Source organism: Nicotiana attenuata, unplaced genomic scaffold (genome assembly GCF_001879085.1).
Source record: "Nicotiana attenuata strain UT unplaced genomic scaffold, NIATTr2, whole genome shotgun sequence".
Classification (NCBI taxonomy): domain Eukaryota; kingdom Viridiplantae; phylum Streptophyta; class Magnoliopsida; order Solanales; family Solanaceae; genus Nicotiana; species Nicotiana attenuata.
This window is the reverse complement of record NW_017671638.1, coordinates 27,992-93,028: the sequence shown is the minus strand read 5'-3', so window position 1 is coordinate 93,028 and position 65,037 is coordinate 27,992. Positions and strand designations below refer to the sequence as shown.

General features: G+C 38.5%; 2 protein-coding genes across 6 annotated transcripts; one reads left to right on the top strand and one right to left on the bottom strand.

The window, feature by feature from the left end:
• Positions 1-6,146: 6,146 nt before the first annotated feature.
• LOC109209422 lies at positions 6,147-18,930 on the bottom strand. Its single transcript, XM_019372685.1, has 5 exons — positions 18,738-18,930; positions 18,344-18,457; positions 17,777-18,238; positions 7,396-7,543; positions 6,147-7,002 (listed from the first exon to the last, which is right to left on the bottom strand). Exons 1-5 carry the CDS (start codon positions 18,928-18,930, stop codon positions 6,147-6,149), a joined length of 1,773 nt encoding a protein of 590 aa, XP_019228230.1.
• A 1,903-nt stretch (positions 18,931-20,833) lies between these two features.
• On the top strand, positions 20,834-36,224 carry LOC109209421 (proline transporter 2-like). 5 transcript variants are annotated; one of them, XM_019372680.1, is made up of 7 exons: positions 20,834-21,051; positions 32,478-32,702; positions 32,806-32,900; positions 33,637-33,826; positions 34,796-34,920; positions 35,310-35,525; positions 35,757-36,224. In XM_019372680.1, the coding sequence occupies exons 1-7, from the start codon at positions 20,907-20,909 to the stop codon at positions 36,132-36,134; spliced, it is 1,374 nt and encodes a 457-aa protein (XP_019228225.1). In that variant the 5' UTR covers positions 20,834-20,906; the 3' UTR covers positions 36,135-36,224. The 5 variants fall into 5 exon arrangements, with proteins under 5 accessions (XP_019228225.1, XP_019228229.1, XP_019228226.1 ...); XM_019372684.1 differs by lacking the exon at positions 20,834-21,051 and adding an exon at positions 30,976-31,047; XM_019372681.1 differs by lacking the exon at positions 20,834-21,051 and adding an exon at positions 31,073-31,833.
• The last annotated feature ends 28,813 nt before the right edge of the window (positions 36,225-65,037 follow it).

The following is a 65,037-nucleotide window of genomic DNA, read 5'->3' as shown; positions in this document are numbered from 1 at the left end:
GGCAAGAAGGGCTCCATTTCCCTGTCAACCCCCTCATTCTATCTCCACACACCCCCGTCTCTCAAAACCCTAAAAACCGCCGCCCCAAATTCCCAAACCCCCACCGGCCGGCAGCGTGACCCAATCGACCCAAATTCATACCACACAATCACCACCCACCCCTGATTCTTAATCCACCGACATATTTCCCAAGATCCCCATCAAATGCTCTCAAAGCCGGATCTAACAAAAACAGAAAAGATCGAGTTTGTTTCTCCTTTAATTGTTCGTTCGTTTTACAAGGCTCGTGTTGGCTCGAGATCCATGCTAGTCGATTGTTCTTGGCAAGAACAACCGATTAGCGTCCATTTCGGGTCATCCCGGAGTTATTCGAACCCTTTTTGTTCGGTCAGTGCTTGTCAAAGCTTTCTTCCACATTTGTTTAGGTAATAACCAATATCCTTTCCTATTTTTCCTAATTTTCATGCTTTAGCATATCTAGGTTGTGAGTTTTTTTTTGCTTTGCATGATTCCAGTTTTAAATTATTCTATTAATTTCAGTGTTTATTTTTGTTTGAATCGCCATCTTAGTAGCTTAACAATTAGTTTAATTGCATTTGTTAATAAACTATTATTTTTCGAGTGTTTCTTTTGAAGTCCATTTTTTAAATTCAGAGGATGTTTGCTTAAGTTCTCGATTGAATTCATTCCTGATTATGGTTTGAGATTCAGTTTGGGCTTGTTAGTACACAAGCCCATGGGTTTGGTTTGGGTCTTGGGTTAATTTGACCCGGGAGTAATTTTCTAGATTTAAATACAGGGGTGTCGAGGGTTATTTTTGGTATTTGGGGGTTGAGGGAATATTTTCTGTTATGGGAAACTTCTAGAGGATAAGGGTAGGCTGACTTGCATGCTAAGAAACAAAGGGTTCAGATATTTTGGAGGGGTTAAGGGGTAAAATGACCAAGAAAATAAGGGGTAGAAGGAGAGTTAGCTAATCAGGCTAGGGCTGCCTTAGGAGTGCCTATATAAAGACCCTTTTCCTTCATTTTAAGCAACCATTCAAACCCTGAAAAACACTCAAAGTTTTCTGCATCATTTTTGGTTAAAAATTGCTTGGAATTACTCTTTGGTTAGAATAACTTTAAAACTGCAAAGGATTTCTGGTTCATCTGGGTTCAAAGATGGTCTAGGGGAGCTGAATTTGCTGTGTTGATTTGCTGATTTACACTCCTCTGCTATTGCTGATTTCCTCACCCTTTTTGCTCTAATTTTTGCCCCAGGTACTTCTTGGACCTTATTAATATGTGAAGTGCAAGTTTGAAGCCATGTAATCGAACTGGAGACTTAAGGACAAATATTAGTTTCTTAGACTTAAGGACAAATATTAGTTTCTTTTTACTGAATATTAGCTCATGTCCTTTTGAATGTTTCTGTACTAACTTAGCTTTACTATGGTTTATTGTATTCATTCATGTCAATGGTGTTATATTTCATCTTAAGGCTGGATTTTGGATTCTAGTTTGTCATGTTGGATTTGGTTTGATTAAAACTCCTCCTGTTGAGTATATAGTTCCTGGGTTGTCGTAGTATGGTTTTTTCCGGTTACATGAGGAACATCTCCTGTTGGGTATTGTTAAAGTTGTTTGGTATTATTATTCAGGATAGTATATAAATTGAGAAAGTGAACTTGGCTAGCTCGACCTGGGATTTGTTGGATTTTGAAGATGCTTCCTATAGTTATGACTAAGTGTTTACCATGCTAGTTCATTCTGTTTTTTTTAAACAAGTAAAATTTAGCCGAAGCTTTGTTTTCTCCCCTAAATTAATATGTCATTATGTTCAATTTAACATGCAATATTTCATGGCCTGTAGATAATATGATTAAGTTCAGTATGTTGACCTCCAGTTTGGTATTGCATGTGTGTGTCTAAAGCAGTTAAGGTATCAGAAGGCCTTCAGCTTAGAATTGGTCTTGATGAGTTCCCCTGTCTAATATGAGGCCCGAAATGAATCAGATTCGGTTTCCCTTGGTCTCGGGCCCATTGTCGGGCCCAGGAGTCTTCAGCTTTGGCCCTTGCCTTTTTTGCATTTTGTACCCTAAAGAAATGGTTCGTAAGGTAGAGTTTGTTGTTTTGCTGGGTTTGTTCCTGGCCCAATTTCACCGCTGCAAGATTTGGCTCTTTGGTTTAAATGGTGGGCTCAACTTTGAGCCCAACCCCATGTGCTTTCCGCGAATCATCAGCGAGCCTGTCGTTGGACTCGACCCTCTTTAAGTAAGCAAAGGCCTGTTAATTTGTCTCAATGTACATTTGCGATTGGTAATCTTAAACTGAATCTTGCGTTAGATTAATTCGTTCTAAGTGTAACACAATTCTCCTATTAAAAATGGAATGAGGTGTGCCAATTTAATTGTATCACCTATGGCCCTCACAAATACTAGGATTAGATATTAGAACAAATATTCGTAGAAAAGCCTTTAGGCGCGTTTAAAATACAATTGTAATTGTGTACACGTTCGCGTGACATAATTACTATTCTAAAGACCAATTCGGAGTATGCGTTCGCGCAACTTCGCTCAAACCTTCTTAATAGTAAAAATTGTTATTAATAGACCACTAATTTAATAGTCCAAGGTGTGTCATCCACAATTTAATCAGACCTGGCCCTCGTATTAATTTCATAACTTAGGTATAACAATGACAAATGCTCGTAGTTTCTATAGGCCCGTTTAATATATCATTGTAATTGTGGACACGTTCGCGTGACATGATTACGATTTCTAAAAAAACAAAACCGGAGTATGCGTTCGCACAACCTCGGCCAAACTTTCTTAATAATAATAAAGCGTTATTAATTGTGGACACGTTCGCGTGACATGATTTTGACGCGCCAAATAAATGGGTACACGTACACGTGATCTGTTTCAAGATAATTCCCTAATTAAAAGCGGCTAATGCACATAGGTTCTAAAATCAGTAATTAAACAATTTTAATAAGCCAAGTATGATCAAAGCGACCGCGCTAGAACCACGGAACTCGGGAGTGCCTAACACCTTCTCCCGGGTTAACAGAATTCCTTACCCGGATTTCTGTGTTCGCAGACATTAAACAGAGTCAAATTTCCTCGATTCGGGATTCTAAGCCGGTGACTTGGGACACCATAAACTATCCCATGTGGCGACTCTAATCTTAAATAATAATCCCGTTTTGATTGTCACTTAAAATGGAAAAACTCCCCTATATACCCTTTCCGGGGTAGGAAAAAGGAGGTGTGACATCCATGATATTTTCTTTCCGTCTTACATCTAATGTTACTAATCACGCATAAAAATATGGAAGGAGATTTTTGTGTGATTCTTGGAGATAAAGAACCTTATTTATTTGGGTTTTCAATTTTTATATATGTTTGGTTAGTTAATTTGGTAAGTTTATGATTAATGGCTAGAAGTTGGTAAGTTAGAATTTTTTTGGGACATTTCTGTAAGATTCCTTTTTCAATTGGCACTGTCCCGATGCTAATGAGCATCTCTTAGGCCTCTGTTAGGATTTGTAGCGCGTCAATAGGCCCTATGCACTGATGTGAGTTTGAAATTTTAACCAATGACGGTCATGTGATGATGAATCAAATAAATGCAAGGTAGGGTGGATGACTCAATAGATTCTTGTATGAACTGATTATGTTCCCCACAGGGAAAGCTTTAGAGGAAGTAGGAGTGAGCATCTATATGGGCTTCCCGAATAGTCCCAATCCCTGGGAACTGCCCGAAAAGTAAGAAGATTATCTATATTGGTAAAAAAACACCTAATATATGGGCACTAAAAGAAATCAACACGTGAAAAGCATATTAGGATTCTTCTCTCTGTCAGCTCTTAGTCAACTAGAGCCATCGAGATAACAAACTAAATACTGGGAAGCCAATCCCTCAAATAATTTACCTATAACGGACAAGGATGTTCCGGAATGACTCATCCGGAGGATCACAAATGTACGGATACACATCTCCCTCAAACCAACAAACTCCGAGGTATTTAGGATTCTATAATACCTCCCCAGCAGTTATAAATTACCAGGCATAATGGGTGGGCATGATAATATTAGGGAACGATTACAGTAAAAATGCCTAATAAACATTCCCTTTCTCTCCCGTTGTAATTCATTTTTGTCAAGTTTATCAATAGACGAGAGTGAATAATGATGAAGTAATCGAGAGAAGAAGAACTGAGGAAAACTTGGAGAGAAATCTAACTGATTCTCATTTCTTCTGCATACTACAGTAATGAGGTGTACCTCATATATATACACATCTCAACTAACTAACTCCTCTAACTAACTAAGCCTACTTTTAGCATAAATAATCAACTCATTAACTAATTAACTAACTAATACACAATAGCTTGCTATGCTCTCAACACTACCCCTTAAGCTGATGCTTTGAATATATTTTCAACTCCTAGTTAATTCAACGAGACTTCATGATGCGCCTTCCCAATGCTCTTAGTCAGCAAATTTTCTAGCTGATCCTTTGTTGAGAGATGATGAGTTGTAATTACTCATTGGCTAAGTTTTTCTCTCACAAAGTGACAATCGATATATATGTATTTGGTTCGTTCATGAAATATAAGATTTGTTGCGATTTGGATAGCAGCTTTGCTATCACATAACAGATCAACATGTTGATGCAATTCAATTCCAAGTTCCCTGAACAAATCTATTAGCCATGTGACTTCAGCTACACAGGATGCCATGCTTCTGAATTCAGCTTCAGCTGAACTCCTGGCCACAGTTTCTTGTTTCTTTGATTTCCATGACACCAATGCCTTCCTAAATTTTACAAGATAACTTGTGACAGATCTTCTGGTCTGCAGACAAGAGCCCCAATCAGAGTCACATAATGCCTATAGATGTTTAGTCTTTGTTGATGTCATTAGGAGTCCCAGACCTGGTGATGCTTTCAGGTATCTAACGATCCTTAGAGCAACTTCCATGTGTGATTGTCTTGGGGCATGCATATACTGACATAGCACTTGTACTCTAAATGAGATATGAGATATCTGGCCTAGTCATGGTCAAATATAAAAGTCTTCCTACAAGCCTTTGATATTCTCCAGCATCATTTAGCATAGGATCTTCACGACATGCACCTCTGTTGAATATTCTATCATACTCAATTGAAGTAAGTTTTTGATTGCACTCCAAGGGAGTACCAGCTATTTTTGCTCCCCCTAGACCAAGTTCAGAGATCAACTCCTAAGAATATTTACTTTGACACATATGTATTCCTCTATTTGACCTGGCAAATTCAATTCCTAAGAAGAATTTTAGTTCCTCCAGTCTTTCATCTTGAACTTTTTTTGAAGATCTTTCCTGGTTTTGGCCAACAGATCATTACTAATGCCTGTAATGATCAAGTCATCCACATATATTAGGATCACAACTATTTCATCTCCTAGCTTTTGTGTGAGATGAGTAGTCAAAGTGGCTTTGAACAAAGCCAAGATGCTGCAGGGCTTCAGTCAATTTGAGATTCCACTACCTTGGTGCTTGTTTCAAACAATACAGTGATTTTTGTAGTTTGCAGATTTGTTTGGTCTCCCCGCTGTCTAGCAAACCCATCTGGAATAGTCATGTAGACCTCTTCTAACAGATCTCCTTGCAATAAAGCATTGTGAATATCCATTTGATAGATGAACCAATGTCTTGAAGATGCCACAACCACCACTGACCTAAAAGTAACCATTTTAGCTACTGGTGAAAAGGTTTCTTTGTAGTCCAATCCTGCGTGTTGGTTATAAACCTTAGCCACCAATCGTACCTTATACCTCTCCACTTTTCCTGATGATTTATATTTAACTTTGAACACCCATTTGCACCCAATGGGAGTCTTTCCCTTAGGAAGGTCCACAATGCTCCACATGTTGTTTTCTTCTAGTGCTGCAATCTCCAATTTCATGGCTTCAACCAACATTGGATCTGTGGCTACTTCTTTTTAGCTGGAAGGCTCCACAATAGATGAATAGGAGTTTAAGGCAGCTTTATAGGATGGATTCAGATGTTCATAAGAGACATAGGATGATAGAGGATAGGCACAGTTGGATTTTTTGGTAGTGACAAAGTCCTGCATCCGCAAAGGTTGTTTTACTGTTCTAAAATATTTCTAAGTGTTTCAGGCTGTTGTTTCTCTATGATAGGTAGTGAACTGATGATAGGTGCATTCAGTTATTGTGTTATTAGGTGGAGCTGGGCATGTAAAGTGATCCACAACTGTGGAAGGGATTGAAGATGAAGGACTCTCTGTGACTGAGTCTTCTGAAGTGGGTGGAGAAATTGTTATGTTACTAGGTGTTGTATTTGGCAGGGTTCTTGGTGTATCAAGTGCAAGCTCTAGCACTGGACACATTGGTAGAGTAGAAGGTGTGAAGTGTTTGAAAGGAAACAAGTCTTCTCTGAAGACTACATTTCTACTGACAAAGAATGATTTAGCATGTAGGTCATAGAGTTTGTAACCCTTTTGAGTGGAAGAGTATCCCACTAAAGCAACAGAAGTAGCTCTGGGTGACATTTTATCAGTAATATTAGGATTTGAAGCATAGGCTAGACAACCGAAGGTTCTTAAATGGCCAAGGTTAGGAGGATGTGAATGCAACATTTCAAAAAAGGATTTATGCTGTAAGATAGCTGAGCGCAGCCTATTGAGTAGATAGACATCTGTAGCAACACATTCTCTCCAAAACTTCAAAGGCTTATCTCCTTGAAACCTTAAGGACCTGGCTACATTTAAAATTGATCTATGCTTTCTCTCTACTACACCATTCTGCTGAGGTATATAGACACAGGAGCTCTGGTGTACAATACCATTTTCCTTTATCAACTCATCAAACAGAGAGTTAAAAAATTCACAGCCATTGTCTGTTCTCAATATCTGAACATTAGTATTGAACATAATCTTTACTAAAGCTAGAAACTGCTTCACAACAACAAATATTTCAGTTTTATTATTCACCAAGAATATCCAAGTGTACCTGGAGAAATCATCCACCAACGTTAGAAAGTATCTCTTGCCATCATGTGTAGGTTATAAGGATCCAATACATCACCATGTACTAACTGGAAAGGTTTATTTGAACTAGTTGTGCTGATAGGAAATGAGAGTTTTGACTGTTTTCCAAGTGGACAAACAGTGCAATGATGATTTTCATCTAGTTTAAACTGTTTCAAGGACTCTATTTTTCTGAGAATATCTAAGGGAGCATGACCTAATCTATTATACCATACACAAAGTGGCACATTAGTAGACAAAGAATAACAACCTTCTATGTTGTTAGACTTTTGTAATTGTAATTGTGCAGGTTGAGCTTGTGTAGGAGTTGGCTTCAGATAGTACAACCCACAGTCTCTCTACCAATCCCCCTAACCTGCCCACTGAAGAGGCAAAAATAGGAAAAAATGCCACACAACACTTCAGTTCCTTTGTCAACTTTGACATAGACAAAAGGCTAAACTTGAAGTCAGGAATGTGCAGCACATTTTGTAAATCCTGATCTCTGAATATACTAGATGTCCCTATGTTTGATATTGATACCACATTACCAGTTGGTAGATGCATCTTTCAACCTTTTAGACTAGACACTTTGTCCAATTTACTCAACAAACTAGAATTCGCTACCATGTGATTATGTGACGACCCAAAGGGGTCATCACCTGTTTTTAATTGAATTCTATGTCTCCGAGGCCTTGAAAACCTCATTTAGAGTTGCCTCAATTTGCGTGCGCAGTCCGGGCGCGTAATCGGAAAGCATAAATATGAAATTCTGTGAAAAATGCTAAGTTTTGATGTTAAAATAAATAAATTTGACCTGGGTCAACATTTTGGGTAAACGGACCCGGACTCGTGATTTGACGGTCCCGGAGGGTCCGTAGGAAAATATGGGACGTGGGCGTATGTCCGAAATCGAATTCCGAGGTCCCAAGCCCGAGAAATGATTTTTTTTAGTAAAATTGTTTTCTAATATTGTTTAAGAAAATTGGAAATGAAATCTGATTAGAAAGCGATGGTATTGAGCCCGTATTTTGGTTCCAACACCCAGTACAGGTTATATATGTCTTAAGTCCTTCCTGTGAAATTTGGTTGAAAACGGACGTCGTTTGACGTGATTCGGACCTAAATTGGGAAATTTGATGTTTTATGAAGTTTGAAAGAGTTCTTGGATTTTGAGGTTTAATTCGATATTTTTGATGTTAGTTTGGCGATTTGATCGCACGAATGAGTCCGTAGGATGTTTTTGAGGTTGTGTGTATATTTGGTTTGGAGCCCCGAGGGCTCGGGTGAGTTTTGGATAGGCCACGGGTGCATTTTTGAACTTTGAAAAAAATCTGGTATTCCTGTTCTGCAGTTTTCGCATTTGCGAAGTAGGTCTCGCAAATGCGAGCTTGGCATCGCAAATGCGAGAAAGGGAACCTGTGCAGCTGATCGCAAATGCGACCAAACGGTTTGCAAATACGGAGCAGGGTCTGTCGCAAATGCAACATTTTTGGTCGCAAATGCGAAGCCCCTCATTTTGTTCAGTGTTCGCAAATGCGAACTTCACTTCGCAATTCCAACATCTGAAGGTCGGGGTTCGCAATTGCGAACCCCTGTTCGCATTTCCCATACCAGAGACCTGCAATATTCTATACTTAACTGATTTTAAGTCATTTTTCACACCATTTTCAAAACACAACTCCTTTGGGCGATTTTTCCAAAAACAATCTTCTTCCAAATCAATTGTAAGTTAGTTTTTACTCATTTCTTTCAATTATTTACTTGTTGCTCATTTGCCGGGATTTAATTGTTAAATCGTTGTTCCCTTGCCGGGATTCCTATATGTTGTTGTTTATTTCCCTTGCCCTTGTTTGTGATTATTGTTTGGGCGAGGAAGATTGTTAAAGCACGAAGGGTGATGCAGTGCATTGTTTGCTATTGTGAGGAAAGAGTGTAAAGCACGAAGGGTGATGCCGTGCCGCACGATCTACCATTCCGTGCCAATTCTATTGATTATATGTGAGGAAAGAGAGTAAAAGCACGGAGGGTGATGCCGTGCACATTTTATTACTCTAATTGCTTTGGTGAGGAAAGAGAGTAAAAGCACGAAGGGTGATGCCGTACACATTTTATTATTCTAATTGCTTTAGTGAGGAAAGAGAGTAAAAGAACGAAGGGTGATGCCGTGTACGTTTTCATTATATTATTGCTTGGTGAGGACGAGTGTAAAAGCACGAAGGGTGATGCCGTGCACTTGTCTTTGATTTTCCTGATTCTTGCTGATAATTGAGTTATGTTGTCCTTTACTTTTATTTACTGATTTTCTTGTTGTTATCGGTTCAAGTGCATTAATTGTCTTATTCCACTATTACTGTGATTCTTTGTGTCGGCATTTTCCTTTATTGTGTTACATGTTATTATTGGCTCGAGGTATCCTTGCGCAATATTATGCCTTGAATTTATGCTATAATTGCTACATGTTTATGTGACTTAATTGCTACTTGACATTTAGCATACTAAATATTAAATTGCCTATTTGCTCCTTAAAGTCCATAATTAATTGCTACTTGTCATTACTTGTTTTCCTCAGTGAGTCATAATTATTGTGTACTTGTTGTCTTATAAATTCGTATTAATTGTTGCGTTTGTTGGAGTAAATTTCATCTGGAAGAACTGTTGACTTAATAAATTGGGAGCGGGTGGTACGCCTACCACGAAATTTAATGAAATGGGAGCAGGTGGTACGCCTACCACGAGATTTAATGAAATGGGAGCGGGTGGTACGCCTACCACGAGTTTTAAAAAAAGAGCGAGCGGGTGGTACGCCTACCACGAGATTTAATGAAATGGGAGCGAGTGGTATGCCTACCACGAGATTAATGAAATGGGAGCGGGTGGTACGCCTACCACGAGATTTAATGAATTAGGAGCGGGTGGTACGCCTACCACGAGATTTATTTATGGGATCGGGTTGCACACCTGCAACGAGATATATACTGACAGTGAAATCTGCTTTTATTTCCCTTATCCGTGTTAGAGTTAAATTATTGATGTTCTTCATTATTTTCTTGAAATTCTGTATTATTTGCTATCCCCGCAGCATGTTCCCCTCCATTTAAAATGTTTGTTCTTGTTATTTTCCCGTTGTATATATATATATATATATAATCTATATATATATATATATATATATATATAACTGTACAAGTTTATGTGCTAGTCCTGTCTAGCCTCGTCACTACTTCGCCGAGGTTAGGCTAGGCACTTACCAGCACATGGGGTCGGTTGTGCTGATACTACACTCTGTGCTCTTTTGCACAGATCCAGGTCCCGGACAGCAGCAGTAGCTCGGGAGCCAGCCTTCAGCCCACCGAGACTCCGAGGTAGCCTTGCACGCGTCCGCAGGCCCGGCGTCTCCTCTATCTTATATTTTATTCAGTTATCTCATGTTTTCGAGACAAACAGTGTTATATTTCTTTCAAATGATTGTATTTAGTACTTTTAGTAGTCCGTGGATGATGTGACACCAGTTCTTGGGTAGAGGCACATGTTGAATTCCGCATTATTGTTCAACTTATTTAATTTAAGTCTTCCGCTTTAATTTCATATTCCGTTGTCATTTAAATATTTAACGCTTGTTGTTATGTTGATATAAGGATTTAAAATGAATAGGTAGGAGTTTATGATTTGTGGCTTGCCTAGCTTCTACGAGTAGGTGCCATCACGACCCCTGAGGGTAGGGAAATCCGGGTCGTGACAAGTTGGTATCAGAGCTCTAGGTTACACAGGTCTCACAATTCACGGACAAGCTCAGTAGAGTCTGAGGGATCGGTATGGAGACGTCTGTATTTATCCCCAGAGGCTACGGAGTTAGGAAAACTTCACACTTGTTCTTTCCTGTCGTGCGGTTTTATTTGTCAAATGCTAAATTGAAACCTCTACTCTTGTCTCTTCGCGAATGGCGAGGTCATATACCGCTTCTTCAGCTGAGCAGCAGCACAGACCAGTGATAGATCAGCTACGTCTTCGGAGGCTTTGTGGAGGTTGGATAAGTTTCACCAAGCTCTTCACTACTACATTCAGCGGTGCATCTACTGAGGATCCCCAGGATTATCTAGACAGCTATCATGAGGTTCTCAGGAACATGGGGATCGTGGAGACCAATAGGGTCGATTTTGCTACCTTTCGCTTGTCTGGATCCGCCAAGACCTGTTGGAGAGATTATTGATTGGCTATACCAGTTAGGTCACCAGCTTTGACTTGAGAACAGTTCACGCAGCTATTTCTGGAGAAGTTTCTCCCCATCACTCAGAGAGATGTCTATCGGAGGCAGTTTGAGCGTCCCCAGTAGGGTTCTATGACTGTTACTCAGTACGAGATCAGATTCATCGACATGGATCGTCATGCTCTTATCATACTTCCCACCGTGAGAGAGAGTGAGGAGGTCCAGCCCGCTCAGTTAGCTAGAGGTGGAGGTATAGGTATTAGAGGTGGAGGTAGAAGTATTAGAGGTGGAGGTAGAGATGCTAGAGGTGGAGGTAAAGGTATTAGAGGTGGAGGTGCAGGTATTGTTCTGGTTTGTGGTAGAGAAGCTTCGGTTTTATTTTGCGCCATATCTGGTCATGCCTAGTGATTCTGTGCCCATTGTTCGTGAGTTTCCTAATATTTTCCCTTCAGACCTGCCGGGTATGCCACCCGACAGGGATATTGACTTCTGCATTGATCTGGTTCCGGGCACTCAGCCCATTTCTATCCCGCCATATCATATGGCCCCGCCTGAATTGGAAGAGTTAAAGTAGCAGTTGCAATACTTGCTTGAGAAGGGTTTCATTAGACCCAGTGTTTCGCCTTGGGGTGCACCGGTGTTGTTTGTTAAAAAGAAGGATGGGTCGATGCGAATGTGTATTGATTACCGGCAATTGAACAAGGTTACAATCAAGAATAAGTATCCGCTGCCGAGGATTGATGATTTGTTCGATCAGCTTCAGGGTGCCAAGGTATTTTCAAAGATTGACTTGAGATCTGGCTACCATCAGTTGAGGATTAGGGCATCCGATGTCCCTAAGACAGCTTTCCGCACTCGGTACGGGCATTATGAGTTCTTGGTTATGTCATTCGGGTTGACAAATACCCCAGCAGCTTTCATGGACTTGATGAACCGAGTGTTCAGGCCTTATTTGGACTCGTTCGTGATAGTCTTCATTGATGATATATTGATATATTCCCGCAGCCAGGAGGAGCACGAGCAACACCTTAGAGTGGTTCTTCAGACTCTGAGGGATAGTCGGTTATATGCTAAGTTCTCGAAGTGTGAATTCTGGTTGAGTTCGGTTGTATTTCTGGGTCATGTCATATCAGCAGAGGGTATTCAGGTGGACCCAAAGAAGATTGAGGCAGTCAAGAACTGGCCTAGACCAGCATCAGCTACTGAGATTCGGAGTTTCTTGGGGTTGGCAGGCTACTATCAACGGTTCGTGGAGGGGTTTTCATCTATTGCAGCCCCGATGACCAGATTGACCCAGAAGGGTGCCCAGTTCAGATGGTCAGATGAGTGTGAGGCGAGCTTTCAGAAGCTCAAGACAGCTCTGACTACGGCACCGGTGTTGGTTTTGCCCACAGGTTCCGGGCCTTATACAGTTTATTGTGGTGCAGCTCGTATTAGACTTGGTGCAGTGTTGATGCAGGATGGCAAGGCTATTGCCTATGCTTCGCGGCAGTTGAAGATTCATGAGAAGAACTATCCGGTTCATGATTTGGAGTTGGCAGCCATAGTTCACGCATTGAAGATTTGGAGGCATTATCTGTATGGTGTGGCATGTGAGGTGTTCTCGGACCACAAGAGTCTTCAGTATTCGTTCAAGAAAAAGGAGTTGAATTTGAGGCAGAGGAGGTGGTTGGAGTTGTTGAAGGATTATGATATCACCATTTTAAATCATCCGTGAAAGGCCAATGTGGTGGACGATGTTTTGAGTAGGAAGTCAGCGCATTTCATTCCTGTGGCAGTCTCTTATTCATCCGAGAGGTTAGCTGAGATCTACATTCGGGAGATTGTTCGTCTTCATGGTGTGCCCGTATCTATCATTTCGGACCGGGGCACGCAGTTTACCTCGCGCTTCTGGAGAGCAGTTCAGCGAGAGTTGGGTACGCGAGTTGGGTTGAGCACAGCATTTCATCCCCAGACGGACGGACAGTCTGAGCGGGCTATTCAGATTTTGAAGGATATGCTCCGAGCTTGTGTCATTGACTTTGGAGGTTCGTGGGATTAGTTTTTGCCTTTGGCGGAGTTTGCCTACGACAACAACTACCAATCGGGTATCCAGATGGCTCCTTATGAGGATTTATAGGGTAGGCGGTGTCGGTCTCCAATTGTGTGGTTTGAGCCGGGAGAGGCTCGGTTGCTGGGTACAGATCTGGTTCTGGAGGCCTTGGACAAGGTCAGGATCATTCAGGATAGGCTTCGTACAGCTCAGTCCAGGCAAAAGAGTTATGCAGACCGCAAGGTTCGAGATGTGGCTTTTATGGTTGGTGAGCGGGTATTGCTCCGAGTGTCGCCTATGAATGGCGTGATGAGATTTGGGAAGAAGGGAAAGCTTAGCCCTAGTTTCATTGGTCCGTTTGAGATTCTTGATCAAGTGGGAGAGGTGGCTTATAGACTCGCTTTGCCGCCGAGCTTATCAGTCGTGCATCCAGTGTTTCATGTGTCCATGCTTCGGAGGTATCACGGCGATCCAGCCCATGTGTTAGATTTCAGCACTGTCTAGTTGGACAAGGACTTGTCTTATGAGAAGGAGCCGGTAGTTATTCTAGACCGGCAGGTTCGTCAGTTGAGGTCAAAAAGTTTCCCTTCTGTTCGTGTCCAGTGGAGAGGTCAGCCTCCTGAGGCATCGACCTGGGAGTTCGAGTCCGATATGCGAAGCCGTTATCCTCATCTTTTCCCCGACTCAGGTACTTCTTTCTTCTGTCCGTTCGAGGACGAACGGTTGTTTTAGAGGTGGAGAATATAACGACCCAAAGGGGTCATCACCTGTTTTTAATTGAATTCTGTGTCTCCGAGGCCTTGAAAACCTCATTTAGAGTCACCTCGATTTGCATGCGTAGTCCGGGCGCGTAGCCGGAAAGTTTAAATATGAAATTCTGTGAAAAATGCTAAGTTTTGATGTTAAAATGAATAAATTTGACCTTGGTCGACGTTTGGATAAACGGACCCGGACCTGTGATTTGACGTTCCCGAAGGGTCCGTAGGAAAATATGGGACATGGGCGTATGCCCGAAATCGAATTCCGAGGTCCCAAGCCCGAGAAATGACTTTTTTTAGTAAAATTGTTTTCTGAAATTGTTTAAGGAAATTGGAAATGAAATCTGATTAGAAAGCGATGGTATCGGGCCCGTATTTTGGTTTCGGCGCCCGATACAGGTCTTATATATGTTTTAAGTCCTTCCTGTGAAATTTGGTTGAAAACGGACGTCGTTTGACGTGATTCGGACCTAAATTGGAAAATTTGATGTTTTATGAAGTTTGAAAGAATTCTTGGATTTTGAGGTTTAATTCGATGTTTTTGATGTTAGTTTGGCGATTTGATCGCACGAATGAGTCCGTAGGATGTTTTTGAGGTTGTGTGTATATTTGGTTTGGAGCCCCGAGGGCTCGGGTGAGTTTAGGATAGGCCACGGGTGCATTTTTAAACTTTGAAAAAAAATCTGGTATTCCTGTTCTGCAGTTTTCGCATTTGCGAAGCAGGTGTCGCAAATGCGAGCTCGCAAATGCGAGAAAGGGAATCTGTCCAGCTGATCGCAAATGCGACCAAACAGTTCGCAAATGCGGAGCAGGGTCTGTCGCAAATGCGACATTTTTGGTCGCAAATGCGAAGCCCCTCATTTTGTTCAGTGTTCGCAAATGCGAACTTCACTTCGCAATTCCCACATCTGAGGGTCGGGGTTCGCATTTCCCATATCAGAGACCTGCAATTTTCTATACTTAACTGATTTTAAGTCATTTTTCACACCATTTTCAAAACACAACTCCTTTGGGCGATTCTTCCAAGAACAATCTTCTTCCAAATCAATTGTAAGTTAGTTTTTACTCATTTCTTTCAATCATTAACATCTCTTTACATGATTTCAACCAAAAAATCAAAGATTTTCATGGGGGAAATTGGGTGTTTTGGGTAGAACCTAGGTTTTTCAAAAATTGGGGATTTGGACCTCAATTTGAGGTCCGATTTCAAAACAGATTATATATTTGAGTTCGTGGGGGAATGGGTAATCGGGTTTTGGTTCGAACCTCGGGTTTTGACCACGTGGGCTCGGGGGCAATTTTTGACTTTTTGGGTAAAACTTTAGAAAACTCATTTTCATGCATTGGGGTTGATTCATTTAGTGTTTATTGATGTAATTAAGTAATTTGTGATTAGATACGAGAGAATTGGCGGTGGAATCAAGGGGTAAAGCTATAATTGAGACTTGAGTTGTGTTCAAGGCATCGAGGTAAGTGTTTGGTCTAACCTTAGCTTGAGGGATTAGGAGTTGAGTCCTATTTGCTATGTGATAATTGTTGAGTACGACGTATAGGCATGGTGACGAGTATCTATACGTTGGTGTCAAGTATGACTGTGAGTCTTATATTGTGATTTTCATGGTTTCGTTGTATTCTTCATGCTTTGGTGATGATTTCTAGTTGTTGTGAAAAGTTTGTGGAAGGAATTGAGACCTTTGAACATTTTGGAGCATTGGCTCGAGTTATATTATGAATTGTGAAAGTATACGAGATGATTGAACCTTTGGAGCATTGGTTCAAGTGGTAAAGTGAGTTATGAAGTACAAGTGAAAGATAGAGAAAGAGTTATTGAAACGTTCCCTTTCCGGGATTGAATTATTTAATTGTTGTTCCCTTGTCAGGATTTAATTATTTACTTGTTGCTCCCTTGCCGGGATTTAATTGTTAAATCGTTGTTACCTTGCTGAGATTCCTATATGTTCTTGTTTATTTCCCTTGCCCTTGTTTGTGATTGTTGTTTGGGTGAGGAAGAGTGTTAAAGCACGAAGGGTGATGCCGTGCATTGTTTGCTATTGTGAGGAAAGAGTGTAAAGCACGAAGGGTGATGTCGTGCTGCACGATGTACCATTCCGTGCCAATTCTATTGATTATATGTGAGGAAAAGAGTAAAAGCACGAAGGGTGATGCCGTGTACATTTTATTATTCTAATTGCTTTAGTGAGGAAAGAGAGTAAAAGCACGAAGGGTGATGCCGTGCACGTTTTCATTATATTATTGCTTGGTGAGGACGAGAGTAAAAGCACGAAGGGTGATGCCGTGCACTTGTCTTTGATTTTCCTGATTTTTGCTGATAATTGAGTTATGTTGTCCTTTACTTCTATTTACTGATTTTCTTGTTGTTATCGGTTCAAGTGCATTAATTGTCTTATTCCACTATTACTGTGATTCTTTATGTTGGCATTTTCCTTTATTGTGTTACTTGTTATTATTGGCTCGAGGTATACTTGCACAACATTATGCCTTGAATTTATGCTATAACTGCTACATGTTTATGTGACTTAATTGCTACTTGACATTTAGCATACTAAATATTAAATTGCCTATTTGCTCCTTAAAGTCCATAATTAATTGCTACTTGTCATTACTTGTTTTCCTCAATGAGTCATAATTATTGTGTACTTGTTGTCTTATGAATTCATATTAATTGTTGCGTTTGTTGGAGTAAATTTCATTTGACTTAATGAAATGGGAGCGGGTGGTACGCCTACCAAGAAATTTTAATGAAATGGGAGCGGGTGGTACGCCTACCACGAGATTTAATAAAATGGGAGCGGGTGGTACGCCTACCACGAGATTAATGAAATGGGAGCGGGTGGTACGCCTACCACGAGATTTAATTATTGAGAAATGGGATCGGGTTGCACGCCTGCAACGAGATATGTACTGACAGTGAAATCTGCTTTTATTTCCCTTATCCGTGTTAGAGTTAAATTATTGATGTTCTTTATTATTTTCTTGAAATCCTGTATTATCTGCTATCCCCGCAGCATGTTCCCCTCCCATTTAAAATGTTTGTTCTTGTTATTTTCCCGTTGTAGATATATATATATATATATATATATATATATATATATATATATATATATATATATATATATATATATTATGTGGTAGTCCTGTCTAGCCTCGTCACTACTTCACCGAGGTTAGGCTAGGCACTTACCAGCACATGGGGTCGGTTGTGCTGATACTACACTCTGTGCTCTTTTGCACAGATCCAGGTCCCGGACAGCAGCAGTAGCTCGGGAGCCAGCCTTCAGTCCATCGAGACTCCGAGGTAGCCTTGCACGCGTCCGGAGGCCCGGCGTCTCCTCTATCTTATATTTTATTCTGTTATCTCATGTTTTCGAGACAAACAGTGTTATATTTCTTTCAAACGATTGTATTTAGTACTCTTAGTAGTCCGTGGATGATGTGACACCAGTTCTTGGGTAGAGGCATATGTTGAATTCCGCATTATTGTTCAGCTTATTTAATTTAAGTCTTCCGCTTTAATTTCATATTCCGCTGTCATTTAAATATTTAACGCTTGTTGTTATGATTGATAAAAGGATTTAAAATGAAATAGGTAGGATTTATAATTTGTGGCTTGCCTAGCTTCTACGAGTAGGCGCCATCACGACCCCCCGAGGGTGGGTAAATCCGGGTCGTGACAGATTAGTAGCTCTAGTATCAATTATCCACCTATCATCAATTATAATAGATAGGAATGAAAAGATACCTGCTGTTACTGGTTGAGCAGAGCCTGTTGTTTCTTCATTCACTTTACCAAGCATCTCCAAAATTAGTTGATACTGTTCTGGAGTAAAGTATGGTGCTGAAAGAGGTGGTGCTGCCAGCTGAGTTTGGCTACTTTCACCCTGGTTTCCTCCACTGTTGTTACCTGCAAAATTAGCTATTGAAAATAGATCCTGACTGCCAATAGTATGCATCAGAGATCCAGAACTATTATTTCCTGCAAAGTTAGTTCCAGAACCACTATTATTTCCTGCAAAATTAGCTGTAGGAAATGAACTTCCCTTCTTTTTGTGCTTGAAATCAGCAGGGTAACCATTCAATTTAAGGCAGTTCTCTTTAGTATGCCCTTTGTAGTTGCAGTAATCACAGATGTGATTAAAGTTTTTCTTAGATTTCTGATGGAATCCACCTCTAGTAGACCTAAGAGCATTATTATCAGGATTCTCTACAGGTACTCCCGTATGTGCAATTGCCCTCTAGCTTTCCCTTTCCATAATCATAGAGTAAACCTTGTTAATAGAGGGAGCTAGTATCATTATGAGTAGCTGACTTCTAGCTTGCTCATAAAACTCATTTAGTCCCATAAGGAACTGCAGAAGCTTCAACCTTTCCATGAACACAACAAATTCACGCGATTTCTCACAGTCACACCCAGAGACTGGAGCTATACTATCAAACTCAGCCCAAAGCAGTCAAAATTTTGAGAAATAGGAAGAGATTGAGCTAGTACCTTGATTAATTGTAGCAATGTTCTTATGAATCTGAAAAATTCTAGAGAGATCAACCTTGTTGAGCCTCTCTTTTAGGTCATTCCACACAGCATTGCATTTGAGGAGTAAACAATTTCACTGAGCAATTCGGGCGATACACAGTTCATTATCCATGATAGCATTGTGGCGTTACTTCTCTCCCATAGATCTACTAGATTTGGACTCCTTGCTTACAAGTGCCGTCTATAAATCCTAGCTTATTTCGCCCTAGGATGGCAATTCTCATTGCTCGACTCCACACCGAGTAATTCTCCGGACCTCGAAGTTGTAGTGAGATCAGAATTGCTCCAGAATTATCATTTGAATTAAGAAATAGAGGATGATTGTGACTTAGCTTCTCAGGAACCTCATTGTCAATTTTCGCCATTGTTGAGCTTCACCTGTAGGTGCAGAACTTTGAGAGCTAGCGATTGGACTCGAACTAATTAGGTACACAACTGAGCGATTTAGGTTCGAGCAGTAGGCTCTGATACAATGTCAAGTTTATCAATGGATGAGAGTGAAGAATGATGAAGTAATCGAGAGAAAAAGAACATAGGAAAACTTGGAGAGAAATCTAACTGATTCTCATTTCTTCTGCATACTACAGTAATGAGGTATACCTCATATATATACATATCTCAACTAACTAACTAAGCCTACTTTTAACATAAATAATCAACTCATTAACTAATTAACTAACTAATACACAACAACTTGCTATGCTCTCAACAATTTTGATACACCTTCATACACGCTACTATACTGAATTTATAACAGGATTATTGTGCTCTCTTCCATAGTATCTCCTGTTTGACCCAAAATTTGGATCCGGTCAACCAATTAGATTTCAATAAAATAGAGTCAAATCTTAGCTAATATTAATATCCAACAGACAAAATAAGTGATTTTGTAATAGATAATATGTATGTTTGACCGAATGGCAATAAATATGGATAACACTAACGATATTCAACGACCCCAAAGGTGGAAGATAACATTAAATAATAATAAATAGCAATGAATGACATTTATGTAAATAAGAATGTACAACTCACTCGAAAAAGGGGTGAGATTTGTGGATATTCTTTCTGACAATGATGAATGATTGACGAGCCTTCGAATGTTCAAGTAGTTCTTGGATCCACAGGAAAAGTTATGCAAGAATCTTAGTGAAAAGGTATTTCTCGTGTGAAATAAAGCCATATTCTCTCTATCCAGTCAATGTGTTTTCTTACAAGTGAATATCTTATATCCCCTATCATTGTGTCTCTTTCTATATATTTATAGGGAACACATACCTAAAAATCCTAATAGTATAGGTACAGACAATATCTACTAGAATATTCTCCTTTGTGTCTTTTTCTAAAACTAGCTGTTATAACTCTGACTAAGATGCTCGACCTCGACATTGATCTACGATGACTTCTCGACCTTGGTCTTCACTGACACTTCGACCGCACCGTCCACCTCTTAAGGAATCACTTCGACCTCGGGCATGTCTTTATCAAAGTCGTACTGGCGATACGTGGCCGTCCGCGAGTGCCTCCTCAATGTTAACATGCTTTGATCATGTCAGAGGTGATTTTTGACCCATACATCTCCATTATCGATTAGCTCCAACCAGTAAGAATCTCTTTCTCTTCTGTAATACTTATGCTATTTTCCTTACTGTATTACCACAATTTTCTGGTCCTCTATTATCAAAAGTTCAATAACGTTGGGTTAATATAATTATTTGTGTCCTGGATAGAATATAAATTCAATTGCTTAGCCTATTAATATAAATAAATTTTAGGTTAAATACTCAGTACTTTTTATATCGTAACATATGGCTTCAGTAGTGACAGCGACACTGAACTCTATCAGGATTGCAAAATTAATCTTTAGTTATGCAATAAATAGTTTATGATTTCCATGCATAATATGCACCAATCAAAATGGCATGGAGGGCCGCTATGACATCAACAATTAAATTTTAAATACCAAAATACATATGGGATTACCAATCAAGTGAGGAAGATAATCCTGAAACACAACAAATAGAGAAACTTTTGTGGTATACTAGTTTTCAAGACTCTGTTGGTAATCAGAGGCACGTGCTTAAATAAGCAGCCATCCTGTAACCCCATAGTTGGTTAGAATCTAAGAGTCCGACCTTATCTAGGAAAGCTTATTAAATATTGTACCAAATGTTATTAATTTAATACATATAAATAAAATGGGCCGTACGTAAACTTAATGGAAAATCTAACCATTGCGACTATATATAATTAAATGCATTAGCTCAGTCTCTTAGCTTTCAAACAGCAAATACTAATATTGTTTCATTAGTAGTGTCGTTGCAGTGCTTACAACAACGAAATGGGAGAAGACGAACAAAAGAACGAAATCGTGATAAGTTCCAGTCTCTCCAACTCCAATAGAATCCACTCCAATAGAATCTATTCCGATGATCATCTGACTTTAACTGTTGAAGTTCCTGAAACTCATCATCAGATTGGCCAAGGTAACAAATTAATATGCTTTGATGAAATTACGTATTTTATTGTTGGAATTTAAAAACCATTTTATAGCACCAATTAAAAGATCAGACACTGAGCTGAAGTGTGTGTGTGTATATATATATATTCCAAAGGGTGCAAGAGCACGTACCTTCGTTTTCTCCACTCTAAACTCAGAGGCGAATCTAGGATTTCTAGTACATGCGTGCACTACTAAAAAAATAGAGAAAAAAGTGTATCTAATGGGGTTTGATCCCTATGCCTCTTGGACAATAACTCAACATTCAACCAAGTACACCATTCAATTAATCTAATTTAATCTAACATGGGTGTCAACAGTTAATATTATACTAATTTAAGAAAATATGTACATAAAATATCTACTTTTACGGAGAGACCATGGGTTCACGTGCCCCATAATTAAGCCTATAAATCCGCCCCTGTCTAAACTAGTCGCTATCTTTCTTTAAAATAAAAATAAAAAGTTAGTATAGGAGTACTATATTGGTTTCTTCCATTGAACTCACTAGTCTTGGTAAGAGCTATGGTCATGGTGTTTTTAAAAACAAATTGTAACGCCAAAAGGATTGTTCAGCCCTTTACTTAATGCTTGAGTTGCTAACATAATACTACTAGAGAAAATTATATTGATTGAGAGAATACTTGCTCGTACCTGTATAGTGTAATTAGTGCATGACATGTGTCTTTCGCTTGAACAATAGTTTAGTTAATATATACGTATGTTAAGCTAAGTTAATCTATGATCACTTATACTAAATTAACATTGTTTGATGTATGCTTTGAATGTGAATAAGCTTTTTTTCCCGGCTGATTATGTTATTGAGGAGGCTTATCTTTGGAGTCCAAGCAAGAACAATAGAAATATGATATTTTTGTGCCACTATTAATTTCTTGACCTCGGTAATAGATATTTTGGAGGAAAAAAACCCATACATGTTATAAATAGAATTTTATTTATGGTGAATGTCTATATTTAGAGAGATTCTAGGGTTCATTGCTTGGTGGCTAAGTCACCATTTCCCTATAAATAGAGGGTTCTATTCCATTGTAATTCATCCCAAATCAATAAGAATTCTCTCCCTCTACTTTTCTCTGCAATTCTCTTCTTCTTCATTTATTGTTTTATAACACGTTATCAGCACGAGACTCTAACCAATTGAGTAGAAGATTTGGGATTGAGCATAATGATTGTCAATTATTCCATGAACTTCCTTCATGATTAAATTCTGGATTTAAGGTAAGTATTTTACCGTATTTTTTCTCTTTTATTCTATACTTCGATTTTAAATACAAGCAAAGACAACAAAGTTTGATTATAACTCTAATGGAGTTTGTAAGAAATTATAACCACCTGAAGTGGTAAAATTTCTATGCCTTGCCATGATCAAATTCATGTATGATTGTGGGCAAAGAATTGAAAACCCGTCCTATTGAATTTGCTCCATTCTCATTCCCTTAAGAGAATGTGATAGCAGTATGTGAACCGTGAAGGTATCAATGGATGTGGACGTGGTATTAGACGAAATTATAATCGTCAGCATTGTGATAATGAGAATAATAAGGATTCTCAAAATAATCCTTCACTCTGTGAAAGTAATATTTGTCATCCATTTGACATGATATTTTATAAAGCACATATAGATGATTATGGTCCATTCATGATGTGAATGTGAAAACATCTGATTTATGAATACATATTTATTCTTGGAAGAATATGAATGTGCTAGTGGTAGTGAATATACCATACTCACCTCTAAAAGGAGGTTTGAGATGATATAAGAAAATAATGTCATTATTATGGCATGAATGGTCATTGGTCACGTACCTATTGTACGCCAAAATATTTTGGCATTGTGATTGTTAAAGAATAACAGTAATGCAAGAAACAGATCTTGCATATAATTTTGACCATGACTATAATGGTATAACTTTCTCTTTAAAAGAGATATTCACCATATGGGTGTTGATGAATATGTGGTACTACAAAATTAATTGAGAACTCTGCAAGAGCCAATTATACTATTTTGGAGAAACACAATTAATTACCAATAAGGTATTGTGTTGTAGTAAGTCTCAAAGAAACTTATTCAGTTTTCAAAGTATACGCGAAAGCGGTTGATTATATTGAGACTATATATAAAGGAAAGATTTAATATCTTCTATTACTACAACTTGTAGCGGGGTATGATGTATGTGAAAAGCTACCCGCTTTATTCTCCAATTTGTACTACATAAACAAAAGAATACCACAATGAAGTGGATATTTATTGATATAAAAACCCATATCATAATAAACTTGGAGTTTATTCATAATTGCACACATCATGGTGTAACCTGAAGTTTATCAATATTGATAATTTATCCAGTTGGCATAATTGGATTAGCCGTGTTAATTCAAGTATGATATGCAAAAATAAAAGAGAATTCACATGGGTAAATATTAAAGAACTAGAAAGTTCTTTACGAATTCTCTTACATTGCTTGTTCTCATTAATTAATAGACCAATTAAAATTGGGATTGAATCCCATGAATGCTGGAAGTATCAAAGGTGAATATGGGCCCATTCACCTGCCATGTATACCATATAAGATGCATCTATAAGATGGTTACATGTGCGATTATTAATAACCCGCAACATGGTGTTTGCGAGGTAACTTGCTCAATAATTTAATTTCGAGCATAATTTCCAGATTTTCTATTCAAGAAGTTCATCTTGATAAGTTGGTTTACATCACCGTTCGTTTAGCAAAATAATTTATTAAGTGTCTCTACTTAATAGCTAAACAATTGCTTATGAGAACAAAGTTATCTATATCAGTTTGATATACGCTATATACGAAAGTATATTATTTTCTCCCCTCACAAGTGGTTCAGGGTCAGGAACCAAATAATTCCATCTTATTATCATTGATGTGCGGGGTATATTTTGATTAATACCATAACGCAAAAAGATGAGTTCTTAATGTTGAGGAAACAAGTTAGTTTTTCTAACATGAGGGGGAGACATGATAAACAGTTGAGAAAAAGTTACGTGGAATGAATTATCATTTGTACATCTAGATCCTCGAATAAGATAATATGAACTTCAAGTTCATAAAAGGATATTTCATTTGCAATATATTGCAAAGCATGGCATACGCATTTGCTGGCCCAAAGAAAGTAACTATATTCTCATTGCAAATGCTCATATTAAGTCCTAGAAGGACAAAGTCTATAGTACGCTTAAAGCATATAGACAAATCGGTTTCAAATCAACTTCTTGATAAAGAAGATGAGCAAATGATCATAATAAATGAGTCAAGTGATCTAGAAGATCATATGACATAATGCTTCATAAAATCTCAAGAGAGATTCAGGTACCTGAAAATATGAATGAAGAGATCTCTATGTTATGTCTTTATGAAAAAAAAAAGGAGGTTGGAACCGATATAAAATATTCGTCGACGACATCTATGAAAGCGCTAAATATATATATGAGGATCTTAAGTCTGAAGAAACAATTCGAATAGAATTTGTTTCATACGAAAGACATATAGTTTTGGACATGCAGTTTAAACACTTGAAAGTATAAAGTCAATGGTATGTGCAATCAGTTTTCGATATCCTATATGTCTAGCATGACATGAAAACTTGATGTAAATCTAAACCCTATTTATAGGGCTTATTGACTATACTTATATGGAAATCCATGAATGATTTAAAATGCTGATAGCATATGCAATTCTTGGAGAATTTTTTGGTCACGAATGACCACATCCTAAGTGCAATTTGTGCACAAAGGTATCTTGCTATAACTACAAGCATGATAATGTGATAGCGAGGATTTTCAAGGTGCTCTGATTTGTTTATCAAATATCTACCAAAGATCTTTTGAAGATGGTGCACAAGATTGGAATGCAAATGCTTAAGGATGTGAAGTGATGCTCTCATAAGGGGAAGTTAATACGCGTTGTACTCTTTTTCCCTTACAAGGTTTTGTCCCACAGGGTTTTCCTTGCAAGGTTTTTAACGAGGCAACAAAAAGGCGTATTATTAGATATGTGTACTCTTTTTCCTTCTCTAGAATTTTTTTTCCCATTGGGTTTTATTTTAGTTAAGGTTTTAACGAGGCACATTATCTGTTGAATAGACATTCAAGGGGGAGTGTTATAAATAGAATTGTATTTATGGTGAATGTCTATATTTAGAGAGATTCTAGGGTTTATTACTTGGTGGCTAAGTCACCATCTCCCTATAAATAGAGGGTTCTATTCCATTGTAATTCATCCCAAAAATCAATAAAAAATTTTAAACACGTTGGGAACTACCCTTTCTTCTGAGGTTGTTTCATTATTAATGAAAAATCTAGTCCTAAGTACTCGACGTACCCAGCGGATTTGCCTATAAAAAGAAACACGCTGGTAGGGCTGGGCATAATTTGGTAAATACCGAATTATCGTATCGAAATTGAAAATTTTGGTATTTGGTATGCGGTATTTTGGTATTTGGTATGGTATTTGGTTTTAAGTTTTTAAAAAAATTGGTATTAGGTATGGTATTGGTATTTTAAAATAAAATACCGAAATACCGATACCGTACCAAAATATATATTATATTACACAAAACATATTATCAATTATAACATAAATACAAAAAATCTAAAATTTCACTTTCCTTTATCCTCAAAGTTCATCAATTGATTCTAAACAAGTAACAAGACATTTCTAATGATCAAATATTCTTTTATGTACAATTTTCTCTATTTGGGTCGATATTTGGTAGTTTTGGACAAAATTTTTGTCAACAAACATTTTCAGTTTTGTATTTTTGAGTACTTTAATTAAGAATATTAAAGTGTATGGCTTTATGCACTAGTTAGTATTCAAACCGAATAAACCGAAGTTACCGAACCGAATAAACCGAAACCGAAAGGAGAAAAACCGAACCATACCGAATTTAATTAGGTACGGTATTGGTATAGGATTTTAAGAAATCGAATACCGAAAATACCGAACCGAAATGTCTAAATACCGTACCGTACCGACCGACGAACACCCCTACACGCTGGGGTACAATTTTCCTTATGCGTTGGAGTTTCAAAGCACGTCAGGCGGAAGTTTAGAGCACGCATCAGTTATAATGATCCTTAGGATTTTGTCATACTATTTTGATGGATCACCAAAAATTTTCAATATTGTGAAATTTTGTGCCAAAATCATGACAATCACCACAATATTGTTTCGTGTTTTAAAGTTCTGCCTAGTATGCTTTAAAAATCTGGCGCAGGACTATTTTTATCAAAATATTTTTTAATGGGGTCCAAAATATATGTAAACTTTGGTTTAAACCTAAAAAAAAAAAAAAAAAAAAAAAAAATCTCTAGTTTGTTATTTTTATATCTCTCATGCTGTAAAAATTAATATCTCTTGTAAAAAAGACATAAAACTAAAAATAAATTTATTGTGTTTCGCATTTACCTACAACTATGTCAATAATCGACGTCTTCACTAACTGACATCTCCACTAATACGGATGGAGTATAAGACCTCATTTATTTGTACTTAATTAACGAAGGTCTCTAATCTTAATTATTCAGATCTCAAATATTATGTGTGTTTGTTTTTAAAGTCTGAATCTCAATCATTCAGATTTTAACATTAAATGTGTTTATTTTTTTAACTTCACAACTATTTAATGAGTTTGAATAGGTATATATGATTAAGATCTATAACAAAGACTAATTAATTTCATTAAGATGTTATCATCCATATTCATTACTATCTGTCGTCATCGCTTACCATTATCAACTACCATCACCGCCATCATACTCAACCATCATCACCATCACTAGGCCTCAACCATAGCCGCCACCACTACCACCACCTACCATCCCTGCCACCATCATCCTCAACTACAACCACACACTCGCCACCTTAACTACCACAACCAACCACTCCATCACCATCAACAACCATAGCCGGCACAACCCACCATTATAAACTACCACACCTCAGCATCACCTTCCTCAATCACAACCACAACCACCATCACCACCCATCATTAAAACTATCACTACCTACCTCCACCATCCTCAATCATAATCGTCATCGCTACCAATCACCACTAGCTATTATTCAGAATCACCACCATTGACTAAAACTACCACCAAGCACCGCCTCTAGTCGGCATTCACAAGCGCCTCCATTAGCCATCACCACCATCAACTATATATATATAAACGAACAAACAATCTTAATTATTTAGAATTCAGATCTTAATGTATTCAGATTTAGATGTCTTTAATATTAAAAAAAATAAATGAGGCCCTAAGCCTCGTTATGCGCTTCCATAGCTGGAATTTGAGTTTTATGAAAACACAAGGGGTTCGGCAGTGTGGAGAAGCTGGATTTGTCCACACTCACTAGTGTTGAATTTGGAAACGAAGATAATTATGTCCAACCTTTTCCGCATGATACATCTGCGGGCTATTTTTAATTTAAGTGATTAAGTACGCGACTATCTGGGTTAGTTTTTCTTCAAATTATGCACTGCCTCCATTCTCACCAAAAACTAAAAATTAAAAAAGAAGAAATAGAAACAAGTGAGTAACAGATAATTATCCCTGGGCAGTCTGATTATATGAAAAAAATTGTTATAAGTGTACTTCGGAATATCTCGGCGAAATTGATAATTTGCGGAAGAGAATGAATCAAATCATCCAACATAAAATAGTACCAGATCTTATTGATATTAATTCAATGTGTGGGATTCCAACTTACATAATATAACAATAAATTCTACTTAGATGTTCATACCTGAACCAACGCCTACACTTACTATATTCATTCCCAATATGACAATAAGAACTTACTGCTTTCTTCTTTTTCCCAAAACAAGAAATCACGACTGAAATTATTGGTCGACAGTTATTCGCACATTGTATTGAATGAGGCTCTTTTAGCACAGCCTAAACACTTCGTTGATGGGAAAGAAAAGGAGAGGATAGATGAAGGAAAGAACTGTTAACAATAATAACTAAAAAACTTGGTGAGTATTATTCTCACTATACGGAATTCCCAAGCTTGAGACCGTGATATCGCCTAATACCCACTTGCGCTAGGCATGCCAACGTGAATAAAGTAATTAACCAATTTTTAATATTCAATACAAAGTGATGACATTTAGCGAGAAATAAGCTCAAAATTTAACACAGAATGAATAAAAGCAATGCGATACTAACTATTCTCAGAAATTCGGAGTCACAAGTACATAAGCTACTAGAATGCTACATACATGGTCTGAAACAAGTACAACTGTTTGAAACTAGATAAACAGTAGGATAGATAAAGAAGGGGACTTCGGGGCTGCGGACACCGTGCAACTACACCTCAAGTATCCAACTGTGGCTGAATCCGAGCAGAAAAACCATTGGAAGCCGCTAGGATCAGCACCAGTATATGCACAAGAGTACAGTGTGAGTACAACCGACCAAGTGTACTGCGTAAGTGTCGAGCCTAACCTCGACGAGATATTGACGAGTCTATGACAAGACACCTACATATAACGGGGAGGGGACATGCGAAAGGGGAAATATCATGAGAACTACAAGCATGAAATCGCCAACTAACATCTTCCGAGATAAATAACAATATAACCAAGTAAATCACCAAATCCGAAAATCAATTAAGGCAATAAAATAAAGATGGCACGACATCACCGTTCGTGCTTTTATTCTCGTACTCACCAAGTAATATCATAAATAAAATGGCACGATATCATCTTTCGTGCTTTTACTCATCGGCACGATATCATCCTTTGCTCTTTTACTCTCAAATCTCTCAATATAGGATAATGAATGTAAATAAGGCACGACAACACCCTTCGTGCTTTTCTCCCTTCCTCACGAAGCAACAATACAACTTCGGATAATAAAAGCAAGACGAAAAATAATTTCATTTCAATTATAGTGCCATGATATCAAACTCAACTTTCAAAATATCCAACATCTTTGAAATAAACAATAAATACGAAAAGAATAATTAGAAGAAGTAATAATCTGATCTAAGCATGGAAAATATAGTCAATGAAACAATATAATATACAAAGAAACAATTTACAGCCGCAAGCTTTAACCCAATGACAACACACAGATACTCGTCACCTCACATATATATTGTCCCCCACACATAATAGTTAATACACGTAGCAAGTAGACCAACAAGTCCTAATCCCTCAACTCAAGGTTAATCACGATACTTACCTTGCTTAACAACCAAATCAAGGCACAATCACGGCTTTTCCTCTAGAATTAGCCTCCAAATCAGTCAAATATAGTCAATTATAGTTCAAATAATTCAAAATAAGCTTTAGAAACTACCCATGAGTGAAAAAGATTCAATCTTTAATGATCTCAAAAAAAGTCAACAAAGTCAATCCCGGACCCGCTTGGTCAAAATCCGATATTCGGACCAAAACCTAATTATCCATTTACCCCCAAGCCCCGATTATGTAATTAGTTTCGAAATTTGACCTCAATTTGAGGTCAAAATCTCAATTTCTCAAAATTTCCAATTTCTACCTAAATCCCTAATTTCTACCATGAAAAAGCTTAGATTAAATGTTAAAATCAATAGGTGTTTATGGAAATGTAAAGAAACAAGTTAAAATAGACTAACCAATGAAGTTGGAATGAAAAATCTCTTCAAAATCGCCTCTAGGCCGAGCTCAAACTTGAAAATGGTACAAAATGACTCAATCCTCCTTTTGAAAGTTCATAACACTGGGCATCAGGTGTTTTTCGCGTTCACTAAGTAGGTGACGCGATTGCGAAGCGCAGCGGCCAAACAGGCCTTCGCGTTCGCTAGATACCCACCGCGTTCACGATGGCCTCACCTCCTGGCCTTCGTTTTCGCGAGCCTAGGCTTGCGTTCATGAGCCTAGGCCCGCGTTCACCTAGAGTACTGCCCAGCCTGCTCCCCAGATGCCACAACCCATCGCGTTCACGAGGTAACAGTCGGGTTCGCGAAGGGTAATTAAACCCTCCACTGTTCCGCGTTCGCGACCGTATCCTCGCGTTCGCATAGAAAGAATCCACCCCAACCCTAAGTTCTCCCTTTGCGATCGCGAGAGTAGCTTCGGGATCGCGAAGCATATGACATCAGACACCAGAGAACAGGTGAAAGCGGCAACTTTTTAAGTTCAAAATGGTACGTAGCCTATCCGAAACTCACCCGAGCCCTTTAGGCTCCAAACCAAACATGCACACAAGTGTAATAACATCATATGAACTCGCTAGCACGATCAAAATACCAAAATAACACTTAGAACTACGAATCAAACATCAAAATGCATGAAATCTTCAAAGAAACTCAAGAACTTCAAGAATCACAACCGAGCGTCCGAATCCTATCAAACCAACTCCGATTTGCACTAAATTTTGCAGACAAGGTTTAAATAGTAAAATGAACCTATACCGGGTCCCCGAATCAAAATCCGAACTCGGTAGCCATAAAGTCAACCTACGATTAAACCTAGGAAATTTTAAACCTTCAAGTAACTATCTTTCGACACAACACGTCAAATTAAGTTAGGGACTTTCGTATTCAATTCCGGACATATGCCCAAGGCCAAAATTACAATACGGCCCCTCAGGACCATCAAAATACCGATCCGGGGTTGTTGACATAAAATATTGGCCGTAGTCAACTCAAGTTATTTTTAAAGCCAAAAATCATATTTTCTTCAAATTTTTATATAAAATCCTTTCGGAAAAAAGACATGGACTGTGCATGAAAATTGAGTAATATTAAATGGAGAAAATAAAGGTATCGGAATACGGAAATAAGGGCTAGAACTCAAAATGACCAATCGGATCATCACAACTATCCAAGACCATATAAGAAGACCGATCCCAACACTCTGCAGGGCAGGGCCTACTAATTGGACATGAACAGTACTCCAATGATTCAATTCAAAGTAGAATTAAAATGATTCTCTCCAGGTTTCTGTTGTTACAATTTCATCCAGAATATCAATAGGTCTTCAAGTTTGATTATATGTCCACCACTAGTTTTTGGCATGTAACGTGTTGTTTAGCTCCTATAATTATTTCTTTCGATTTAGAGTACATGTCCTGTGTATTTGTATGAGCATTATCAACAGCAACTAGTGTATGCAATACACTATCTACCTCCATCGAACTTTGTCCAGGATCCTTTTTCAATATTAATTTTGTCTTCCATAGAATTTCTAGCTCATTCAACATCCCCCTTCTTGCTTAAATATTAGAGTCTACAGAAACGCATGACCCCAAACATTTTTTGGTTCAAGACCCTGGATGCAACAAGAGCTTTTTTGATGCAACTTTTGCCATTTCAACATATTTGTGAACTCTGCAAGTAGAAAATACTGCAATCCAGATTAAATAATATCTGGCTCTAAGGGCATACATCTATTTACAAGTCTCGTCCAATCAACCAGCTCTCTAAATTATCCTATTCCTCATCAAACCACTAAACGAAGTATTGCAAGACCCTGCATTCCTCCAACATTTTCTCAAACAACACCAATGCCTTACTTACCCGCCCAATTTAACAACACCCAAGTATCAAAACGTTCCGTACACACGCATTTTGAACTTTGTTTCTTTCAGGATTTTCAACAAACAATTGCAATGCAAAGTCTGTTGACCCAATCTGCACACATATTTCAACCAAACAAACCCTCACAAATATATATGTAACGCTCTTCTTAGCCAGGTTCACAATCTCAAACTTCTGTTTCGGAGGTACGCTCAAGGCTGGTGAAATTGACAGAGTGGATACAAGAACAGAATATGAGCAAATGTGTTTGAATATACTTGTGTACTGAAATTAATCAAATGTGTCAAATTCAAATAGAAGAGTTTTAGATGGGAAACCTGATCAATACTTGCATGAGAGTGCATAGATTAGAGTTAGGCTATTTCCCATTTTCTTATGTTTTACATTCTTCACCATAGAGTCCATAATCATAAGCACTTCAATGGAAAGCAGCCTCTTCATCTGGCTTTCTCCGGTCCCAACCATTGACGTTGCAGATGCACTCATTTCAGATTTTGATGTCGAGTTACTCATTATGCCCATAATTTTCTCGCCCATGTAGGTGCCACCGTGAACATCCACTCTCCGTTAGTCTTCTTCACAGCCTTTTGTTCATGTCTTCCCTATGTTTGTATTGAATACAGAGTGATATCGCGCCAATATGTAGCCCGCGTGACTTTGAACGAAATCACGTGCCTCTAACCAAATTTGGATCATGATATTACAACAGATAATTGTAGGAGTTACTGAAGAAAGAAAATGAGCACATGTCATGTGTTTCGTATATTTATCTGTTTGTCGAAACCGTTGTAATTTGTGTTCTCTGACTCATGTGTTTTGCAAAATGTAGATTCATCCTTTCAGGTGGGAGTTCTTCTGTGTACTGGTATGAACAGCGCTTACGCGCTAGGATATGCTGGTGCAGTCATGGTACCTTTGGGATGGATTGGAGGTGTGATTGGTCTGATGTTAGCAGCAGTGATATCATTATATGCTAATGCTCTGATTGCCAAGATCCATGAATATGGGGGAAAGAGGCATATCAGATATAGAGACCTTGCAGGATTCATGTATGGTACGAGAAAAATCACGAAAACATTATCAATAGATAGCCTAGCTCAGTATGAAATTTTGGTTTATTTGACTTAGTTAATTAATTGGAATGTCGGATGATGCAGGTCGGATAGCTTTTGTAGTTGTCTGGGGATTACAGTATGCAAATCTTTTCTTGATAAATATTGGATTTATCATTTTGGGTGGACAGTCGTTAAAGGTAAGATGTTCTATATTATGAGGATTTGTCATATTAATGGGCTAGTTTTAGCTTGTTGTTACTTTACCTAACCTTCCTCCTCTATTTGGGTTGGGAATCGGCAATGTGAGCAAGCTCATACAAGCGTAGTTACAATGAGAAAAGAATTTGTGTAGGCTGTATCTGCTAATTAGGTTAAGTTTTAGCTATAACACTATGTTTACTTTTTGTTCAATGTTTGCTAGGAGTCTTTCAGTCTTGTTAGAGATTTATAGACCAAATAAAAATATATAGGCTTCTAATGTAAGAAAAACTAAAATTTTGTAATATTGGACAATGACCGGCTTTAATGATGGAGCCACATGAACATTGAAGATTCATATAGCCAATTCGAACCTTTTTGAAATTGAGGCACAGTAATAATTGTTGGTTGTTATCATCGTCGTTAAAGGTAAGAAAATATCCTTAACCTTTTTCCTTGCCTTACTATCTTTGTGTCACTAAGATACCTGTGAGAGCTCGCCACAGTAATTTCAGAGTCTGGTCCCTCCTCATTCCTACTAAATCTCCTTTTTCTATTCCAAAAGGGGGTGAAGTTGAGAAAAAAAGAGATGATGAATAAGAGGAGAAAGGGGAGGTTGCTAGAAAGCTATAGACCGCAACTTGAAGTATTTGTTAAGATGAAATTGATCTTGAAATGTTACCTTGTTTGGTCAAGTGGTAGAAATGATTCTGAATGAAGGTATATGATTCACAGGCTTTCTATGTTCTCTTTAGAGATGATGATGGGATGAAGTTGCCCTACTTCACAGCAATCGCTGGATTGGGATGTGTTCTTTTTGCCATAGCTGTACCGCATTTGTCAAGTTTAAGGGCTTGGTTGGCGGCTTCAACATTCTTCAGTCTAGTCTATATCACTATAACCTTTGTTTTATCTCTTAAAGACGGTATGCATGTCTCTCTTTCTCCCCCCCCAGTGTGATCTGACTACATCAGAAGTGTGACATTAATTTATTGAAGTTTTATATATGCTCAATGTTTGTTCAAATATTAATGAAGGAACCAATGCTGTGAAGTTAACTATCACTGGGCTAATTTTTGCTAGTTATTGATATTCTTGGAGCCTCTTCTTTCCTGGTGTAATTTATCCGTGATATGAAAGGGCAAATACATAAAATGAATGTTATCTCACTAATTTTCTGTTGTCAGCTAATATATGAGAACAGAAGTTACTATACCAATTTGAATCTCTTTAGTTCTAGTAACAAAGATTAGCAACGTTAAAAAAATAAAATAATGTAACTGGAATCATGCCTCCTTCAGAGAATGGGATTTTTATTGGTGTCATCAGACAGTTTGAACTGAGTATTAAAAGGAAATGCTAGAGGGAGCTTGTCTGATTATTGCACTCAGCAAAGCAACTACCTAAGCATCCCCATTTCAACATTTTATCATATGCTATTAGACCTGCTATTAACATCACCTATTTCTGTTATACACCTGCTATTAATATCAGCTTTACTATATATCTGTCATAATAATTCTTCACATCCAACAATAAAGCCCCGGGGGGTTTAGTACCATACTACCACTATACAGAATCGGTACCACTAATAGAATTGGCGGTTCAGTTGCTCTCTGCTCTGCTGAAATACTGGGAAGAATATTTCGAATTTAGTAATGTGCTATTGGATTGACTTTAAGAAAAGCTTTTTTATTTTGGTTCCAATTCAATACTAAACGAGTCCGAACTAATTGAATACTTGTGTCAGAAATTCCTTGAATCGGTTTGCCATTTCCATAAAGGATATATAGCTTTATGTGAAATGTCCATGTCCAGTATCATTTCAAACTCTCTTGTCTAAGGAACTAGTACATAGTTAACATGCATCCTTCTCTTCTTTCCTAAATTGCAGGAATGAGTGCTCCACCTAGGGACTATGGCCTTCCAGAGTCAAAAGCAAGCAGAGCTTTTGCAATTATTGGTGCAACAGGAAACCTTGTTTTTGCATTTAACACTGGAATGGTTCCAGAGATCCAGGTATCTATATAAGCTAGAAATATAGGAGCCTTATGAACAGAGTACCACTTCAGCAATGTATTTGTGTGATGGACATTATCATTTTTAGATTTTTTTTAAACCATCATACGTCTCCGTGGATATACTCAGATATAAGAAATATATTCTTTTAATTAAGTTGAAGGATATTTAGATTATGACTATGAATAAGGCAATAAATCATTCTCCAGCCCTTGTATCACTCTTTATTCCGTTTTGTTGAGTGTGCCTGCCCCATTTCTTGTACTATGTAAATCTTATCTTGTCTTGTACTTGTAAATGACTTTTCACTTATTTCCTCTCAATCAATTTGTTTCTGTCTAGATTCTAACAGTATCCTCATATTTTTTGTTAAATCCTTTTTGTAACAGGCTACTCTTAGACCACCTGTTGTCGACAACATGTTGAAAGCCCTATATTTACAGTTTACTTTAGGCTCTGTGCCTGTTTTTGCCGTTACTTTTGTGGGGTATTGGGCCTATGGATCAAGCTCATCATCCTATTTGCTCAACAATGTCAGTGGCCCAGTTTGGGTGAAGGCACTAGCCAACCTTGCTGCTTTCTTGCAATCCATCATATCTTTACATGTAAGTATATCCCCACTTTGATCTGATGCTATTCCATCCTTTCTTGGTCTCAAAACGGAAAATTCAGCTCTGCTACTATGGCGGCTATATAATGGATTCAACTGAATCTGTTACTTTTGGCCTTAAACTATATGTATTACGAAAATAGATCATTTAAAATGGATACATATGATCACACTCATTCTGAACTCACCGACTCTAAAGGCTCCCTTTTTTTTTTGCATATTGTAGATATTTGCAAGTCCAACATATGAATTCCTGGATACCAAATATGGATTCAAAGGAAGTGCAGTCGATTTTCGGAACGTGGTATTCAGAACAATAGTCAGAGGTGGTTATCTAGCAATTACTACGTTATTGTCAGCTCTGTTACCTTTCCTTGGAGATTTCATGAGCCTCACAGGTGCTATCAGCACATTTCCACTCACATTTATTCTCCCTAACCACATGTACCTTGTTGCCATGGAAAAGCAGCTGGCTTCACTACAAAAGAAGTGGCATTGGCTAAATATTGTCTTCTTTGGTTTCGCATCTGCAACTGTTTTAGTAGCTGCGTTCAGGCTCATTGCAGTGGACTCAAAAACTTATCATATGTTTGCAGATCTGTAACTCTTTATGTGCTACTTATATGATGAAAATGTTTTGTTCTTATTTGGGGACTTCAAGTATTTTTCTAGTAATGACAAACTTTTCAATTGAGACATGCGTTGGGTAAAAACAAGCAGTAAACAATGCATGACAAGGTAGCCGCGGAAAATAGCCAAGTCAAACTTCCCCAATTTATTTGAACCAAGTGAAGATAAACATACTCACGTACAAACATATCCGGGCAGTATATCAACCAACATCAAATATAGGCAAGTGAAATAATCAAACACACAAGACACCAAGACTTAACGTCAAGAGTAAGAACCACGGTACCTCCAACCCATAAAGCTCCACAATATCAATCAACAATAGTTACAAATTTTTTCCAAATTGATGACAAAGCAAGTGCCAAACCAAGAGCAACAATAGAAACAAGAGTGCACCAAAGCAATTGAAGAAAAGGAGAGAATTCACCCAAATATGTGCTACTGTTCAAGCCTCCAAAACTGAAAATACAAACCTTCAAATCCAATCTTCACCGTTGACATCCAAGAATTATATGTTAAGAATGCTCAATTTAAATTTGAGTACAATCCACTGGTTAACGAGTAGAAAAATGCCATTTGAACTGGACTGCCTAAGCAGAAATTTTCTGGAGTGAAAGAGCACAATTTTTCTTCAAACCCTTCAAAACAACTACTCTCTTATTTTTCTCTCTTGTTATGTTCAGACCTATATAGGTCTTATTCATTTGTTTTTTTTTAAGATTAAGACGTCTGAATCTGAATACACATCGGAATATCAAGATGTGTATTAAAGATTAAGACATCTGAATCTGAATACACATCTGAATATATTAGATGTGTATTAAGATCTGAATAGAAATAATTAAGACTGTTTGATTTTTAACATCTGAATGTATAAAATTTATCTTTATTTGAAAATTAATAAACATAAAATTCAAATGAAATACTCACTAATCTATATTCTATCAATAAAATATACAGTTTTTTAAAATATGATAGTTGTTGGTGGTGATGGCTAACGGGTGAATGTCGACTAGAGGCGGTGGTTGGTGGTAGTTTTGGTTGATGATGGTGGTTCATGCTAGTAGCTAGTAGTGATTGGTAGTGGTGGCGATTATAATTGAGGATGGTGGGGGTGGGTGGTGATAGTTAATAATGGCGGTTGATGGTAATAGTTGTGACTAAGGAAGGTGGTGGGTGGGTGGTGGTAGGTTATAAGATGGGCAGTACCGGCTGTGGTTGTTGATGGTGATGGGGTGGTCAGTTGTGGTAGTTGAGGTGGATGAGTGTTGATTGTGGGTGATAATGATGGTGGTCGGAGTGGCGGGGATAGTGGGTGGTGATGGTTGGTAATGGTGGCGGCTATGATTGAGGATGATGGTGGCGTGGTGGTGGTGGTGGTGGTTGAGTATGGCGGCGGCGGCGGCATGGTGGTAGTTGATAATGGTAGGCGGTGGCGGCAGTTAATAATAAATATGTGATAGCATCTTAATGAAATTAAGTCTCTGTTATAGATCTTAATCATACAGACCTATTCAGACCCATTAAGTGGTTGTGAAGTAAAAAAAACAAACACACTTAATGATTAAGATCTGAATAATTAAGATTCAGACTTTAAAAATAAACGCACTTAGTGTTTGAGATCTGAATGATTAAGATTCAGACCTCCATTAAGTGCAAACAAACAATAGTGGGCCTTAGGTCGAAAGTGGTCTAAGACCAAAAGACACTATAAGCATTTAAATTTTATTGAATTTAAATCCATAAAATAATTTTGACCATATTAAATTCAAGACATTAGTCCAGACAAATATAGTGTCTTGTAGATTGGGCTAATTATTTAAATCCAATATGTATGTGTTGGGCTAGTCCATTTAATTGGACTACAAATTAAATGATAAGCCCACTTCATTAGCCCAAGGTTCAAATAGCTATTTGCCCATCTTAGAGCACAAACTCATGTCAGGTGTCAGGTGATGTGGCAATCCAAGTCAAAAGAACGAGCCAAAAAAATCATGCCATATGTCAAATGATGTGGCGATCAAGATAAATAAATGAGCCAATAAAATCATGCAGTGTGTCAGGAAAAGGGTGGCATACCAAATCAATCAACAACCAATAGAGTTCTGCCAAGTGTCTCGATAGTATTGGTTAGTTCAAATAGACCAATAAAATCGCAAAGCCACACCACTCCCTATAACTATGAATAGAGGCCTTCATAAAGCTAGAAGACACGAGAATTAAGAACAAGAAGCAAGCAGAGCTCGTGGATCAAAGACTGCATTTTTCTCTACAAGCTACAAGTTCAAGTTCAAGAACGAAGGCAAATCAAATACCAAGGCGTTCAAGATCAAATTACTTGTTCGTGATCAAATCCAAATTCAAGAAAGAGATTCAAGATCAAGCTTTACAAGCCCTTTAATCAAAATCAAAATCAAGCTCATTAAGATACTTTACATTCTTGAAGAATCAGAGGAATACCATAGAGATTGTAACACTCATTATTTATTGAAATCAAATACTACATTTGTTACGTAATGTTTTAGTCTTGATTATTTATTTTTCTCGGCGCGAAAATTTGTTGTTACAAATTTCTGGCACGCCCAGTGGGACAATCTTTACCTTTCATCTATTCAATTAAAAAATTTTAAGAACACTGAAATGGATCCTCAGAAGATCAATTTCAAATCCATTGCGTCTAAGGCAGAATTCAAGTTTTCATTTGATGTTGAAAACTTGTTGGATGTTACTATGGAAAGTGTAGGACCTGTCATTAGGAACAAAGAAAACTTATTGGGACAACAAGCATTTCAAATGCCGTCTGCATCAGTTCCTTTCTTTGATTTTCGATCCTCAGAGGGGGCAATATCATTTTCGACCGAATTGGTAGAAAGAACGAACATTGTTGGAATTGTTGAAAAGACATTAGCTCTACTTAGCCCTTTTAGATCCAAGAATCTTATCATACAAGATGATCATGCTGTCTTTATTACTGGATCTGCTCTAATCACTCCATATGAGTTGTTTCACTTAAAGTATGGTGTAAGAGAAAACCCATGCTTTGCTCCACCATCAACAATAGTTATCCAAGTAATGTTGACTAACACTTCAACAATTAAAGAACAACTCGCAAATTTAACAAAGGCAATTGAGGGGTTAACAAAGCATATGCAAGATCAAGATAATCAAATTGTCAAGATAACAGGTGGAGGTGAAAGCATGATGGAGGGATATTCAAGTCATGCACCTAAAAAACTCCTTATGATGCAAGATAAAGGAGACTCATCTGCAAGGCAGACAATGACTCCTAAAGAATTTCAGATTTCATCTGATGGGGTTATTCTCATTGACCAATTAAAAGACTTCATCATGGGAACCATCAAAGGTAAGTACTATGTCGCTACCAAGGTTTCTCTCGCATATGCGAAGCCATACACTACGAGAATTGATAGTTTGAAGATGCATGCAAGCTATCAACCCCCAAAATTTCAACAATTCAATGGTAAAGGAAATCAAAATCAATACGTTGCACACTTCGTCGAAACTTGTAATAATGCTGGAACCTATGGAGAGTATCTTGTCAAGCAGTTTGTACGCTCCTTAAAAGGAAATGTTTTTGATTGGTACACTGATCTAGAGGCTGAATCCATTGATAGCTGGGAGCAACTTGAACATGAGTTCCTCAACCGTTTCTATAGCACAAGACAAACTGTAAGTATGGTTGAACTAACCAACACACGTCAATGAAAGAATGAACCAGTCGTGGATTTCATCAATCGATGGAGAAATGCAAGCCTCAACAATAAAGACAAACTTAGTGAAGCTTTTGGAATAGAAATGTGTATCCAAGGAATGCACTAGGGACTTCGCTACATCCTACATGGTATCAAGCCTAAGTCTTTTGAAGAATTGGCTACACGTGCTCATGGTATGGAGTTAAGCATGTCTTCAAGTGGAAATCAAGGGCCACCTGTTTATGAACCTTGCAAAGTGAAGGATAATTAAGAAATAAAGAAAGGAGGAAAGTTTGTAGGGAAGTCTGAGTCTTCGAAAGCAAGGAATCAATGAATGTTAATGCCTCGCCATTAAGGTTCACTACAAAAGTGAGTAAGAAGCAAAGTGTGAAGACAAGTCCTTACATGATAAAGGTGGCTGAAAGTTAACTCTGAAGGAAATCCAAGCAAAAGAGTATCCATTCTTGGACTCTGGTGTTCTAACAATTTTTGAAGAACTCCTTGAGTTGAAAATCATTGAGTTACCTGACATGAAGCGATCAGAAAAATACGGAAGGGTTAATGATCCAAATTATTACAAGTACCATTGGTTGATTGGCCACCCTAGTGAAAAATGCTTTATCTTCAGGGAGAAAGTCATGGACTTGGTCGTTGAAGGAAAAATCTTGCTTGAGGATGAGAAGGAAAGTTTGAATCAAGTCTATGTCATTTTTTGTTCACTTGATCCCATTGTCATTTGCAATTTTGTCAAAGTACATGAATGTGATGTCATCCACACTACATCATCACAAAATATGATTGTATTTGGTGACTTTGAACCTATCGATATGAGCAAACCGTAGCTTATTCCTATAATGAATAAAGTAATAGTAGAGGAAAGATCTCTAGAGGAAAGTGAATCACGTGGTGGTCAAACTGATGATGAAGGTTGTAATCTTGTGACTTGGCAGAGATACTGCAAGACAAATTCACAAAATGAGTCAAGTAAGAAATTGACTAAGGGAAAATGGTGAATACCCAAGAAGAAAATGATAAAGAGAATTGGAAGAAAACAAAAATTGAGAAGAATCAATATCAAAGCCTACATCGTCTAGTGATACTGGATGAATTCATGCCAAGTTGGTTACACACACAGGCTTCTTGTGAAGATATCGAGGCCTCATGTTGTAAGGTAGATGAAGAAGAGACAAAGAAGGAAGATCCATCGTTTTTTCCACCTCCCTTGTCTGAAAAACTTACCGGGCATCTATTTGAAGAAGTGGACACTTGTGATGTGAAAATCACATTCACTAATGATGATCTTTTTCTTGGTGAAACACACCATAATTGTCCTATTTATGTGGGATTCGTGAGTGAGCAGAGAGTAAGTAGAATTTTGATTGATGATGGATCTGGCGTCAATATTCTCCCAATTTGTACTGTCAAAGAGCTTGTCATACCTATGCATTAACTATGTGAAAGTCGTTTGTTAATTCAAGGATTCAATCGGGGGGGGGGGGGGCAAAGAGCTATAGGGGTTATCAAATTGGAAAATATGGGGGGATATGCGTTCGAGTGCATGGATGCACGTGATAGATGCAAAGACCTCAAATAATATCCCGTTAGGAAGGCCACAGATACACGAAAATAAAGTGGTTTCATCCACCTACCATCAACTCTTAAAGTACTGTGAATATGAGGTCGAAAAGAAGATAGTTGCTGATGATAAGCCCTTTACCGAGGTTGAATCATACTTTGCCGATGTAAAATTCTACTTAAAGAATCATATCTCAAAAGAGGTTAAGGTTGATGATGTGATTTTGACCAAAAGTGTTGCAAAGAAGGTTGATGTCATAACTGGTAAGGAAAATATTATGGTTGAAAAAGATCAAGTGCTTTATGATAGGAACAAGATAAATGAGGCATATTCAAGTAAGAATGTAACTCATGTACTTCGCTATGTCCCAAAGGCAAGGAAGATTGAAGATCCATATTCTGAATTACAAGGTAATGTGTTTGGTGACTTGACCCTTCCTATGAAGCAGATTGATGCAATTAAGTCATCTACGAAGTTTCTTAAAGGGTTTTTCAAATCATCAAACCACAATTAACTTATAAATCTAGCACTTCCTATAAAGCGCACAATTGAGGGCTTTGACCAAAATGCCTACAAGTTGCTGGCAAAAGCTGAATATGACACTAATGAGCCATCCAAGTTGGGAAAGCTCCCTCTTGAAGCTTCTAAACCTACTCAGAAGTTGACGATGGAGAGAGGGTACCCCCCTGAAACAATCACGTGAATGTCTGGGTTACAAATAACCAGCGCCAATCCGTATCTCCATAAAAAGAGAAAGTTGTAACTACATTGCTACTAAAGAAGAGTCCATGACATTTAATGAGAAGCCTGCTTTGTTTGATCGACTTACAAAAATAAAGACCTCAGTCTTTGATATGTTGATACCATTGAAGAAGGAACACATGCATCGTGGAAGTAATAAAAGGATCTAAGCACCTGCCTTCACTAAAAGGGAGATTTGACCACATATTGCCCGAGTCCGGTTCCTTCTACAATGAGGTGAGAGACAAAACTTGTAGTTTCATGCGGAAAGGTACTCAAAGTAAAGGTTCATACTATACTCCACACTAAAGAACATGAAGAAGATGAAGAAAGCGTGGGGTCATCATATCATATCACCATTCACAACGAACAAAATACTTCATCTCCTACGGAAGTCGAGCAAAAGTGGCTTGATATTTATGTTTGTCATCACATATATTTCAATGATGATGATCCTCAAGAGGATGAAGACGCTAAAGATACACCACTTGAGCTTGCAGAAGGGGTGAAGACAATGGTTGATGCACTAAAAAAAGTCAATCTCGGAGCTATTGAAGATCCAATGCCCACATATGTAAGTGGCTCTCTAACTGATGATGAAGATAGCAAATATATTGAGCTACTTACGGAGTTCAAAGACATATTTTCTTGGAGTTACAAAGATATGCTAGATTAGACCCCAAGGTGGTTGTTCATCATCTTGAGGTACTCGTCCTGTGAAGCAAGCATAATGTCGCTTCAAACCTAAACTGGTTCCCTTGATTGAAACTGAAGTTAACAAGATTACTGAGGCTGATTTCATTTGTGAAGTTAAGTATCCTACATGGATTTCAAGCACCGTCCCTGTAAGAAAGAAGAATGGCCAAATCCAAGTTAGTGTTGACTTTAGGGACCTAAATAACGCTTGTCCTAAGGATGAAATTCCTCTTCCCATATCGGAGCTCATCATTGATGCCATGACTGGATATAAGGCGAGGTCTTTCATGGATGGTTCGTGTAGATATAATCAAATTCGCATGGCACCGAAGGATGAAGATCTTACCGCCCTTTGCACCCCTAAAGATATATACTGCTACAAGGTAATGCCTTTTGGTTTTAAAAATGCTAGTGCTACATATCAATGTGCCATGCAAAATATTTTTGATGACATGGTTCATAAAAACATGGAGTATTATGTTGAAAACCTGGTGGTAAAGTCAAGAAAGAGAGATGATAACTTACAAGATTTGAGGAAGGTATTCGAACGACTTTGGAGATACCAACTTAGAATGGATCCGTTGAAGTGCGCCTTTGGAGTTACTTATGGGAAGTTCCTCGGTATTATTGTTTGACATCGAGGTATCGAAATTAATCAAGCTAAGGTAGATGCTATCTTGAAAATTCCCAATCCTAAAGATATTCATAAATTTAATAGCTTACAAGGTAAGTTGGCATATCTTAGAAGATTTATTTCGAATTAGGATGGAAGATGACAATGTTTTAGTGGCCTCACGAAGAAAGGGGTTCCTTTTGAATGAGTTCAAGCTTGAAAAAAATGCTTAAGCATTAAGTCCTATCTGATGAAGTCGCCAGTACTGGCAGCCCCCATACCTAGAAAACCATTAATATTATAGATTTCAGCACATGAAAGGTTAGTAGGAGCACTTCTAGATTAAGGAAACAATGAAGGAAAAGAAAATTCACTTGATTACTTGAGTAAGATGATGACGCCAAATGAGCTCAAGTATACACCTATCTAGAAGTTATGTTTGACACCTGTCTTTTCTTTTTTAGAAGCTGAAGCATTACTTCCAACCTCACGTTGTAGGACTTATCTCAAGGGCAAATCGTATCAAGTTTGTCATGTCTAAACCAGTCCTAAGTGATCGATTAGTGAGGTGGTACCTCTAATTTCAACAATTTGAAATTGTGTATGTTCCTCGAAAGGCGGTAAAAGGACAAGCGTTAGTAGACTTCTTAGCCGACCATCCAATTCTAGATGATTGGGAGTCGCCTGATGAATTGGTTGATGTAGATGTAATGGTCATCGAAATTCAAGCTCCTTGGAAGATGTTTGCGATGGTGCCATACATCGTGAAGGAGTTGGCGCTAGAATAGTGTTTATCATTCCTCAAGGGAATTTTTTCCATATTCTTTTACTTTGAAACTCTCCAATAATGTTGTTGAACATCAAGCGGCCATGCTTGGGCTTGAAATGGCTGTGGATATGAAACAATTACAACTAAAGGTTTTTGGAGACTCTAAGTTAGTGATCAATCACCTTTTGGGTAGCTATGAGGTCAAGAAGCCAGAGTTGGTACCATACCACAAATATGCTCAGAGACTGATAAGTTGGCTTGGAGAGGTAACTATTCATAACGTGCCGAGAAAGGAAAATAAGAGAGATGATGCATTAGTATCCTTAGCTTCTATATTATCCTTGCCTGATCAAACACAAGTTGCTGTTTTCCAAAGATGGGTAGTTTCTCCACCAAATGACTACGAAGAAGAATAAAGCAAAGTTGAGAATCTTGTTGTCGTTCTAGAGGTTGAAATTGAAGATTGGAGACAACTGTTAATCGATTATCTTTGTTATGGTATATTGCTAGAAAATCCTCAAAGGAAGACAGAAATCTGAAGGAAAGACCCTCGCTTTCTTTATTACAAAGATACTCTTTCCAGACGATCATTTGATGGAGTGCTCTTACATTGTTTGGGGGCTGATGAATCCCTTCAAGCCTTGCAAGAAGTACATTCTGGAGTATGTGGAGCACATCAATTTGGGCTAAAACTTCATTTTCATATAAAAAGAATGGGGTATTATTGGCAAACCGTGGTGAAAGATTGTTTAGATTACGCTCGAAGGTGTAAAGCTTGCCAACTCATGCTAACTTCATACATCAACCACTTGAAGTATTGCCCCCAACTGTTGCTTCTTGTCCATTCGATACTTGGGGTTTTGATGTTGTTGGTCCATTGCCAAAGTCTTCTAGTGGACATCTATAAATTTTGGCTGCAACTGATTACTTTTCTCGAAAAGTGGGATGAAGCTGTTTCTCTTAAGGAAGTAAAGAAGGAAAATGTGGCTAACTTCATTCGAATCAGTATTATCTGTCGTTTTGGCATTCCTCGGTATATACTAACGGAAAATGGTAAGCCATTTGATAACAAGTTGATGAATAAAATATGTGATATTTTTGGCTTCAAGCAACATAACTCCTCCATGTATTATGTTGCTATCAATGGACTTGCTGAAGCATTTAACAAGACGCTCTACAACTTGTTGAAAATGTGTAACGATCCGACCGGTTCTTTTGAGAATTTGCATTTTGCTTGGTTGTTTGAGGGCATGAGTATCTCTGTATGATGTATTATGACGTACGTGAATCATCAGTTTTGGTTTTCAGGTTAATCGGAATTGATTTGGAAGAATGATTCTCAACTAGAGGCTTTAAATTTGATAGGTTTGACCAAGTTTGACTTTTTATTAATTGACCTCGGATTGAATTTTTGATGGTTCTATTAGCTCCATTGGGTGATTTTGGACTCAGGAGCGCATTCGGATAGTGATTTGGAGGTCCGTAGTAGAATTTGGCTTGAAAGGGCAAAAGTTGGAATTTGGAATGTTTGACCGAGAGTGGACTTTTTGATATCGGAGTCGGATTTTGCTTTCGGAAGTTGGAGCAAGTCCGTAACGCCAAATATGAATTGTGTGAAAAATTTGAGGTCAATCGGACGGGATTTGATAGATTTCGGCATCGGTTGTGGAAGTTTGAAGTTTCAAGTTCATTAATTTTTGGATTGAGGTGTAATTCATCTTTTCGATGTTGTTATGTGTGTTTTGAAGCCTCGAGTAAGTCCGTGTTATGCTAGTGGGAATTTTTGGTATGTTTGGACATGGTCCCGAAGGGCTCGGGCGTGTTTCGAATTGATTTCAGATCATTTTCCTCCATGTTGTTATTGTTGGTTTCTGTTGCTACCTGATGTTCTGGTGTTCTTCGCCATCACGAAGGTCCAGCTGTGACCACGAAGTGTAATTTGTTCTGCTGTGAATTTGTTCTTCACGGACGCGATATAAGGGACGCGTTCGCGAAAGGTAAGTTGATTGTGTTCCGCGTTCGTGATGAGGCGTCGCGTTCGCATACAGCTAAAATTGAGGAAGTGAATAGCATGTCTTCGCGTTTGTGAAGGGTTGGTCTTGCTGTGCATCGCGTTCGCGAGGATTATGCCGCGAACGCATTGAGTCTTTTGTGCTGGTGTGATTTTGTTCATCGCGAACGCGATGGAATTGCCGCGTTCGCGAAAGAGGAGGCCTGGACAGATTATAAAGTACTATATTTTGAGGGTTTTAGTCATTTTAACATTTTTGGAGCGAAAGAGCTCCGATTGAGGCGATTATTGAAGCATTTTTCACCATATGACTTGGGATAAGTGTTCTCTACTCGGTTTTGGTTATATTCCATGAATCTATCTTCGATTTTAGCTTTTGGTTGATGAATTTTAAAGAGGAGATTGGGGGTTTTTGGCCTAATGTTTCATAATATGATTTTTTGAGTTATGAACATTGATTTGGAGTCGGAATTCAGTGAAACTAGTATGGCTGGACTTGTAATTGAATGGGTTGTCGGATATTATGAGTTTTGTCGGGTTCCGGGTTGTGGGCCCGGGTGTGATGGATTTGATTTAGGATTCGATCTTCATAATTTAAAATTGTTTTCTTGGGCTTTATTTGATGTATTTGAGTTGTTTTTGGCTAGTTTTGAGTCGTCCGGAGGTTGCTACGCGCGTTATGGCATTTTGGAACATCTTTTGGCTTGCTGGGTATCGGATTTGGCTTGTTCGAGGTAAGTAACTCTTCTAAACTTAGTATTGAGGGTATGAAACCTCGAATTACGTGTTGTGTGATTGGTACTGAGGTGACGCAAATGCTAGGTGACGGGCGTGTGGGCGTTCACTCTATAAATTGTGACTCAATTTTTTCTATGGCACTGTATAGTGGTCCTATTTTGTTAATATATGTGTTTTCACCATGTGATAAAGTAAATGAGCCGTCGATCATGCTAGATATCATGTTTAGGCTTTATGCCGATATTGCCGGGACCCATAGTGGTCGTTTCTTGCTGTCACCTTACTGATTTCATTGATATTTCGTACTCAATCATATTCATGCTTCATATCATATCTTAGTCTTAGTTGCTATTTATTGATGCATCATATCATTGTTGTCGGGCTAGTTTCATGACATTGAGAGCCCGAGAGACTGGAGAGATTGATGGTTGAGTGAGGCCGAGGGCCTGATTGTGTATTTATGGGATCGGGCTGCATGCTGCAGCATGTTGTCATTAATTTATGCCATAATTGGCTTGATATAGCGCTTGGGCTGTAGGAGCTCCTCCGTAGTTTGTACACACCCCTAGTGAGCGCAGGTACCTACTGAGTGCGAGTGTCGAGTGCCGAGTGTTTAGTGATTGTGAGGGCTGAGTGACTAGGAGGATTGAGTGAATTGATACTCTAAGAGTATGCATATGGTTCTATCACTGAGTCGCATCGCATTTGACATGCACATGACATACTGGTATAGAGATGCATTTTTCCTTATGTTGTACGGTACCACTTCATTCATGACTTCTCACATATTGACATATGGGCATTGAGAGGTATTTTACACTTGGTATCGGGAGAGAAAATGAAACATCATATTTACTATTGAAAGGATTTTTTGGAAAACTCACACTTATCAAACTTACTCGTATTTTTTGCCGATTTCGGTAAAAGTGTTGGATTTTCACTGATATACTTGAAAAGCGAAACTATTTTTCGAAAACTATGAAAAGGCTGAGCATTTTACTTCTGAGTTACTTATTTACTTAATTGCTTCACGCTGTTATGAACTGTTGTTGGCTATTGGTATTGGACCCGACCTATGTTCCAGCTCGTCACTAATTTCAACCTAAGGTTAGGTTTGTTACTTACCAGTACATGGGGTCGGTTGTACTGATACTATACTTTTGCACATTGTGTGCAGATGTTGGCTGCTGAGGTTGCTGTGTTCGATAGAAGCTGGGTTTGAAGATGTACCTGCGTTCCGGTTGTAGCTGCCTCTTTTTCATGATAGCCTTAAATTTATAAAAGCTTTGTTTATGTACTTCCAAATAGAAGATGTATTTATTTCATATCAGCTTTGTTAATTCTATTCTTAGAAGCTCATGATTTGTACTATCAGTCTTTGGGAAATGTATAAGATTCAGATAATTCCTTTGTTCAATTGTCTTATTAATGTTATTGAAACTGGATAGTTATTAGTTGGCTTACATAGCGGGTTGGGTTAGGTGCCATCACGACTAGTAGATTTAGGGTCGTGACAGATTGGTTTGAATGTGACGAAAAGAGTTTGATTGAGATGTAAATTGGTGCTTTATTTCTGTCTTGATTTAACATATAATCTCGAGTTATGGGTATGTTGGAAGACCTTTAATGTTGTTTAATTGTGGAGTGAAGTAGATTTTTCATGTCTTGTTGATGAGTTTAGAATCACGAAGATTAAGTGATCACGTAGTAGTTGTGATTGTGGAAGGGTATAGAAAGATGTCAATTTGAGGCTAAGTAGGTGGGTCATCTCCTGCGGGGTGTCCTGAGGTTGTGTGATCCCTATGTTGTGTTGTTGAGAGTCCCCTTTTACCAGTGAATTATATGTAGTGCAATTTGAGTCTGGGATCGCGTATGAGAGTTGGCTTGACTGTTACAAGGGTGAATGCGAGGTTTGCAGATGATTTGAGATATTAGATGGTTTGTGTTGTGTGAACTTACCAAGGATTCAGTTGAATTTCATTGTGGTATTGTGGCAGTAATGGTGTATGGATATTGTAGGTTATCATATGTTTTATTTCTTGGCTTTGATCCAAGAGGAGGAGTCTGCTATCAACGAGTTGATTGCATGGTTATGTGTTGTATTGATTTCAGTTTGAGTTATATTGTGAATCAGTTATGAATTGCAGAGGTCGCGATCAAGGGTGACTCGAGTAAAGGAATTCTGGATAAGGGATGTATTATGCTTTATGGGTATATGGGAAACATTGGATGATTGAGTTGTTATTCGTAAAGGATATAGTGACGATGGAGTAAGGATTCACTCGGTTACTTAGAAAAGTGGATTACTTCCTTGGGTGTTGTTTTGCTAATGAGGCATAGGTCATCGGTCCGTTTGATCTGTATAATTGAGATCTGAGTAGAGTGGAAGACTCTCAAGAATGGTTCTAATGGATGCAAGATTTAAATGTAAAAATTGGGAACTTTTAGGATTTGTATATGGTTAGAAACTGAGATATTCATTGGAGAGTGTTGGGACTCTCGGTATTTCTGTATCCTTATAGATTTTGCATTTCAGTATCAGGAAGGTGAAAGAACATCTTGAAATTCGCAGGAGGTCTATTCGGAGTGAGTATCTCGGTTGTGGTATTTTGGGGGTGCTTAAAAGAGCGTTCAGCAGCTTGTGGGCTTTAAGGCATGTAGTTTTATGCTAGGACCGATTGTGGTGAGTTCTGGTTAAGGGTCGTGGTGTTTTGGCAAGGAAAAGTGTCAACTTGAAGGCAATTAGAAAGAAACTCAGAGAATTAGGACAACTTGGTAATAGGTTGGATCAGCATGGTAATGGGTATGATTGGTTCTTTGGTTACTTATGATGTGGCAAGTCTCTATAGGTGTTTTGTGGTAATGCTCCTAGGTTTTTAGTGACCTATGTGGCTTGGTTGAGTCAGAGAGATTTAGTTCTAATGACTTGGTTATGTGCAAATAGGCTTCGAAGAGTTCTCAATAGTTTCTACCATGGTTTGAGATGTATATTTCCTACGGGTGTGTGTGGACATGTTGCTATTGTGATTTTCTCCTAGATGGGATCAAATGGAAAGTTCTTGGTTAATTGGGTATATAATATGCTTGTGCCTCTGGGTGGATTATGAGATTCTCGCACTTTTCATATGATTTCATGGTGTATGCGGTGTGTTGTGTAGGTTTGAGATTTGCATGTGTAAGGTCATAGTTCCGTTTCGTAGGGAAGGTCATGAATTCTTAGGCAGCATGGACGGTTTCAGAAGACTAAGTGAATGATACTACTATTTGGTATTGCTTGAGGAGAGTGTACATTTTAGAAGGCGCATTGTGTTTTGATTTATGGATACTTCATTGGTATTGTGGTACTCGTCTACTTGATCGACTGCTGATATTCAGATTTTTGCGATATGGCACGGAAGAATTTGAGAAGTATGTCTTGTGGGATGATCGTGTATGAGAGATGTGTTAGACATTCAGGCGGTGATGATGGATCAGATGTTGTGGTTCGTATGTTCTATAAATTTTGAGACTAGGAGATCTCAGGAGCAGATTGTTTCGTGGTTCTGGACTGTGAGAATGTGGAAAAAGCTAGTCAGAGGATGGTATGTGTTATGGTTGGATCATCGTGGACCTTCGAAGGGTTATTTACCTATTCATAGATGACTAGATTTGATTTGAGGGTCCATTAGTAGGCTCAATTGGGATATGTATTCTACACCGCGTCGGATTGGTTGGCTCCATACTGCTATTGTTGAGGGATGTGCCATTCGGTTGTTGTTGAGCTTATTTATGTTCCGAAATGACCTATGAGTTACTCTTCTATGCTGCGAGGAGCTGTGATTCGTTGGTTATATGCACGTACGGTGCGGTTCTATTTGGGCTTTATAGCAGAATTTGAGCGAGCTGAGTATTTGGGTGTCGCATGATTGATTGCACATTGGTTATGTTCTTTCGGGATTGTGTGGCACTGCGTCATTTGCTTCTTTGTGGTTATGGTAATGTATTTTGGGAACTTGATGTCGGATCGCACGTGGTTGTTGATTTTGAGCAAGTTAGCTTGAGGCATATGCTATGGACCAGTGTTTGGATGGGGCCATGCATTGCAGCAGAGTTATGTTGAGGTATGAACCTTTGTGTTGGATTCGTGTGATGGTCCTACGGTGTGTGATGGATTTTCGGCATTTCGTTGTGGCAGTACATGTTAAGCTTGCGGGACAGTTCTTTAGTTTGATTCATTTTTTATGATTTGAGTATATTGGATTGTTGCTTACTGGTGCACGGATTGCACGGGTTGTGGTTTTAGATTGTATTGATGTGGCATGTCACTAGAGTGATTATGTTAGATGAGATGAGGTCATCGGACCCAGAATGGGAGCTATCAGATTTGATTGTGGTATACTAGGAAGGATAATATCCGAAGTCGGCTTAGAAATTTGCTATAATCCTTATCGAAGGAGAGGGAGCTCCATGACTTGTCGATCTGATGAATGTTATGAATTCTGCATGTTTCTTTCATCATCGCTAGTGTACGAAGGTTTTAGAAAGAGGCATTGTTTGATATGGGGTTTATTACCTGTATTGGGTAATTTTTGAGCAGCTAATGTGATATGAAATTATCGCTATGAGTATTTGAGTTATCTGGTATATCATGTGATTACATCTTGGGTTATGGTGAAGGCTTGATACAACTTGTCCAGACTTATACAGTGTGTAGATGCGAGATTCTGATCTTATAGAAATTTCAGATGTTGGAAATTGGATTCTAAAGTTTATGGGCTAAGTTGAAGTAATGATTTTTAGTTATGTTGTGTTGTCAACCTATATAGGATAGAGTGATGTGGGATCACCCCCGTGTATGTGAATGGTAAGGCTAGACGGCGATTTAATGGCTTTTGGAACAACATGTTTAAGTGGGGGAGGATGTAACGGCCCGACCGATCGTTTTGAGCATTTTCATTTTGCTCGGTTGTTTGAGGGCATGAGTAGCTATGTATGATGTATTATGACTTACGTGAATCGTCGATTTTCGTTTTCAGGTTAATCGAAATTGATTTAGAAGAATGATTCTCAACTAGAGGCTTTAAATTTGAAAGGTTTGACCAAGTTTGACTTTTCAGTAATTGACCTCGGATTGGATTTCTGATGGTTCCGTTAGGTGTTTTGGACTTAGGAGCTCATCTGGATTGTGATTTAGAGGTCCGTAGTAGAATTTGGCTTGAAATGGCAAAAGTTAGAATTTTGAAAACTTTGACCGGGAGCACACTTTTTGATATCGGGGTCAGATTTCGATTCTGGAAGTTGGAGCAGGTCCATAACGCCAATGTGACTTGTGTGCAAATTTTGAGGTCAATCGGACGGGATTTGATATGGTTTCAACATCGGTTGTGAAAATTTGAAGTTTCAAGTTCATTGATTTTTGGATTGAGGTGTGATTCATCGTTTCAATGTTGTTATGTGTCTTTTAAAGCCTCGAATAAGTCCGTATTATGGTATGGCACTTGATGGTACGTCTGGACGTGGTCCCCAGGGGCTCGGGCGTGTTTCAGATTGATTTCAGATCATTTTCCTCCATGTTGTTATTGCTTGTTTCTGCTGCTACCTGATGTTTCTGGTGTTCTTTACGATCTCGAAGGTCCAGCCGCGATTGGGAAGTGTAATTTGGTCTGCTGCGAATTTGTTCTTCGCGGACGCGATATAAGGGACGCGTTCGCAAAAGGTAAGTTGATTGGGTTCCGCGTTCGCGATGGGGCGTCGCGTTCGCATAGAGCTGAAATTGAACTATTTTTATGCTCAACTCCATGATGGGCATGCGGCATGCGGAATGGTTCTGCGGTCGCGAACTTGACCGCACAATTGCCTTCTTTTCCCAAAAATTTCAACCAACTCTTCAATACATTCTACAACCCAAAAAGTCTATATCGTGCACATTAGTCAACCTCAGTACCACAAAACCTTAAATTCCTTGGCAAAATTTTACGGGGCCTTACAACATGACAAGATGAAATGGTTCGAAACCACCCCGAATTACACTCGAGGCCCCCGGGACCCCGTCCAATCATACCAAAAAGTCCCAATACCTTATCCAAAGTTATCCAAATGCTCGAAACATCACAAATAACATCAAAACCATGAATCGACGATCAAAATCCTTCTTTCAATTTTTAACCATTCAACTTCGACGAACGCGTCCAAATCACACTTAAGCATTCCGGAAGGACGCCAAATTTTGTGTACATGTCATAAATAACAATATGAACCTATTCCAAGGATCGAAATCCCAAATGGACATCGATAAGTCCACTTCAAATCAAACATAGGGAATTCTAAAACCTTCAAAATGCTAACTTTCCACACTGAGCGTCGAAACACTCCTAGACAATCTGATACCCACCCCAAACATACATCCAAGTACAAAATCATCATACGAACATGTTGCAACCTTCAAATACTGATTCCGAGGTCATTTACTCAAAATTCAAACCTTGGTAAACCCTTTTAGCTTAAAACTTCAAAATTGAGAACTTTCCTTCCGAATCAACTCCGAACTTCCCAAAATTGTAATCCGACTACACGTATAAGTCATGAATACATGAAGTTAAGCTACTCAAGGCCTCAAACTGTCGAACGACATGCTAAGCTTAAAACAACCAATCGGGTCATTACATTCTCCCCGGACACTGTATCGGCCTCAACAAATTATACCAAACATGATCATATACCCATGTTGAAATCTCACAATGCACTGCATAATTCGTATGCGCACAATAACATCCTCCAACCGTAGAAGCTGCAAATTCACTGACCTGATGCCCGTAGTATAACTCATAACACATATAATCCCTGTTCCAACCCTCGCAATACTGCAATGATGAAAGAGACGTGTAGAAACTCATAACCACCTGTCAAATCAATACCTCATGGAGTCTCTTCGCTTGACAAGAACCATTTCCTCTCATTGAACTGATAAGTGACATTTTCTTTCTAATATACATTATATAATTTTGATTGCATTGATTTCAGGTCCAACGTCTAACCCAATACCAGCTACTCGACAATAAGCCACCTCAAAAATCGTCTAAAACCTCCTACGACACCATCAATGCGCCAACGGGCCAAAATTCGAATATGAACAATAAGGGAAAACAAACCCTCGTGAAGAACTAACCAGCCCGCGTAACAAATAGGATAGCCAACCAAATGGTATGGGCCTATCTCAAAGATGAGAAACATAACACACAAGGTACATACAAGGAACCGTAACCAACATGATACCTTTGCAGCGCGCAACTCGATTCAAATATCATACCCGTGGCGGCACGCCACCCAATCCATACATAACAATCAATAAGGAAATAGTCGTCAAACCATAATGCTCATACCTATGAAATACATGAATATCGACCATAACACGCCAACTGCATAAATACAACTCTGGGGAGATGGATAGCATCATGTGCTACAAAAGCCAAGCACGACTAAGGTGCAATAAACAACTAGCATCTCGAGAGTCGTCTCGCTTATACCATACCACAAGCTACGCCGAATCACAACACATGCATGAAAATTCAAGCCGTCTCGCAACCCATATGGCATAAAAGAGTAGCACCTGAAATAGATGACACTAAGTATATCATCCACTACGCCCGAAGAACCATCGATAAGCAATGTTGTGCTGACTAAGCATATCTGATCTGGTATAGAATATACATACACATTAGGCCTACCCACGGACCTCAAAGCCGATTCTGATCATCCCCAAATAGGTATATAAACTCCCAAATATCCATAATGACTCTATCCGTGACACATACGATCGAGCGTCAAAGGCGAAACAAACATCCATAGTCCCCAATAGAAGGAATAGAGCGCCTCTCAGATATAAATTCTCCAATCGGCGACACTACTAGAATTTCCATATTTGATTCCAATCTCTTCCCCTCAAATGACTAACATACCATACTAATACGATCATCCCATGGGAGATACTCCCATGACCTTCCACACCAGGTAGCAAAGTCTGCACATCCAAACCACTAACCATACTAATTCAGAAATGCAATTCAAGAATCCGTAAATCAATACACAAGGCCTCATGCACGAAATACTGCTCTCAGGCCACACTAAGATAGCGCCAACATACTTTGAACATCTTAAATCTTGCACCGCTCCTCCGAGCTCCTAACATTCTAATCAAAATTGAACTGCAACCTCGATCCTCAACTCCCAATTTCCATACCGATCACTGCAACTATCATGCTGCTATGCGAGAGTACAAGAATTTCATCATAACTCCTGAACCGCCAGTAGAATAACCACTTCATCAGCTAGGAACCTTCCACTTATCTCATTTCAGAAGAACACTTGCAACACGCAACCAAATTCCCATAATCGCAGAGAACGCAAAACCTCATGTCTTGGTCTAAACCGCCTTAACTCTTTCGAAATCCATTTACACATAACAAAGCCATCAGAATCAAATACCTCTAAATCCATCAAATTACGGTGGCTGTCAAGACTGGATGTACAACCGCGAATCACCTGAACAACCTTACCATACCGAAGGAATTGATCATTTTCGCAACCATGTTGATTCAAACCGCTACTGACTGACTCAACATCTTCTGATTTACTCTTGACTTGCCCACGAAATATTAGCTCTATGCAACACACAACATACCTTAAATAACACTCATCCCAAGTGACCCGAATCGCGTGACCACATCGTCTCAATTCCCATAAGCTCTTTTAATACTCTACTCATGCACTCAATAGCATCCCCAACTGATACACCCATTCTGAAAGATCTTCTACGAATCCAAAGTTGTTTCTCCCATCTCTCTAACATTGAACTGTAAACTTGATGATAACATACAAATTCTCCAAGTACCCTTCAAAGTCTACTACAAAACCCATATCCTCAGCCACATAACGAACCCATAAATCCTTAGGCACTGCACTTAAATACTTGATCCCACTAGAACCGTTGTAAAGAGTAGCCCACTCTGAACTGGTACTGAATATATAACTAACTATTAGTGCTCTATAGAACATAAATACCGTAGAAGAAGCAATTGAATGAATCTCTTTCCTAGTACATTACCTTCACGAAGAAATTTCAAATTCGTTTCATTTCACAAACTATCCACATCAATAAGGTGAAATGTACCACACTACTATTGAATTCCTTGCTCGACTTACCCTTGGTGCTTTCTTTACTTAGTCATAACTAATCCACTAATTTACTGATAACCCTATACTACCAAGGCACATAAACATGTGAACAAAATCATAGACGGTAGACTCCCTCACTTAGCTTTACGCTACAATCACATAAATCCAGACCCCAAAATGACTCCTCTTTCTTAGTTACCATGATCGTGCACCGTTACTTAGCCAAAGTCCTCATAAATTCTTGTTGCACTAATCATAACACATCCCGATTATCAGCCACAATCGTACACTCGACCTATTGACACTCGTACCATCTTCATCGAGCAATCCCAGCTCACATCAAAGTATATACACCCCATTAGATAGAAGGTAGAGCTCTTCATAGGATCTTTACTAGAAATCACGCAACTCCTAACATCCTCACAGGAGATAGCCCACCTGTGTAACCCCATATCGACATCTTCCAACGATATTTCCCTGGTTACAACTACCACAAAATCAGTAAACGCTCCTAAGCCTATGCTCGTCCACCAGTTGTAAGAGTTTGTTCATCCTCATTAGCATCAACTGAAGGTCTAACAATACGTTCCAAAACTCGAAGTCATGTTGCATCCCAAAATAATAAACAAGCTTTCACCCCCCCCCCCCCCATTCCAAGCAAACTCCTTTTCGTCATATACAAGCTTCTTTAGTACATAAGCGACCATCCCAAATAAAATTCACAGACTTAGTCCCTTGTTCGTCGAGACCATAATCGCACCAAGCTTCCTCAAAGCATGTGTCTATCCTACCACAAAATCCATACAATACGCGAACATTCTCACTTCGAGTTAACCATCTTCCGAAGCGAACTACTCGACCGTTTTTGCTCATACTCAACCGGCTAGAAATTCAACCACCACGAGACACCTCCCACCATGTCCTTCATCATCCTTCGCTTCCAAAACACTGCCTCAAATCATAATCCATCTTTGTAGACCCCGAACTAATAAATTGCCACCAACTCTAAACCTCCTTAAATATCATCTTCTTTGAGCCATCTAGATCGGAGACACTAATCTGACCCTGCAATCACAATGCATTGCCATCTTTCTTAGGTACCATTTCACAATGCTGTGCCCAGAGGCAAACAAATAAAGACCATCATAATAACAAATATTAATGTGTGCAAACGAGGACCACAGCACCACAACAATAACAAGAATTCCACCAAGTTTGAAAATATCCGATCTCGCTCTTTCTTCAATCAAAGACTGAACATCCGTAGTAAAATTACCTCTCCTCTGTTGGGACTATGTTGAACCTTTAAACCATGAACCGAATAATCCTTCTCTCAAATCATTCACTGTTGCAACACATATTTAAGCATCCTACCATTTACACCAGCACTGTATGATAACAATGCATGAATATCACAATACACTACTCATATCCTCGAACCATAGATAACACTACCACTGAGCTGACACGATAGAATACCCTTTCACAGGTGCAGCCCTTCCATAAAGCAAGTAAAGCAACCGCTTTAGGCCCCATATTTTTGGGGGCCCCATTTTTTTTTACACAATTTTAAAATAGTTCTGTACAGTGAAAAAGTTTGATTTCATTACCAAGGAAATTGCACTTGAAATGAATATCGAATCCAAATTTCGTAAGAAAATGTGATATATAGGAAGTAACAATTTGATGCGAATGTTGATAATGAAATCTCAAAATATTTCAAAGAGTACTTTAGAGTTGATTACTTTTATACATAATAGACAATGCTATTTTTTTACTTCAAGATAGATTTGAACAATTCGCAGCATATGAAAATATTTTTAGTTTTCTATTTGGCGGTGAAAACTAAGATCACTGCATGTTAAAAATTCGAAAAAATATTGCATTAATATTAAATTCTCCTTAAAGCATAATAATCAATTCGTATTTAATGGTTTAGATTTATTTTTTTGATAAAAGTATTAAGGAAAATAGTACAATTAGAAGATAGCAGTTAGAATTGATACACTTCATAAATAAAAAGATTTAATTTTTTTTTGAAATACCTAAATTGCTTATGGAATAATGTTGATAACTCATGTTACCATTGCTCCAGCAGAAAGAAGTTTTCAAAATAAAAATTGATAAAATCTTACCTAAGTCAACAATGTCACAAGAAAGGGTAAATGGATTCGCTATATTGTCAATTGAGAAATATTTATTAGGAATTATTGATTATAAGAAAATTATAAACAACTTTGTATCTAAAATAAGCTTAAAAAAATATACTTCAAACAAATAAAAAAAAATTAAAGCCCCTCATAAAGTTTGGCTTTAGGCCACAAAATTCCTCGGGCCTCCCCTGACCTTCCACAAGGCGACGAATATAGCCCCCCCACCCCCCCGATACGCAAGGAAAAACATCCTGCACCACATCTTCAGCATATCCATAACTCGTAGGTGCCCAAGTGAGTCTGAATGCTCAGCATCGTGTAAGAATGAGTAGGAAGGAAATGAATACATAAGCTTCAATGAAATCAAACCGCCCGACGCGGAATCAATAAGGGAAGTTCCCCTAACAACCATGTAGCCTCTCGAAGATAAGTACAGACGTCTATGTACCGATCCGCAAGACTCTACTAGATTTGATCATGACTCGTGAACCTAGAGATCTGATACCAAGCTGTCACGACCCAAAATCCACTATAGGTCATCATGGCTCCTAACGTCGGCGTTAGGCAAGCCAATGGTGAACTATTTAAATAATTGTTCATTTTAATTCTGTTTAAATCATAAGTTTTATTAAATAAAGAATTTAATTCATTTAAAATCATGAATTCATACGATATTAAGCCAAATCATATACACCTACTAGAGTATCCCAAAACCTAGTGTCACAAGTGCATGAGCAACTAATAAGAAATACAATACCAACACAACATCTGTTTGGAATGTAAAATAGACAGGATAACATAAATGAATATGAAGGAGACTCCATATGTTGCAGATCATAACATGAGATGCTACTCACTGTAAAGTCCCTACAATAGTGCACCCTTGTACCCAAATGACCACCAGAAATATATACCTACACAATAAGTGCAGAAGTGTAGAATGAGTACGTAAATCAACGCGTACCAGTAAGTATCTAGCCTAACCCCGAAAAAGTAGTAACGAGGGGTCGAAACTGACACTTACTAGTGGTCCGATAAATAAAATATAATAAAGTAGACAAGTATGAAACATGGTAAGTAAAGAGTAAGAACATATATAGGCAAATAATGAGGTCCACGACTGAACAGTGAACACAAAGTCCTCAAATACCAAATACCTTCTCAAATGGAATAATAATGGTCAATACCAAATCAACGGTCACATCTCAAGTCAGGAAAACTCATGAGTACGCAGGCTCCTTATCAAGTATTTCGCACCATTCTGTCGAGGTGAGTGGCCTGATCCCATGAGTGAAGGGCGTGAATTTCCTGTTGTGGCGTACGACCCGACCCCATAATAGTACCGTTGAGGCGTTCAGCCCGATCACATAATCATGTACACTACTGAGGGTCAACCGACACGAACCATAGATGCATCTTATAATATTGCCAAGGCGAACGGCCTGATCCCATAATGATACTACTAAGACGATCAGCCCAGTCCCATAGGAATAGTGAAAACTTGACGAGACACTAGCCCTACTCCCGAATATACGTGTAAGTTGTAAAATTCAAGAAAATTTTTGGATAAATACATACAACACGGGAGAAATCCGTAATGGGAATTGAAATCTCTATTGCTAGTCAATTAGCTCTACATAATCACGAATCGTAAGTCTGGTACTTTACGCAAGTCTAGTTTCAGGCAAAATGTAAATTAAAGCAATTAAACAGGCAATCGTAACTCAATTATTATATTTAAAGCATGTCGTGAGTCTAAGTCTACCCGAACTTAATCATGAATTTTAGCATGCGCGCGGACACTTGTCACCTCATACGTGCGTAGCTCCCATAACGTGTAGCATATAGCAAATATAACACCTATGGAATAATTTCCCCCTCACAAGATTAGACAGGAGATTTACCTTGCTCTAAAGTTCCATAACTGACTCCAACGCCTTTCTAATACCTCAAACCGATGCCCATCAATATGAACTAGTCAAACAACATGCAAACAAATAAAAATATACTCCAAAACTCATAATTAATCATTTTATAATAATTCTCAACTCCGCTTGAACAGTTAACAAAGTCAACCCTTTGGCTCATGAGCTTGGATTCTAAAGAACTTCGAAGAAAAACATTACCCAAAATACCACGAACTCAAATATATAATTTATTCCTAATTCCATGCCCAATTTCGTGGTGAAAATCCAAAAATACCGAATCCTAGGTTTTATTCCAAAATCCCACAATTTCTACAAATTTTCATGTTAAAATCCATTAATAATCCATGTATTTAACTCACAATAAGTGGGAATCACTTACCTTGCAATAGATGATGAAAATATCCCCTCCAAGAGCTCCCAAAGTCGGCTAACCCAAGTGAAAAATGGGAGAAATGAGCTAAGTCCCGAATTAAATCCATGTTCCACCCAGGTCCTTCCTCTTCGCGATCGCGGAGGCCAAGCAAGCCTTGCCCCAGATTCCTTCTACATGAACGTGACAAATGAACCGAGATCGCGAACCTTCGCCTGAGCAGCCTACGCGAACGCGAGCCCAGCTCCGCAAACGCGAAGGCTAAACCTTCATGCCTCAGACCAACACCTTACACAATCGCGAACCTATCCCTGCGATCATGAAGACCATCCTTCCAAGCCCAGGCCACCCCGCTAACATTTCACGTTCGCGACCATTTCCACGAGAATGCGATGAACCATCTGACCAAACACCACGATGACGAGCCACCATACGCGATTGCGAAGAACAACTTCACCCAGCTCCCAATTAACACTACATGATCACGAGCCTATCTTCATGATCGTGATGGACAACCCAGAAACCAGAAACCAGCAATTACAAGACAAGATGAAATGGTCCAAAACCATACCGAATTACACCCGAGGCCCCCAGGACACAGTCCAATTACATCAATAAGTCCCAATACCTTATCCAAACTTATCTAAATGCTTGAAATATCACGAATAACAAAAAAAACCATGAATCGACGATCAAAATCCTTTTTCAACTTTCAAATATTCAAACTTCAACGAACGCGTCCGAATCGCACTTAAACATTCTGAAATAATGCCAAATTTTGTGTACAAGTCACAAATCACAATAATAACCTATTCCAAGGCTCAGAATACTAAACGGACATCAATACACAAAATTCCAATTCAAATCAAACTTAGAAAATTCTAAAACCTTCAAAATGCCAACTTTCCACACTGAGCGTTCAAATGCTCCCGGGCCATCTAATACCCAACCCGAACATATGCCTAAGTCCAAAATCGTCATACGAACCTTTTGGAACATTTAAATCCCGATTTCGAGATTGTTTACTTAAAATTCAATCCTTGTTCATGTCACGCCCCAAATTTGAGGAGCGCGACCGGCGCTCAACCAAGTGAACCCGGCCGAGCAAGCCTGTTAGATTCTTTCTACCCGAACCTCACTCATGAACAAAGAGATGACATATTCTCATTAATTAGACAATAGGGAGACCATGAGTATAATACCAACTCATTTTGATTAGTTACCGCAATTTTAAAGTCTCAAAATACACATATTTTCATAGTCTAAAGTGGAACCGTGATTCAAAACATAACATCAATTGTTTGACTTTCCCCAACACCAACATAATACCCACAATATGTATACGGAGCCTCTAATAGTTACAAGGAGGACAATAGTAGTGCCGGCGACAAGACTCCGGCTATACCTCAAAACATGATAAGAAATGAACAGAAGATACATGACATCGGGATGAAGTGGGGCTCACCAAGTCTGTTGGGAAGAGGATGCACGACTATCGCTGATCAACACCGCCTGTTGTGGAACCACTTGCATACACTTAAAGATGCAGCGCCCCCGGCAAAAGGGACGTTAGTACTGTCGAATAGTACTAGTATATATGACTGAACACCCTCTCAAAAGAACACATAATAATTCAAGTAAGGACAATCATAATATCAGTTAAAGCATTGAACATTTACCAAATATCAAATTAGTGATAAGATAAGTTTTAATTAAATTTCCATATTATTAAGTTGGGGAAGTCTTTAGTACCAATATTCCATTATTCATCATTTCGATTTTAATTCCCAATACAGTCACCACCATGTGTACGACATGACATCCGATCACGACCCGACCGGCTAGGCCATCTCATGTGAGACATCAACCACAATCATGATTTCAATTACAATTTCAAATAGAGTCACCACCATGTGTATGGGATGGCATCCGATCATGACCCAATCGGCTAGGACATCTCATAAGAGACATCAACCCTAGTCGCAATTTTAGTTACAATTTCCAATAGAATCACCATCATGTGTACGACATGGCGTGCGATCACAACCTGATCGGCTAGGCCATCTCATAAGAGGCATCAACCTCAATCGCAATTTTAATTACAATTTCAATTAGAGTCACCACCATGTGTACGGCATGGCGTCCAATCACGACCCGATCGGCTAGGTCATCTCATAAGAGATATCAACCACAATTATATTATTTCACTTAGCATGTTGACCGTGTTTTATATTTCCCATTTCATACTTCAGTTTTAGTATTTCTCTCTTTGTATCTCATATTTCGTATTTCGTGCACGCCTTTTTTACTTTCGACAATCGTCATAGATTTCCAACAATAAGGAATTTCTATTCATGAAATTTAAGCACACATATGAACAAACAAGAGTCTTAGGCATATCGAGATATCTTACACAATTGTCATTAGTTTTCATTTGAAATACAACTTCATGTCAAGGCATTTGGACATCCAACCCATACTTTGAACTCATTTTTCCATTAAGAGCACAACATAAGAAGAGCATTTAAATTATATATTGAACATGGATATCTTTTAACACAAGCTTATTCGGAATGTTCAATTCATAGTGAGAAACTTGGGATTTACGTGGATATTGTGGGGATCAATTCTAAGAGAAGTGTTTAGCCAAACATACCTCAATTGAGCTTCCTTAATCTCTAAAATGTTACAGAAATTCTTAGCACTTTGATCTCTAAGATGAAGACCTAGCGAGTTTTACTTGTTAATCTCCAAAGATTTGAGCAAGAATTGTAGAGCAAATTATTGAGGAACTCTCCCTCTCTCTAGGGCAGTCTCTCACTCTCACAAATATTAGATTTTTGCAAGAAAATGGTCCACAATGCCTATATAATGAGATTGGGTCGGGTTATAAAAATTAGAAAAATAGGAGCCCCGACACAAATTTGCGGTCGCATAATGCTTTTTTGGTCCGCAAAGTGGGCCGCATAATTGGCCCTCCGGAACTGACATTTTCTGTTTCACTCTGCGACCAGTCTGCGGTCCGTAGACCTGTTCTGTGGTTGCATAATACGCCACAAAACATCCCTCCGGGAATTTTTATGTGGGGTTTGCTATGGATTATGCGGCCCGCCAAACGATTATGCGACCGCATAATGGACCGCATATTGGTCCAAACATTAGCTCAGATTTTGCTTCACTCCACGATAGATCTGTGGTCCGCAGTTCAGTCAAATATATACAAGCAAAATAATTAAACAAAGGAGACACCAAAAGTTAACGTGGAACAGAACCTCAGGCCCACAAAGCTACACAAAAATGAATCAACACGAATTACATAAATTTTCTAAAGTGGTGATAAAGCAAGTGTTAAACCAAGACAACAATATAAGTAATATTGCACTAAAATAATTGAAGAAAGGGAAAGAATTCACCCCAAAACGTAAAGGAAAGAATTCATGCCTACTAAAACTGAAGTTACGGGCTCCAAATTCAATTTCCACAATCCAAGAACCAAATATTGACAACCCTTAGTTCAAATTTGAGCACGATCGGTACTTCTTTTAAATTTATCATTGCAAAATAAGGCATACCTTAATATGGAAAAGTTTTACATTACCATTTCATGACTTGCTCTCCCAAGGGTTGTCTTTGTCATCTTGTAATCTTCAAGGTTACATCTAGCGTCTTAACATTCACTTATCCAAATCAGTGTTATGGACACATTTTCCACAAATATTCATGCGTGCTAATTGTCTTTTAGCCATTTAGTCTTTCATCAAAAAGAAAGGAAAGAGAAAAGACCAAGCCAAAAGAAGAGCAATTAACTTTTGAAGACATGGAAATCAAAAGAGATAAAGAAGCCCCACAACTGTAGTATCTAGAAAACTTTGTATTTTCCCAATTGTAACTATATATAAATGTTTTAGCTAAGTCTCAGCTTTCTAACACCAAATTTTTCCCCAGTTTAAATTGTGCCATACGCTGCAGTGCCTAAGCATTTAACAATATAAGTTGGAAATGGGAGAAGAAGAACAAAAGAAGGAAGGGGTCACTAGTTCCAGTAATCATGTGGCTTTAGAAGTTGAAGTTCCTGAAACTCATCATCAGATTGGCCAAGGTCTATCTCCCTGCATGTGCATGCTCCTCTCTTGTTTTCCGATACTCTTTTCTAAATGGCATTTGTTTCATCAGACTGACAAATATTCAAACTAATCGACAATGGTTAGTAAATATGTATTTTTACCTAAATGTTTCACTTTTCCTCATAGTAAAATAACAATTGGAAAATTTGAAAAGGAGAAGTCTCTTGTTTCCTACTATATTCTCTTTAGGGACGATGATGAGATGAAGTTACCGTGAAGAAATGGATAGAGTGAGGAGGATGGTAAATGACCTTACTAACCTTTTGGAGTGTAATCTTCAACGGAAAAGGGTCAT

What these genes read in the sequence shown, in the direction of transcription:
- LOC109209422 (XM_019372685.1), bottom strand. Translation starts at nt 18,930, where the DNA reads ATGGCGAAAATTGACAATGAGGTTCCTGAGAAGCTAAGTCACAATCAT. An exon ending in TGCTCAACCAGTAACAGCAG is followed by an intron (nt 7,544 to 17,776) that starts GTATCTTTTCAT and finishes TATCAAACATAG; the next exon opens with GGACATCTAGTATATTCAGA. An exon ending in TTTGCCTCTTCAGTGGGCAG is followed by an intron (nt 7,003 to 7,395) that starts GTTAGGGGGATT and finishes TGATTTCTCCAG; the next exon opens with GTACACTTGGATATTCTTGG.
- LOC109209421 (XM_019372680.1), top strand. Translation starts at nt 20,907, where the DNA reads ATGGGAGAAGACGAACAAAAGAACGAAATCGTGATAAGTTCCAGTCTC. An exon ending in TGTTTTATCTCTTAAAGACG is followed by an intron (nt 33,827 to 34,795) that starts GTATGCATGTCT and finishes CCTAAATTGCAG; the next exon opens with GAATGAGTGCTCCACCTAGG. An exon ending in GAATGGTTCCAGAGATCCAG is followed by an intron (nt 34,921 to 35,309) that starts GTATCTATATAA and finishes TTTTTGTAACAG; the next exon opens with GCTACTCTTAGACCACCTGT.